The 72089-nt window shown below is 43.4% G+C and overlaps 1 protein-coding gene across 1 annotated transcript; it reads left to right on the forward strand.

The window, feature by feature from the left end:
- The first annotated feature begins 1468 nt into the window (after window positions 1-1468).
- MYZAP (myocardial zonula adherens protein) lies at window positions 1469-47909 on the forward strand. Its single transcript, XM_089538077.1, has 15 exons — window positions 1469-1804; window positions 8548-8637; window positions 14705-14863; window positions 15220-15312; window positions 16821-16934; window positions 19855-20007; window positions 21359-21484; window positions 22030-22158; window positions 23860-23945; window positions 24976-25081; window positions 34464-34547; window positions 35660-35760; window positions 45658-46314; window positions 46915-47134; window positions 47738-47909. The coding sequence occupies exons 1-15, from the start codon at window positions 1718-1720 to the stop codon at window positions 47876-47878; spliced, it is 2346 nt and encodes a 781-aa protein (XP_089394203.1). The 5' UTR covers window positions 1469-1717; the 3' UTR covers window positions 47879-47909.
- Window positions 47910-72089: the final 24180 nt, after the last annotated feature.

Raw genomic sequence — 72089 nt, forward strand, 5'->3', positions numbered from 1 at the left:
GTAAACAATACCTATTTGCATACTGTCTTCATTCTCCTCTTTTAATTATTTAATCTAAATTCCACAATCTGTACTGCATATATTTTGTTTTAGCTTACAATATATAATGGCAGCCAGTGTGGTGGTGCAGTGGTTTGAGCATTTGACTATAACAAATCCTGGCTAAAACCTATTGGGTGACCTTGGGCAAGAAGTCACACTCTCTCAGCCTCAGAGGATGGCAATGGTAAACCCTCTCTGGAGAAACTTGCAGAGAAAACTCTGTGATAAGGTTGCCTTAGGCTGCATACAGACTGGAGAAATAACCTGGTTTAGTACCGCTTTAACTCTTTCTGGCTCAAAGCTATGGAATTCTGGGAGTTGGAGTATGTTGTGGGGTCCAGGGAGTTCTGCTAGGCTCTGGCCCCACAACAAACTCCAACTCCCAGAATTCCATAGCCTTGAGCCAAAAAAGAGTTAAAGCAGTACCAAATCAGGTTATTTCTCCAGCCTGGATGCAGCCTTAGGGTCGCCAGAAGTCAGAAACGACTGAAGGGCACACAACACCAACAAAATGTATTATTTGACTACAAATATAACCAATTATCAGCACCGCCTTGAGCTCATAGGGAAGAATAGAAGCATTCAAATATTATTAGTATTAGTATTATTTTCTTATATGTTGCCTTTCTCCCAATGTAGGGATTCAAGGCAGCAAAACATTCCAATAAACAAATACTTCTCTCTCTCTCTCTCTCTCTATATATATATATATATATATATATAATTATTTATTACATCATTCAACCAACATTAACTATCTATTACATATAGATAACATCCCATATTACGTATACAATTACATACAAAACCAATACTTCACATTCAACTTTTTTTATTCTACATTTTATTTTATGTTTCATTTATTCTACATTATATTTATATTTTATTCATTCTACATTACATTTATTCTACATTTTAGATAAGTATAAAAACATATTAACATAAGATACTGTAACTTTCCTACTACCCATGTCTCCATTTATCCAATGTGTAGTTTTGTCTTATTACTAACCTGTCTGCAAATTCTACTTTAGCACCCATAATGTATTTTAAAAGTGTAAATCTTAATTCAATTAATGCACTGTACCTTTCTCATTACCTCCGTTCAGTAACCCAAATCCATCTATCTATACGCCTCAGTACAAGACATTAGCCATTATTAATATTCTCTTATAAATCTTTCTTTTCCTTTAAGGTTATGGTTAAATAATACTTCTACATAAATATATCACCAATTCGGTCTTATTATTATTATGATTATTATGATTTTCCTTCCCTCAGAGGCTCTTCACGTGAGGGAGTTAAATTCCCCCCAGAGAAGCCATGATAAATTAGTACCTTAATCCCTTTCTTTCTACATAAATATATCGCCAATTCGGTCTATTTATTATTATTGATTATAATTATAATTTCCCTCTCACAGGCTCTAAACGTGAGGGAGTTAGATTCCCCTCAGAGAAGCCGTTTTGTGAGGCGTCGCCGCCTCAGGCCGCTTTCCGGAGGCGGGACGGGGCTGCCTCCTCCTCGCCTGCCCGCCTGCCTGCCTCCCTTCCCCGCCCCGAGCCTAGTCGCGAAGAAGGCTGCCGCCAGTCTCGCTCGGCCAAGAAGCGGCTGCCACCGAGGGAGAAGGCGAAGCGGCTCTGAGGCTGAGAATAGGGAGACGGAGCCCCGCAAGATGTCCCGCTACAGCTCGGCCCTGACCCTGACCACCGCCGCCCCGAGGAAGCCCGGGCACGGAGTAGGACAAGCCCCCAAGAGGAAGGTGAGGCTCCGGGCGAGAGTTTAATAGCCGCCTCAATACTCGTGAGGCGACACTATTCCTTCGCCTTATGGCCGTTTGTGACTCCGGCAACGAAGGCCCAGCCTCGCGCGTGAGACAGTTAATTAAGTATTAATGAAATGACTATGAGGGGATTAATTATTCGCCTCTGAGAAGTAAAAAAGGAGCCCCGAGCGGCGGCCTCTGAGGGAAGAGAAGAAGACCGAGAGAGAGCTTCGACGGTTTTTACCTCAGGGAGGCCAGGCTGCGCGACTGCGCCTGCGCAGAAAAAAGGCGGGAAGGGAGGGCGAGGGCGGTTAGGCTTCAAACGCCTCGTTCAGTTGGAGGGCCGCCATTTTGTTGCCCTTAGTGGAAGTTAGCCTGACTTTGGTTTTTCTTCTTCAGCCTCTTTTTGACTTAATAATAATAAACATAATAGTGATGATAATAATATTTATCTTTATCCTGCCTCTCCCTGCAGATGGAGGTGGGTTATAGTACAAAAAGTAAAAATAAAAGCACATCACAAAACATAACCAAAAGGAAGACTTCAGGTGGAGGGTGCCATTTTGTCACCCTTGGCAGCAGTTAGCCTCACTTTGGTTTTTTCCTTCTTCAGCCTCATTTTGGAGAAATAATAATTGAGGTTCATTGAGACCACTTTAATTGCCCTGGCTCAGTGCTAGGAAATTCTAGGAACTTCAGTTTTTGTGAGACATTTGGCCTTTTCTGTCAGAGAGCTCTGGGGCCACAATAAACTACAATTCCCAGGATTCCCTAGCACTGAGCCAAGGCAGCTAAAACAGTCTCAAACTGGATTATTTCTGCAGTGTGCTTTGGACCTAAGAAACATGGGTTTATATTTCTGTGATCCAAAACACACTGTGTGAGGGGAATGTGGGATGGATTTAGAGGAAGAACTGAATAAAAATATTACAATAAATAAAAAATGGGTTTGAACTCTTTTGTCTTCTGGTTTCAGCCTTCAAAATACTGAACCAACTTTGCTAATAGCCAGTGATAGGTCACACCTGTTCAGGGCCTTGGTCTAATAATCCTTTTTTCAGGCTCTCTAAGGCTGCATCTACACTGGAGAAATAACCCGGTTTGGCTCCAGTATGGGCTCACAATAAAATCCAACTCCCAGAATTCCATAGCCTTGAGCAGGTTGTTTCTCCAGTGTGGATGTATCCTAAGCCAGTGACTTTCCTATGCTTTGTGTGAAGTCTTTGCTGCTAAACAGTTTCTCTGGGTGTCCCTCCCAAGTTCTGCGATGAGAAAAGACAAGGGAAAGGAGTTGCGTTTTATTCACTTCCACCTTATAGGTATTTGTTTGTTTAAAAACATGGTATCCTACTTGGTCTTCAAAAAGAACCAAATGATTAACAACTTATATGTTTTAAAAAATCATAATAATCAAAGAGATAGTGAAAGCATTAGCCAGCCTACAGGTAAATAAACAAGACCCCATTAAAAGACTCTTCTGCCACAACAAGTTGAGAGCCAAAAGCCTCCTAAATGAAAAGGTGGCTGTGATGGTGGTGTGCCTTTGTGTTGTTTCTGACTTATGGTGACCCTAGGCAAATCTGTGACAGGTTTTCCTGGCAAGATTTGTGCAGAGGAGGGTTTCCTCTGAGGCTGAGAATGTGGGACTTGCCCAAGGTTAGCCAGTGGGTTTCAGTGGCCAAATGGCAATTCAAATCCTGGTCTCCAGAGCTGTAGACCCAACTCTCAAATCACTGCACCATGCTTTTACTGACAAAAAGAGACCAGAGAGAGGGCCAACTGAGCCTCCAGTGTGAGGGAAACCCACAAATCCACATCCTAGGAGCAGCTACAGAGAAGGTCTTCTCCTATGCCTTCAGCAAATGTGCCTGTGATGGTGGTGGGTCTGAGAGAAAGCTCTTCTGCAAAGATTGCAAGACTCTGGTGTGTTATACAAAACACACTGCTCAAATGTAAAGATGGCTGGGTAGCTCATACAAACTCCCCAGGCTCTACCTTACTCTGGGTGAAGTCAGAATAAAATGGAAGAAGGCACCCTCCCTATGTATTCTCTCCTAAGCTGCTTGTTATCTGGGCAAGATAATGAAGACAATTCAACGTATGAGCTGGCTTGTGCACAAATGCTAGCGTTGCTGCTCTAATTCAGCCTCCTCTCCTCATGTTTAATGCATCATCCTATGGTGACTTCTGCATGTTTAGCGCAGTCTGTATATAGACCTTGTCCCTTAATCCTCAGAAACTGGAGGAACAAGAATGGGCAATCCTGGTACATTTGCAAAACGGCCCACAGATGATGTTGGAGTGTTGGCCTCTTTAAAAACATACCCCTCTAATAGTTAATCTTTTTTACTTTAAAAAACAAACATGTTCTCGTAAATAATCTCTTGACTTTTCTCTCTCTCTCTCTCTGTCACCTTGCATTTTATGTGGTCTGAATAGTTTGACTGGAGAGGGGTGTCTGGCATGAGGATAGTAGACCTTTCCTCCTGAAACTTCCATTCAGTGGAATAAGACTTCTGGATTTGCAATCTCGAGGTGATATTCCCTTGTATGTTTGGAAGTTTCTTGGATTATGGCTAGACATGTATGGCTGGTAGCCACATGGATCGGTGGCACTGCTAGCTAGTTGTGAATTGGATTGACTCTTGTTTTAGTCCTCCAGAACTACTGTGTCTTCTGGCAGCGGCAAGCTTCTCCTCCGACTCCACACTGTTTAACATTTCTTCCTCACTACAAGATATCTGGAAAAGGAGGAGGATTTGGAACTCAGAAGAAAGCTCCTATCTTTTCATCACAGTTTAATTAATTAATCTGGAATAATAGATCCTGTTTATTTGATGCAGGTACATGTATGCCACCCAGAGTTTTTATTGCTTTGCTTTAGGGCAAAGCTGACTCTGGCTGTCTATGGAGCCTATGTCTCTTGCCTGAACCTGTGCTTCAAAATCTCAAAAAACAAACAAACAAACAAAAAAAACCCACCCAAAAACCAGTTTTTGCTTCGTTCAAGACCCCACTCAGCCATGGAAACCCACTGAGTGACCTTGGGCAAGTCCCACTCTCTCAGTCTCAGAGGAAGGAAAAGCCAAATCTTGCCAAGAAAACCTCATGATAGGTTTGCCTTAGAGTCAGCATAAGTTGGAAAACTGGAGTCGTTTTATTATTCCACTACCAGGAAAAATCACTGGCCACTTCTGGGAATGGGCCCGATAAAACAACTTAGAAGCTCAGAGCAAATGCTGTATATAATATTATTAGTTAATGTTTTGGACAATTACCTCTTCGGTCTATTTTTTTTTTTAAAGTAGTTTCTATTTATCAGAGTGTGACTACTCAAGAAGTTAATCCTTTAATCTGCTTCATTCTCACTTGGTCTTTCACTTGTAATTGAAACTGCAGAGGCTAAACTCGCCTGAGTGCTTCTCAAAATGGCTTTAGCCCTGTTGTGTGCCTCACTGGGCTTGGATCATATTTAAGATGAGCATGTGTTTTTGTAATAGCACCTACAAGACATTTGTTTTGTTGTAAGATTAGTCTTTTTTTTTCCCCCAGAAGAATTGCCTTGCCTTGTTTTTTGTTCATTTGAAAACAATTCACACATTTTTCTGAGCTTAGATGGACATTGGTTGTGAGGTCAGCATGGAGGCATTTGGTCTGATTGCAGCTGGAATCCTTCCATGAAGAATGCTGTTTTTTAAAAGAAGGTGGAGACTGAAGTAGGGAGCTTTGTTTTGTAAGCATGTTTATCCTACACTTACATTCAAGAATCTTTGATGGAAGGGAGCTCTAAAGCAGGGACAGGTAACAAATGCCCCTGGAGTCACATGTGGCCCGAGTTGCTTTTTACACTCTCCTGCTCACCAGCCACACTGATTTACTTTCTGCTAGGTGACAGGTTTTTTTCTTTTTAAAAAAATCCACATTTAAAAACCAGAAATGACCTTCTGCCTTACTAGGGGGGCCCAGTGCTATTCAACATCTTTATCAATGACCTGGATGACAGAATTGGGAGCATACTTATCAAATTTGCAGATGACACCAAATTAGGAGGAATAGCTAATACCCCAGAGGACAGGATCAAGATTCAAAATGACCTGAATAGACTAGAAAGCTGGGCCAAAGCTAACAAAATGAAATTCAACACAGAGAAATGTAAGGTATTGCACTTAGGGCGGAAAAATAAAATGCACAGATATAGGATGGGTGACACCTGGCTGAATGAAACTACGTGTGAAAGGGATCTAGGAGTCCAAGTAGACCACAAGTTGAACATGAGTCAACAGTGTGATGCGGCAGCTAAAAAGGCCAATGCTATTTTAGGCTGCATCAATAGAAATATAGTGTCTAGATCAAGAGAAGTAATAGTGCCACTGTATTCTGCTCTGGTCAGGCCCCACCTAGAATATTGTGTCCAGTTCTGGGCACCACAATTCAGAAAGGACATTGAGAAACTGGAGCGTGTCCAAAGGAGGGCGACAAAAATGGTGAAGGGTCTGGAAACCATGCCCTATGAGGAACGACTTAGGGAGCTGGGGATGTTTAGCCTGGAGAAAAGAAGGTTAAGAGGTGATATGATAGCCCTGTTTAAATATTTGAAAGGATGTCATATTGAAGAGGGAGCAAGCTTGTTCTCTGCTGCTCCAGAGAACAGGACCCGGAACAATGGATGCAAGCTACAGGAAAAGAGATTCCACCTCAACATTAGGAGGAACTTCCTGACAGTAAGGGCTGTTCGACAGTGGAATGCACTCCCTCGGAGGGTGATAGAGTCTCCTTCCTTGGAGGTCTTTAAACAGAGGCTGGATGGCCATCTGTCAGGGATGCTTTGAATTGGATTTCCTGCATGGCAGGGGGTTGGACTGGATGGTCCTAGTGGTCTCTTCCAACTCTATGATGCTATGATTCTATGATTCTAGGTCTGATTTTGCTTGTTTTCCCCTCCATTGTTGGTCATTTTTATCAGTTGATGTGCCCCACCCAGACCCACCAAAGAAGCACACTTCTGCTCTGAAACATGCTTTTAGAAGTACTTAAGCATAGTTTAATGTGTGAAAAGGCTTTAAAGGAATGAACAACTGTGATTTTACAGCTGTCCTGGAAACTGACAATTATCTCTTTAAAACTTTAGTTAAAAGTGTTCAAATTATTTTTGAAATGTCTCATAATTAAGATTAAGATCTTGACTGCTTCTTTCAGGCTGCATTGAAACACAAGCAGATCTAGAGAAGGAGTGCTTGTAACAGTTACTCTTCTTTAAATAGTTTTTTAAACACTAGCTTCACCTTCTAGGTTCAACCACAATAGAACTGGCAGATATGCTTAACATTTGTTTCTTGCAGGTAAAATGTGAAGTCAAGTAACACTTGCCTTATATTAAGACCCAGGAGCTTACAACTTTCCTATCAATCATAGATGACAGAAAGTAATAAAATAAATTACTTTCTGTCATCTGTGATTGATAGGAAAGTTGTAAATCTTGTGTTTGTGCAGCAAAAGTAGTTCTGTATTAAAAAGTAGTATTTTACTTTATCCTTAGACATGTACATAAAACTAGATGTTTCAAAATGGTTTTAAAAAAATTAAACAGACCTGAGAGGCTGAGAACAAAGGTTCAAGTGAATTAGGCTTTTGCTTCCCATACTTACTTTGCAGTTTTATGGATACGAATTGGGCACAGGTGGTGTTAATGAAGTCAGTTTATTCTTGGACATTCCCTCTTTGGCAGAAAATTTGGTACTGGAGGCAGAAATAACGTGAAAAGAATGGGGACAGTTTTCTACACCACTAAAGAAGACGAACATTTCAACATGTTTCAGCAAATGTTTTATTCAGAAGTAACAATATGCACATGTAAATTAGACAACAGGTCAGACGAGCCTTGCATAAGTAAATACACACACACACACACACACACACACACACACACACCAGACAGCACTTGGCTTCTTACAAAAGGTGCTCAGGGACGACATTTTCTTTTGCCAGCCTCCTTTCTTGTGAATTCCATTTTGGTGGCCATACTTTCAGGGCAATGCTTCCTTCACATGCTGGGTGTAACTAATGAGACGGGCTTCCCTGCTCTCCCCTTTTCTCTGTTTTTGTATCCATGCATGTTCAGTAAGGGATTCTGGAGGCTGGTTACTTGCCTCTTGCACACAGAAACAGGTGAAGAAGGAGCAGCTAGATCAGAATAGCACCCAAGATTTATTGTGTTGTTTACTGCAGACATGGTGGTGCAACCCAGCATCAAAAGTCTGTGTTTCTCCATCCCTCTTTCGCCATTTATCAAATGATAATGGTGCTTTTAAAAAGTCCAGCCAGACAGAGGACAAGAAGGAAAAGGGGAGGCTGGGCAGGCAAAAAAATGACGTGGTAAAAAGAAGCTTCTTTGTTAACTGGGGTATGCCAGCATTAAATCTCCTTTTTCCACTGTCAACTGCGCTCTTTGCATGTATAACATTCCAAATTCCTGTTGCTCCACAACCATATTTTTATACAAATAATTCTATTTCTGCTAAGTGTAACTGATAAAGAAAATTGTTACTCTGTTTTTCTAGCCATTCCTCTCTCTGCCCTTTCCCTGGTCTTTCAGCAACATTTAATTACAAAGTTGCCCTTGGCTTCTGTTTTTCTTTCTTTTGGATTAGAGGAACTCTTCAATAGAAAGTAACTTTTCACCCTTTGCACAAAGGAAGGAATGTTATTAATATGCTGAGAGCAGACTTTTTTCTTTCTTTTAGCCAAATGTTTGTCGCCTGCGCTTAACCCTGCCCCCTGAAGAAGGCTCAGTTTCCCAGGAAGAAAAAAGTGAGACTGAAAGCACAAAAAAGGTAAGTTCTTGAGGGTTCTCAGACTCCGCAGCCAGTAACAAAAACTTAAGTATCATTTGTTTGCACCTGTAAAAAGAAGTAAATATTAGATGAAATTTTCCAACCATGTGAAAATAAAGTCAGGTAATTTTGTCAGGTTTATTAAGCAAAGGTTCAAGAAATCTGTACTAAGTTTCCTAGGTTCTGCAAGGGTCCTTTTGAAAGATGTCTCTATTCCATTTCTGGGAACTACACCTTATGTCAGTGATGGAGAACCTATGGCACGCATGCCAGAGGTGGCACTCAGAGCCCTCTCTGTGGCACATGTGCCATCTCCCCAGCGCAAAATTTGCCAGAGTTTGTTACTAGAAAGCCAGAGGGACACGACACTTTGCAGTATGTAAGTGGGGTTTGGGTTGCAGTTTGGGCACTCGGCCTTTAAAAGGTTCACCATCACTGCCTTATGTCATTCATCCTTTTCACAAAGCATGCTAAAGCTGTCCTGTTTCCTTTCGAAGGAAGGGGAGCTACTGGGTACCAATCTGGAAAGTATTCCCAATTTGGATCAGGGCCCGGTGTCAGTTTCCTTTTGTAAACACACATTTACAAGTGCAGCCATCCACATTTTGTCCCTTACTGCACCGTTTACTAAAGGCAACAGCTTTGGGGAGAAATGACAGCTAAGAAGAAGTAAATTTCCTTCAGACAGTTCCTGAATGGGAGTGTGTTCTAGTTTGGAATCCCCTACTTGTGTGTGCTTCAGAACAAAAGCAGATAGTTTGAAGCACATTTTAAAAGTGTGAATAACATAATGTGTAGTTTGGCCCCTAGTGTGTTGTGTTGTGTTGTGAGACAAATGATGCACTGCATCTTCTGTTATTCTTTCAGACTTCTTCCAGTCATTTGACAACTCTGACTCCTGAACAGCATTTCATTTACTATGCCCTTGACTCATAGCAAAGGTTTCTAGTCAGAGCCTCTGACTTCCTTGACACAACTAGATGTGATAGGTAGCCCTGCCCTTGTGCTGCTTCCCTGATTTAAAGCTGTGTCCTCCTCTCCAGCTGCTGTTTCCTCCTTGAGGGACCATTTGCTGGTGCCTGTATGCTACCTGCATGCTTTCCCATTAGCAGCCTGGATGGTAGAGGAGGCAATTGGGAAAGTACAGTAAAGAAGAGTGAAGGAAATTAATCCCACTCCCCTAGATATAAATTGGGGACTAGTGTCCACTCTTCTAGTTTGGGATCAAAGAATTTTAGATGGAGGATGGCGTTGCTTCCAAGTGAACCAGGAACATGTGACCCCTTTCCTCCCTGCACCCCCTGCTCCAAAATGTCCTTGGTTGTGAAGCAAGGCTGGCAGTACTGTGAGGCAGTGTCAAGGCGAGCTCATTCACAGCTTTGTCATCCTCACATCCATGACTTCAGGAGGTCATGTGGAAATAGCTGCCGGCTGCTGAATGCCCAAGTGCTTTTCCCAATGGGGCTGGGCTCCATTCTTTGAAGGTGGGGTGGCAGGCGGGTGCTTCAGTGGCAGTAGCTGGTTTGCCCTGTCCAACAGCTAAGGCTTAATAAGCGCATTGTGTTTCAGCCCCTATTGGCTCATCAGGTTCATGAGTAAAGGCATGCTTCTGAGATGCCACTGTAGTAGAATCATAGAGTTGCAAGAGACCACAAGGGCCATCCAGGAGGTAGCCTTGCAAATAAATTTACAAAAGCTACTAGTCTGGGAAAAGTTTTAGACCTGCCATTGTGTCCATACCGTTGTAGACCTGCCATTGTGTCCATACCGTTGTGCCACAACAACAGCCAGAGTGAGAAAAAAACCTAACTTTTTTCCTGCTTTGTAGAAACTTCCCTGTTTTATCTCCTGAACTTTTTGTTTGCTATAGCCAAGGAAACAAAAAGGTCTCTTAAAATCTGGTTAGGTCCAACAAGGCAATATGGGACAACAATGCTTATTTTATTTAAAGACACATAGCTGTGTTAGTCTGTTTCACCTTTGAAACCAACATAAAAAAGAGCAGCCATGAACTTCTACTTCATCAGAAGCAAGGAGTGAAACCTCTGGGGACAGAGGTGTATCTCAAGTGGTGGGCGGTTAGGAGGGGAGTTTGAATGGTAATAGAATTGTTCAAATATGCAATGTTACATTTTATATGAAATGTAAAACTTTATTTTTAAATTTCATATACAATACATGTTATATGTAAAAATATCCCATTGCCTCTGTTATTCTCTCTCTTACACACACACAGACTAGAAATTTTTATATTTACATAGAAAAAGACATAAAATGGAGCATGTGGGAACAGAGGTCAAAGTCCTGCCCCGCTTCCTTCCTCACTCATCTCATTTTCCTACAACAAAGTTCTCTCCAGCTTGGCCTGATTTTCAGAGTTAGTGATAGGTGAGGAAAAGCAAGAAGTGAAGGCAGTTTGTTCTGTGTGAATGAAATGTATGTCTGATTTGGCCCAGAGAGCCCCATGTTCTCTAAAGTGTAGATAAATAGTAAATTTATGTCTCAAAAATACAACAACGAGAGAGCCAGGGTGGTGTAGTTGTTTGAGTGCTGGACTGGTACTCAGGGAGACCAAGGTTCAGAAATACTTGCTCATTGAAGGAAAACCACTGAAGGACCTTGGGCAAGTCACTCTCTCTCAGCTTTGGAGGGAGGCCATGGTAAACCGTTTTTGAAGAAACTGGCCAAAAAAACCCTGTGATAGTTTCATTCTAGGGTTGCTATGAGTTGGAAACAGCTTTAGGGCACACAACAATAAAGTATAGTAATTTACTACTGGTAAAATAGATTGTGAACCACAGACTACATGAATATTGATTTCTGGGCATTACATGAGAGATTAGAAACATATGCGTGTAGCATTAACTTTTTGAGTGCTGCTTTGAAAAATAATTTTAATACTCATTTGGTATTATCTCTGTATATGATAGCAAGACCCTTTCTGGTTTATCCAGGCTACAGCACATGGCACTGAGGAGCAGTTTGTGAGTGGATGTGGGATGGTGTGTGTGTGTGTATTTATGACTGATAAAGAAAAGTATTAATTCTGAATCTGGATCTTCCCCTCCTGTGCCTCACATGAGGAGGAGTAACATGATATTAAAATTGGCAGGTGAAGATTGATCGACTCAACTTGGAGCCTGAGAAAGGGGCATCATAGGCATTATCTCATATTCTTGAAATGCCAGCTATATCTTTGTATAGTTCTGAAAAGACTGGGCAGGATCAGTAATTGGTTAAACACAGGAAGCAGAAAATAGGAATAGATAAAACAGCTGTCACAGTGGGAGGAAGTAAACAATGAGGTTTCCCAAGGGATTTGTACCAGGGTCACGTAAACTTCCTCATAAATGATTAGAGCCAGAGCTAAGAGCAAGGTGGTTTAACCTCTTTGGGCAGAGTAGGGACTTGAATGGCACACCTCTGAAGCATGACTACTCAGAAGCAAATCCTGTTGAGCTCAATGTGATTCCCAGGTACATGTACATAAGTTTTTCAGTCATCCACAGGATAAATGGCAGAATGCTGTCATTGGCAAATCTGGGGGGTTTCCCTTGTGAAATTTGCCATCTAGTTTTGTGGAAGTAGGCAGTATCAAATCATAACAGAAGAATGTGGTTCCAGAACTTCTTGTTCTGTACACTGTTAGGATTCTTTAGAAAAGTACCTGCTCTTGAAGCAGTTACTCCTTGTTCAAATTACTTTGCACTATGGAATTTCAGAGAAATGACACTTTAAGTACGAATGATCATACAGGGGAGTGGTTGATACAAAATCAACAAAGGAAATATTTAACCCAGGAAATGAAAAACTGCTTTTCAATCTGGTTCCACACCCAATTCATATTGAACCTGTTTAATTCCCCCAGTATTAAACAAAACAATATATGTCATAATTCAGTTAAATTACAGGAAGCCTGTAGGTATGTATTACAACAGAAGCTGTCATTCTTCGTTTGCCATTTTATGCTGTATACTAAAACACTCCTTTGTTCATAAAAATCAGTTGCAGCTGGAAAGTGAAGAAATCCATAGCAGTACTTGGCATTTATTGCTATTTCAAATGTACATAACATCTCTTTATGTGCATATATAACATCTCGCAACAAAGTCAAATTAAATTCCTTGGAATCAATAGAACAATATCATAGAATCATAGAATCGTAGAGTTGGAAGAGACCACTAGGGCCATCCAGTCCAACCCCCTGCCATGCAGGAAATCCAAATCAAAGCATCCCCGACAGATGGCCATCCAGCCTCTGTTTAAAGACCTCCAAGAAAGGAGACTCTATCACCCTCCGAAGGAGTGCATTCCACTGTCAAACAGCCCTTACTGTCAGGAAGTTCCTCCTAATGTTGAGGTGGAATCTCTTTTCCTGTAGCTTGCATCCATTGTTCCGGGTTCTGTTCTCTGGAGCAGCAGAAAATAAGCTTGCTCCCTCCTCAACATGACATCCCTTCAAATATTTAAACAGGGCTATCATATCACATCTTAACCTTCTTTTCTCCAGGCTAAACGTCCCCAGCTCCCTAAGTCGTTCCTCATAGGACATGGTTTCCAGACCCTTCACCATTTTAGTCGCCCTCCTTTGGACACGCTCCAGTTTCTCAATGTCCTTTCTGAATTGTGGTGCCCAGAACTGGACACAATATTCTAGGTGGGGCCTGACCAAAGCAGAATACAGTGGCACTATTACTTCTCTTGATCTAGACACTATACTTTTATTGATGCACCCTAAAATTACATTGGCCTTTTTAGCTGCCACATCACACTGTTGACTCATGTTCAACTTGTGGTCTACTTGGACTCCTAGATCCCTTTCACACGTAGTTTCATTCAGCCAGGTGTCCCCAATCCTATATTTGTGCATTTCATTTTTCTGCCCTAAGTGCAATACCTTACATTTCTCCGTGTTGAATTTCATTTTGTTAGCTTTGGCCCAGCTTTCTAGTCTATTCAGGTCATTTTGAATCTTGATCCTGTCCTCTGGAGTATTAGCTACTACTACTAATTTGGTGTCATCTGCAAATTTGATAAGTATGCTCCCAATTCTGTCATCCAGGTCATTGATAAAGATGTTGAATAGCACTGGCCCCAGGACAGAGCCCTGTGGGACCCCACTGGCTACTTCTCTCCAGGATGAAAAGGAGTCATTGTTAAGCACCCTTTGCATTCGGCCGGTCAACCAGTTACAAATCCACGTAACAGTTACTTTGTCTAGTCCACATTTTACAAGCTTGTTTGCAAGAATGTCATGGGAAACCTTGTCAAATAAACACTCTGTAATGCCCTCTACAAATAAATAATGGGGTTGTGTATTTGCAGTTTCAGTCAAGTTTGCTTGTCATTTCCTCGCCTACCATGCTGTCCACAATAGTTTACTGCACCCTCTGGATTCTGCAGTGCTTAAAGAGGAAGTCACAGATTAAACCTTCATAGTGGTGTTTGTATTATCTGTGAGATTTCCTGAACAGCTCCACTGGAAATAGAATCCTGAAAGCAACTGTTGAAACCATGCAGATAAGGGGATGTGCAGATCCATAGGGGATGAGACCAAAAGGCCTGTCTAGACCAGCACACTGTTTCCTGCAGGGAGGAGCCACATGAAAGTCATCAAACAGCAATTGTGGTCATAATGTTGTTCTGCAGTAACTGGTGTTCAGAATCACACTGTTTTTGATCCTGGATATAATACTCAATGATCACAATAACTAGGCATAGATTATTCTTTGTTCAGTTCACAGTGACAAGGAGAAGCAGCTAGTATTAATGAACTGTTAGCCACTCCATGTTTGTTAAAATATTCTGAAGTTCACCCAACCAACAATAACTAGTATGCTTGTGTTAGCATCAATTTACTTTAAAAATGATACCAAGCCTTAAAGTGTATTCAAGGAGAGTATAGAAATACCCCTAATGCATTGTACTTTTTGTTATCTTACCGTATGTGGTTTCAGCACTGGGAGATTGGGGGGAAACTTCAAGAAGCAAATGTTGGTTATATAATGAGGTTTTGCTACATCTGCCATACTTTACTTTGATAAAATGAACTTTTATTCCTATCTAGCAAGTCTACCATGTTCCCAATGGCTTATCTGCTGGGAACTTATCTCACGGAGTGGTGTATGGTGTGGTGCACAGACCCAGTGACAATCATAACAAAGAAATGGTGGTTTATGGATGGTCAACTCACCAGCTGAGAGAAGAAATGAAATATATAAGAGATGTGAGTTATGTTCCTGCACACTATTCTTTGCTACCGTCTTAGTTTTATCTGGGTGTAGAAGCAAAGGATCCACTGCAATTTCCATTTCTTCCGTAAGAAAGGTGTTAAAAGGTAGAATTAAGAATTAATCCCATCTAGTTCTGTCTAAAAGCAAAATGCTACAGCCATTCATTGATTTCCTGTTACAGTCAATAGTGAGGTGTATGAACTATTGCAAATCACTCCTGTATTTTATTACAATAAACTAAATGATTTGGCTGTTATCATGGTAAATTCCTGAGCATTTATGTACTTTGAAAAAATAAAATCTAAGTACCTATACAGAGATTAAATACTACAATTCCCCCCCCCCCCAGGTAAAATTAACTTTGGAAAAAGTAAGGAAGAAAATGTATGGCGAGTATGATGAAATGAAACGCAAGATCCAAGAACTTACAAATGAACTGGCAGTAAGTACCTGCATACTTTAAAGAGGATAGAAGCAATGACCTCCCTCCCCCACATACAGATACCCTTCTTCCAAATTATGCTGATGCTGGTGCTGTTGAGGAAGGTTTTGCATCTGTCCTTGTTGCACATAATATTTGCCTGATACTCAGTTATGGTTCTGTTTGTGAAATGCAAATCAAGTCTCACAAGACAGGGATGACATTTCTGTACCTGTCGTTCCTCTGCGTAAGGTACCACTGTTTTGTTTGGCCACCCACATTTCTTCCTTCACCTGTATCAGCTTAGTCTGGAAACATGGTTGAATTATCTACATGTTCCTGCCCTGGTCACTCTCTCTTCTTTTATCTCCTTCCTCTTGTTCATCCTTAAAATCTGTCCTGGGTGCTTTGGCTCTATGTCCTGCATCCTGCACATGTCTCAGAAATACGCCTCAAGGAGTAACACCCACTTGGCATGTGCTGGCCTAGTTTTAGCGCTGGTTAGGAAACATGTGATGGAGTAATTCAGTAATAGTTATTTACAGGAACTGGTCTCCAGCACATGGGACTTTTATCTAGAAAGGGATCTCCATTTGTTGTTAGCAAGTCTAGACCTTTTGCCTTAATTGAAATCATTTGCATGACTGTGGCTTTTTAATTTTTGATTTTATTTTTTGTGATTCATGATTATATATGCTGCTCATTCTGCTATATTCCTCTTTTACATTCTGCTGCTGTTGCATTTTCTTTTATTCTGTTTAATTGTTTTGATTCAGCTCATATTTCCCCCCTTCAGAACAGAAACCTAGTCACCGGCGTTCCTGATCTATTCTCTTCCTAACAAACATTTGGCTAATCTCTGAATGCATGGCCAGTGTAATGTATTTTTTGTTTGTGGCTTAGTGCTTTTGTACTGCTCTCTCTAGTCTTAGAAGGCATTCTATATTGGAAGCCCAATGCATTTTGAGATCAGTATTTTAACCATGTTAAAGTACAGGGCATCTTTACAGACTGTACCCTCATGAACTTTGGTTTACGGGTGGTTTTAAAACTGGAATAAATAAATGAATATTTACAAATATGACCATCAGTACATTTTTAGCTGTTATCTGTTTTAATTTTTGTAAGCCACTTTGTGGAAAAGGTGGGATATAAATAAATATAATAAGAACAACAATGGCCGCACAGTGGATGGGCAGGGTCAGAAGTCTGTTGCCATGAGACTGATTAAAAAAATAGCTGGGGTGGGTATAGCCTTTGAACCTTTGTGGCTGTTCTTTAAAGAAAGTGGCTGAGGGGCATTTTAGAGGGGGCTGAGTGGTAAAACAGGGATGAATTCTGCTTTATGTGCTCTCACAGAGCTCTGCACAGTGGCAAGTAATGTGGCCTCTCTGCTTCAGGCTTGACCATTTTTCCTGCAGTATGCTTCCATCACTGCCTGTACGTTGGAAACAAGGCAAACTCTTGCTAGGTTTGTGGTTCTTGTTCCCCTACACTGAAGTGGTGGAAATCTTGTTTATATTTTCCAGGTATCAAATGCTCAGCAGGGATCAATGGAAAACAACCTACAAGCACACTCTGCAGCTCTGGATAGCTTCAGTGAAATGAATAGCTCCTTAACGTCAGCCTCCATTGAGTTGCAGGTAAATTGCTGATAGTGTTGTTGCCATAGACACTTGATAGTGTTGGCAAACATCACTTGCTCTTGCGCCATTTGTTTAAAGTATGGGTTGGACTCAGTGACAATTAGGTAAACGTTGGGAGCCATGAGTCTGCTCCTTCAAATATCCAGTGACCAGGAGGAGAAAGGAATTGTGACCTTTGAAGTCAATGATTTTAGCATCAGGTTAAATGTTTTCTTTGTATGAGGCTGTGGTCAGGAAAAAAGAACGTGGCACTAAGAATTGGTTTATTTTTATTTACAGTACTTCATACAGTTCACTGGAGAATTGGCTCAAACTTCTGCCAATAGTCCAGACATTTAGAAGCTCACCAAGAGGTCATTGCACATTTAATACATATTTATCAATGGTTACAACAGGAAATCCAGCTATAGTTTTCTACAAGCATCCCTTAATTTTTAATGCAGGGGTCGGCAACCTCCGGCCCGTGGGCCGGATGCGGCCTGCGGAGGCCTGCCGCCTGGCCCCTGGCTTCTGTTGCCACCGCTGCTGCCGCCACAGCAGCCGCCCGTCATGGCTTTTCGCCGCTCTGGGCACCGCCATTTTGCAGCGATGGGCGGCCACGGCGGCCGCAGTGGCGGGCCTCTAGGAGGCCCACTGCCGTCTCTGGGACCCTCCAGGAGGGCTCCGAGGGCGGCAGGGGGCCTCTGGGGGGCCCGCTGCCGTCTCTGGGGCCCTCCAGGAGGGCTCCGAGGGCGGCAGGGGGCCTCTGGGGGGCCCGCTGCCGTCTCTAGGGCCCTCCAGGAAGGCTCCGAGGGCGGCAGGGGGCCTCTGGGGGGCCCGGTGCTGTCGCTGGGGCCCTCCAGGGGGCCCTCCAGCGCTGGCGGCCCCCACCAGCTTTTTTGCCGGTCTCTGACAGGGCCTGGGGCCCTGTCAGGGGCCAGCAAAGATGGGGAGACCTGGCCCCCGGAGGGTGGAAGCTCCGCCCCTGGCATGTGGCCCCGCCCCTGGAGGGTGGAAGCTCCATCCCCGACACGCGGCCCCGCCCCGGAGGGTGGAAGCTCCACCCCCGGCACATGGCCCCACCCCAGAGGGTTGAAGCTCCACCCCCGGCTTTGGCCCCTCAGTTGCCTGAGGGACAGCAACCCGGCCCCCGGCTCAAAAAGGTTGCCTACCCCTGGTTTTTTTTGTTTTTTTTTTATAATCTTTATTCAGTTTTCCATATAAAAACAAACACAATCAAATTGTAAGACAGTTACAACTGTATGTCATCTACAGGTAAAAATTAAAACATTCCATAACTAAATTTGCCATTGCATCCAAGTCTTCTTATCTTCAAAACCCTTCTTCTGGATCCCTTCCTTCCTTCCCGGATTGGAGAGGAATACTGCTTAAACATAATCTAGGTCTACGTTGTTCTCACATTCGATAGATAAATTAAATTCTAATTTCATCTAACTTTCGTATGTGTATCCAGTCCCTTTAGTTATTATAACAACTTAAGCAGATAGTTACAAATCTTTCACACCATTTATATAATACAATACCTAGTTTCTGTCACATACGAGCCCCAAATTATATATCACTCTTTAAATTTTTGTGGTATTTTCCTTGGTTGTGTCTTTTAGTCTTCTCATAAACCCTTTTACATGTTCCTCTATTCCAGGTAGTCTCGGAGCCTGCTCTTGGCGTAGAAATATGACTAACAAAACTGAGGGAATGTAAAAAGAAAGGGGCAGTTAAAGTCTTATTTCCCTCTCGAAGGCATCTCAAAATCATTTACTATGAGGGAAAACCTTAAGTTACCAATTAGTACATTCATCTACATTTCAATAAGTCCCCCCTTTATGTTCCATTCCTTTTCCCAAAAGCTTATCACTTTCTTCCAATCTTCCTTCACCCTTTTTTTACTAAAGTTCTTTACATTACAAGAGATTACATCAAGCACTCTATACTCATTAACTTTCATCATCCAATTATCCCAACTGGGGGCTTTATTAGATTTCCACAACTTAGCTATCTCTACTCTTGCTGCCGTTACCATATAGAGCAGGGGTAGGCAACCTGCAGCCCGCGGGCCGGATGCGGCCCAGCGAGGCCTTGGGACCGGCCCCAGCCCGGTCCTGCCGCCGATTGCCGCTGGGGCCTTTGGCCTCTCGCGCGCAGGGGCAAGGGGGGCAATTGTCTATAGACGCCTCAGAAACATGCATTTATATTAACTTTTTAAAAAAATCAGCAAATTTTTTTGTGTGCCCTCCACTTTTTTAAAAAAAGTGTCCACCATTTGAAAATGTTGTCCTACATTTGTCCCAGTTTATTAATTTATTTTAAAAAAATAAAAATTATTTAATTATTTATTTTTTGGCTTCGGCCCCCCAGTTGTCTGAGGGACAGCAACCCGGCCCCCGGCTCAAAAAGGTTGCCTACCCCTGATATATAGAGCACTATCCTCCAATATGTCTTCTCATCCTCAGTTTTTAATACAGTTGTCATATTTAGGAGGTAAAGTTTGGCCTACCCCTGTTTTAATGCATTGTGTTGGCATCCTTATTTTTTGCCTTAAAGCCAAACTTTTGTGTTTCCTGGCCTGCTGTTTCATCATAATCCAGAATTAATTTAACCTTATTTCTGGATAGAGTTACACCACAACTATTTTTCATGTTCTTCAATTATATTCTAAGGAATTTAATGCATAACTGAGTTCTTGGAATAGTCTGCTATACTTGATAACGCTGCCTCATGCAACAGATTTTGGGCAAGTGTAATGTTTGTGGTTTGTTCAGTGTGTGTTGACTAGGAGGAAAACCCCAATCTTTATGGTCCATACCAAAAAGTACCTTAAAATGGTGTTGGATAATAACAGTCTTCTCCTTGCCTCTTCAGGTTTTTAGTCAGTTGTGAACTAATTTAATATTTCATTTCATGGCATATGTGTTTACAGAAAACCTTGGTTGATGTTACTTTGGAGAATACAGTCATAAGAGATCAGATAAAAAGTCTGAAGCAAACACATGAACAGTCTATGGAAAAGCTAAAGGAAAAACAAAAACAGCTGGAGTCTGCTAAAGTTGAAAATGAGTTGCTCAAACTCAAGGTGAGCTAAGGCACAGCAGTGGCACATGGGTGGCGGAGAGTAATCTTTTTCCTTGGAAAAGGAAATCACAGCACCTTCCAAAATGAAGAATGAAACTCTTTGACCCTTCCCAATCACTGACCAATTGGAGAGCATCTGTGACAGAATCTGTGGAATGCGAGATCATTATGCCTTTATTGACACAGAAGCCAGGATGGATTTATGAGGCAAGCCCTACTTTCAACCTTGCCCATTTCCCCACACCTTGTTTTTGTTGGTAGTATCAAGCCAACTGTGTCAAGGAGTAGGAGGTGACATTTTAGGAAGCTTGGATTAGCACTCTGGAGTGAGTTTTTCCCCTTTCAAATTTGCATTCAGTTTCTTTCTAGCAGCTTAGTTGACAAAGCAAGTTTTTTTTTTTACAGGTAAGGGATGTGTTTGAAGAATTTTTGTTTTGCAATAATGCTTCATATTATCTGGTCCACATTGTCATCTGAAAAAGTAGGAGAATATTGAATTGCAACAAACAGGTTTTGCTTTTCCCTCTATACAAAAGTCTTGATCCAGCAATTCTCTTTGCATATGTAGGGTTTCTCTCTGCACTGTGCACTCCATCAGAGGAGCCCATGTCTAGAGGGAATACTTAGCTTCAGGGAAGATTAAAAGAAGCTCCTTCTCCTACAGTGCTTTGGGTTATCCTGTGTAAGAGGCTGTGCATTCTGGCTCCTTTTCCCCTGTCCGGAAATAAGTTCATAAACAATTGCTTTGTTTTAAAATAAAAAGGGAGGTGTTTTCATGAGACAGAATGGGACGAATGGATTAGAGGTTTTGAGTGGCTTTCCTTGTAATATTGGATTCAGCCCTTTATTTGCCATAATGGTGGGGAACAGCTGTGTAGGTTGCCAAAGAGTAGGTTGAAAGCCTAGTTGTTTTCCTTATTCTTTAAAAGCGAGCAGTCTGCACCTGTTTGTTGGGGAGCCATTGCCTTCCTGGTTTGCAACTCACTGTGATACTCTCCTTCCACATATCATCATGAAGCATTATCCAGAACCTACCAGGGTCTTGTCCTTCGCAATCTGTATTTAAATGGCTGTGAGCTGTGTAAAAGTAGTAGTGCTCATGAGTGGATCTCTTTCATTCTGAGGTGACTTGCATGGGAGACTCCCTGGTGGATTCAGCTTTGGCTCCAGGTTGATCAGTGGAAGTGAAAAATCCATTTGGATTTTCTGCCTCAGGCATAAAAATCTTAAACCAGTCCTGGTCGTGTGCCCCTTGTTTTCTTCGTTTGCAGGTATTTAAAAATATTTCTTGCCCTTTCTGTCTTGCCTTTGTTTTGCTCAACTGTGAAAGATATCCCTAATTCTTTCTGTAGGTGGAATGCTCACAAGAAGCAAATGCAGAAGTCATGAGAGAGATGACCAGAAAACTGTATAGTCAATATGAGGAAAAGCTCCAGGAAGAAGAGAAGAAGCATAAACTTGAAAAAGAAACTCTAATTGTATGTAGGAAACTGCATTTGTGCCTCCTTTGAGTCTGAGGGGTCTTGAGTTTTCCTTTGGGAGGCGGGGTAGATCAGCTTTGGGAGAGGAGACTTGAGAAGCTGGTGGGCTCTGCTTGCTTGTTTATTTAGAAAATATATAAAGTGCCCTTTATTAGAAAGGATCCCGGATGGGGAGGGGGACAAGCATATACATAACACTATTTAAATAAACAAAACAAATTGTAGTAATAACATTAAAGAAAGAGAGGGAAATAATCCATATAACAAACAAACAATTCAATCATTAAAAATATTACCCTTCCTAGGGAAGATGAAATGTTTTGATCTGTCGCCAAAAAGAAAGGAAAGTTGGCGCCATCTTATCTCCTTTGGGAGGGTATTTTAATATTGGGGCACCATGAGGGAAAGAGGACACTCTATTTCTGCAGACACATAATGTCCGTTTCCCACTGAGGGTGGGAGGCTTCCTCCAGAAAGATTAATCAGATACCTTCCCAATGTGTTGCTATAACCTAATATTTTACTTTAAAAATTCTTCTTAGGCTGAAACAAATAGACTGCTCACAGCTATTGAAGATGCAAACAAGAGGATGAAACTTTCAGAGATCAGTTTACAGGAAAAAGACAGAAGAATAGGGGAGTTGGATCGGTTTATTCAGCGCATGGAAGAGGTAATTGTGTCCTTGGAAATGGCCTGTGGTGGAGGCCAAAGACTTTGTTGCCCCCTTGCAGCCAACTGTTTCAGGGCAAATGGCAGCTGAGAGTTGTTGTTTTTTTCCTGAGGAAGAGGAGGAGGATGTTTCCTACACTTGTCTGCTCTCTGGTAATGGTTGAGACCAGACTGGTCTTCCCTTTCTGTGGTGTTCCTCCTGGAGGAGAATGGGGACACCCTCCTGGTGGTAGTTAGTCCTCTGACTGGTGACAGGGACTGAAGTTAAATTCTGTCAATCAGTCACTTTATTCATATCCTGCCTTTTCTCCAAAAATGGCACTCAGCTCCATTTACTTCTGCTGCTACAAGGCAACCATCTCAATATATTGAGATGGTTGAATATCCAGACTGCTCAGCTATGCCATAGATTAGGTTTTTATATGTGTATTTTAAGTGCATAAGAACAACAAATTTACAGCCCACATTTCTCATGTGAAGAGTAGTGTTGCTGAACAAGTTGTGGCAGCTTCTCTCTCTTCCCCCCTCATCCTTGTATCTCCAGCCCTGCCCTGCCCTGCCCTGCCCTTTCTTTTCATGGACTTTGCCTCCAGGTAAAAATCAGTCATGCCAGTTTCATGGGGATGACTGTTTCTTATTGTAATGAACAGGGGTTTTGCCTTGAATTTAATCTCTACCAGAAAATCTTGTCAAGTAAACATATGTCCTCCCATGTCTAAAAAAGTCTTCTTCTGGTAATTGGCATCCACCAACACCCCCTACCCTATCTCACCCTTTTCCCAGGCCAAATAAGCTTACTCTCCAAGGCTTGCTTATTTTCTCTTATTGCCATGTTTTTTGAGTTTGGTTTATTAATTGATATCACACTTTTCAGTATAACATATGCTCAAGACTTAGAACAAAAACATATCAATACATGATAAGAATTCCACATCAAAATGAACAAGTCATAGCAAACATCTTCCAAGGAGAGAAAGGTTCTGGAAAATTTGCTAGAGCAACTCTCTACCTGCAAACATGAGCCCAGGTATACCCCTTCAGAAAGGCTCTTGGTGAAGCCCCCTAAAGTGGTGAATGGAATTCTTAGGCATGGGGATGGGTGGGAGGCCTCCCTAGACACTTTCAACCCATTGCATTTTACCCACTTGACTGAGATGCAACCTGAAGCTGCTGCTGTACTACAGGAAATATTGCCCAAGCAAGACTCTCTTGTGTGTGTTTGTAATTTAGATTTCCTTTTTGTTTGAAGATTAGTTTTGTAATCCCAAGATCATCAGAGAGGACTTTAATTAATATCGGAATCCTTATAGTGGTAGTTAACACAAGCATGGTAATTTTCTTCAGCGAAAGAGGAGATTAGTAAGTGCCCACGTGACCATAAGGACAAATAATATCCACGTGACTGCGGCTCCTTAATATAAATCGATGGTATATGTAAGTGTGTGTTTTGAAAATTATGACTCTTGGTCTCACAGAGGATAATAAAATTTCAAGGACAGAAATACAATTCAGAGGTCCCTTGGAAGAGCTCTAGTCCAGCGTACAAGCCATTACACCACAAACTTTCAGCTGGGCCCCCAGAAACTTTGTTCTTTGGGTCTGAATGTTTGGGCTTCTACAATTAGCATGTACTGTACATTCTAATTTAAATGTGTATTTGTAGCTAAACTATAACAGTGCATTTATATGTTTTCCCATTTAGGAACGCCATCACCTGCAGAAACAACTAATAGAGTATGAATTACAACTACATGGAGCAAACCTTCACAGCCAGTCAGGCAGACAGAGGTGAGGTCCTGAATTCTTCTAGGATTCCTGAATACTAATAAATTTTAGTTGATTCTTATTGATAATTAAATTGGATCACAATTGTGTTAAGAGAGTCATTCAGGTGGAATGCACTTTTTAAAAACTCCCATCTCTTAGGGATCATTTGATTTGGACAGCTGACCATTGTATAAGCAGAGAGCACAAACATTAGCTTTTAAGGGAGGGGCTAGTTTACATGCCCCCCAAAAATCCTGACTTACTCTGTTAGTTCTGACTTGCAAAAATATGGGGACAAAACTAACGCAGTTGCCATTAAATAATACAAATAACAAATTTAATAAAAACTTTTCAGCTTTCACTCAAAAGTGGGGAAATGTCATTAGAAGACCACACAGATGGGATTGTTTATAGATCCAGCTTAAAACCTCATGGCCAGGCATAAAAGATCTATACATTAAAACAGTGTGGGGAACTTTGTAGGGCAGAGTCCCCACTCTCCTGCATCTGTGTGCCATACTCTCCCCATCCCTGACAGGAAGCCTAGATACCTCTATTTTCCTCTGTCGCCTCTCTCAAAATGATAACAGAAAGTGATATTGTGCCACTGACAGGGTTTGCATAGGAAAATGCTGGTATTGGGGTATAATATGGGATTCTGAGGTGCCCATGGGGTCAGGGTATTTTTGCATATTTTCACATGTTTAGGGGGCTCTCTGCATGATGTTAAGACAAAAATTGCCACAAAACGGGGGTCCAAAAGCTGCACGCAGCCAGTGGCTTGCAGTTTACTCATCCCTACTCTAAAAGAATTTAATTTGTTATTTTGAAGGGAATTTTCCTTTCAAGAAGATGTATATAAACTGTGGCAGGTGGCAGCTGGCTTCCTGAAGGCAGTTATGTATTGAATATATAGATATAGATATATCTGTACTTCTTATTTATATGCAATTTGTTTTGTCATCAGCAATTATGCTGTTTGGAGAGGGAATTATTTTCACATAATTGACTGCAGAAGCATTAATGTAGTGTTGTCATCATTTTGTGCCAGGTCACACAAGTTGGAGGAAGTTACAGCTGGTCTGCGAGAACGAATCAAACACCTAGATGATATGGTTCTTTGCCAACAGAAGAAAGTCAAACACATGGTGGAGGAGGTATGTCTATGTCTGTGTGTGCATGCGTTCGCATATTTACTCAGTATAAGAAAGGATCCTGATGCTAAAATTCTCTTAAAGCAGAGTCAGGAAACACATAGTTAAAAGACATTAAAGACATCTTGAAGAAGTTGTTAAAAGAATTAACATTCTGAATTGCAAGACTTGTGCTGGGAAATGTGACAGAAAGTCTATGACATACCTACAGAGCTCAGCAAAAATAATGCTGTCCCCAGTCTGAGGTTTGTGTGTATATTACTGTCATTTTTGATCAGTTTGGTAGCCAGACCATAAGGTGGATTCCCTGATATGGCACCAAAAACTTGTTGGTAAATGAAAGTGGAATTAAGACTTTCAAAAGTCTTATGGTGGGTGTGGGAAAAGAAGGGCAGCATGTCCTTTTCGCAAGCCTGTTATCTGTGGTGTGTCCATGCTGTGACATAAGCAACTTGGCTTTCTCTGCCTCAATTTGTTTCCTGTTCTAGAAGTTTCTTTCTGTCTCCCCCCCCCCCCCCCCGGACATTTTGTATACTCATTTCCACTGAAAATGTACCTCTTACATTGTGTGCCAGAAATTTTACTATATCCAGTTTCTCTGAATTGGCATAGCTGTTTGAAAGGTGCAAACTGACCTCTGTACCTTATGGTTCAAAGCAAGGGGGAAAAAGGACCAATGCATTGGTGGGGGTTTAAATAAGAAATATAGCCCATGTAGTCTAGTCGGTCATTCTCTATTCCCTCCTGTCCCCCATCCAAAGTACTAAGTGGATTAGATTTAAAAGTCAACATTGATGATTGCTCCTACTTTAAAAAATAATTTGGAGGTTCAGGCCTCAGAATAAAATCAAAAGAAAGAGGGATGATTCAGGACAAATGAGTTAACTTCAACATGGTATGTAGGCATCCTGTCCTCCAGTAAAACTTTGATTTGTAATTCAAAAGTACTGATTGTTGAGAAAGATATAGCAAACTGTGCTTAGTGCTAAACAGGAGACAAAGATATTAGCACTAACCAAGAAATTCATTTGGAGAAGGGAAGAGAATGAATATTGGCAGCTTGCTTACTACTACTACTCTCTGGCTTTGCTTCGCGAATGAAGATTCAGGAGTCTACTACTACTACTACTACTAATAATAATAATAATGCTTACTATCCTCCAGGTTATGGTATGGTGAGTAGTCTGAAGTGAGGTCGTATCGCTGCTTCAAAATTAAGGGATTTATTAATGAATGAGAATTTAGGTACTTAAAAGGCTGGTGAGATCCACTGGATTCACATCTAAAGACACTCTTGGTCTCAAACCAGCAATTATATACTTCTGTGGGTCACCCTAGACATGACTTTGGCAGTGAAGTTACATGGAAAGCCTGTGGGATGCCTGCACAGCCTCTAACCATGCAGGTTGAGAAGGCAAGTTCAACTTATTTCACTGGCAACAGATGCCAGTGTGAATTCACCAGGCATCCTGCGATCTTGTCTTGTCTTAGTATTTTCATAGTACAGTTGGTTTTAGAATTAAAATGGAAATAATCACCAGCTGTGCATTATTATCTTACATTGATAAAAGCTGAACTCATATAAAGTATAGAGCCTCAAAATAAATCCTGAAATACTAAGTGAGGGTTGCAAGGATCCTGGTCACCAGTGAAATTTTGTCCAGTGGTGTTAGTAACCTTGTGCATACAGTTGCCGATTTTTAAAGCCTTTTTATTGTTGCTTTTGATACTTTTAAAGACTTCACTTTCTAGTATAGCAACTAGGGTTAAAAGGTAACTGATAGCCTAACATATCGTCCTTGGGTTTGGTACTCATAGTTTAACAGAACCAGTGTGGTATAACGGTTTGAGTGCTGGACTCTGACTATGGACTATGACTAGGGTTTGAATCCCACTCAGCCAAGAAAACCCACTGGGCAACCTTGGTCAAGTCACTTGCTCTTTCAGCCCCAGAGGAAGGCAATCGCAAACCCTCTCTGAACAAATATTGCCAAGAAAACCTCGTGTTAGGTTTATCTTAGGGTTGCCATAAGCTGGAAACAACTTGAAGGCACACAACAACACAACCTTTTAACAACATTGAGCAACGTACAATTTGTAAAAACCTTATGTTTATGCCAAGCAGTTGTGTAAAATTAATGTTTGTACAGTGTTGTAAATGTGTAATACATAGGTAAGAAGAACCAAAGGACAAACCTGAAAAACCAGTTATAGGAATGAGTTTATGTGTAAAATCTCTGAGGGCTTTTGACAGGTGAGATTGAGAGACAGTTACATTCCAAAATGAAGGAATAAAAATAACATAGAACTAGAAAGGAGTCAGTCAGCTCCAGACTCTGCCAGCGTTAGCAGGAATGATTGCGTGTATATATGCAATTATATTGGAATAAAAATATTTTAACTGACTGTGATAATTATTTTTGCAATCTGCAATGTATGAATAATAAGACATGGATGGATGATGAAAGAGGTCTCAGAAACCTAGCAAACAGAAATTCAAAGTAGTACCTTTATCCAAACGCCCAAAGATATGTCATTTTTGACTTTCAAAATAATCTCATTGATGCTCCATTCATCTCTTGTATTCACAGCAGTGAGGTTGATATTCCATGCAATTGCTTCGCTTCACCTTTTCTGTCATGTCTGTCATGTTTTCACATGAATGTGAAAAGAGATGGTGTGGTGCTTTCTAGAGCCAGGATAGTTTTCTGGGCCATTAGCCAACACTGAACACACATGTGGAAGTGGCAGAGGCATGATCCTCTTTCCTTTTTGCAGCATCCTAAAACCCCTAAAAATCTGCTCTTGAGGGGTGGGAAATGCTCTGGGGCAGTTTTCAGTGCTGGAGAGGGCTGTGGAGCAGGACTGGACATCCTGAGGCTGCTGTGAACAGCATGCTGGATTTGGGTCTTCTCTGTCTGGAACGAGGCTCCCATATTGGATATTTGTCAAAGAAAAAGATTGCACTTGAGGGCAAATCATACAAAAGACCTAACATATAGATTGGGCACTTATGGTGAGGAGGACACATACACCGTGTTCTTCTACGACCATATTTATGCCCACGTGTTTCACTTTCATAGTACACTTTGCCTAGTTTGTACATACAAGTGAAAGTCAGTAGAATTACCTCCAAGTTAAGTAGCTGTTAACCTTTTCTGCAGAGCCTGCATATAGAAACCAGCTCTTTAAAAGCTGTGCATCCTGATGATAAGAAAACAGACTTTCTTGGGGGTCAACTATCTTGGTACTTCTCTTAGAAAGGTCAAGCAGGGAGACAAAGGGAGTTTATAAGAGGAAACATAGCCTTAGAGCTGAGATAGAGTCTCTTGGGGTTTGACAGGGGTGTCCCTACCAGATCACAGCAATAGAAATGGACAAACTATCCTTTATGTTCCCTGGAAAGTGTGTTTATCTAGATCTGCTGTCACACGTCCATGCAGAATTCATAGCAGTAAACTAGAATATCAGTGACAAAAGTATTTTATTTAGTTTTAGAAATTGTGTGGCGTCCCATAGCCTTTTAAGAATCAGGTGAGGAAAGTCAGCCATCTGCAGATTATAGAGAACAGTGTTTGGTTCTCTCTCCTCAGTAAATCATATTTTTTCACCCATTTGGAAAATAGAAGCATTGTAAAACAAGGCTGGTTGATAGGTAAGGATTTACAGAATGAGCCCGAGAAGAAGGTTTTTTTAAAGAGAGAGAGAGAGAGAAGGGAAATCATGGATTCCTAGGTAAAGATTTTATTTGCAGAGTCTAGATTTAGAGTGACATTCCCCTAACCAACTGAATTAAACTGTCTCTAGGTCATGGGCCATGAACTGTTCTCCACACTTTGTCTCAGATTCATTGGAAGATGATAAATGATGACCACCTGGGACAAAAATAAGATGCTGTATCCTTTGCATATGGAGAGGAATAACATAGATGCACCAGTGCCAAGAGGTCTCCTCTGAACCATTCAGTAGATCCACCCTGTGCCTGGCCAGAAGGAGTCTTGATGCCTGGAGCTGCCTTGAAAACCCCTGTGCAGAATATGTAAGAAGGCTTGCACCACAGCAGTTAACTGGAAATCCATCTGCAAAAAGGAGCAACACTGAAGTAATCCTGTTTACCAGAACTCAAGGCATTGCATTCTGTGCAGAACTGCATATATTTTTGGTCAGCAGAAATTCATGAACATGGAATTAAGCAACTGAAAAAGAAATCAACAAGGAAGAGTGTCCGTGGGCTCAGTGCACAAGTTTTGGCTGAATCTCTGACCTGTGGCATAAAACCGGACCATTACAAATGCCCAAAGGGTTGTGTTGCTGGACTCCATTGTAGTAGAAGCATCTCTTGTGAGCGCTGGTTACTCATAAGACGACTCTCCACCCCCCTAACTGCACTAGCTGCTAATTCAAATCCCAAGGCCTCTGCAATATATCCCCAAAACTATTAGTTAGGTCCTTATGGTGGAGTTGCTGTAAAACTGTCAGGAAATACAGTACCTGTAAAACAACTCAGTGCAATGACAATTTTACTGAAGGTTTATGTAGATTATGTAACCTGGAATTTTCAAAGGGCATGAGAGGGAGATAAAACTCTAACCATAAATCTTAATGGGAACATTTGGGCAGTGAGAATTTTCTGTGAATCTCTTGGGGAAGCACCACTCCTGTTTAGCTAGGCAGAATCTATACAGCTTTTGAACAGATAAAAATATAAATTTGGTCTCTGGTTTTGAAAATGTTCATGTTGAGTTAATGTTAAGGGGTTAATAAACAAAATAATAATAAATATTAGGAGATTAATAAATAAAATATGTTTACCTGCAGAGAGAATTCTTACCTTCTTTGTACATAGCTGATGCTAGATAACATCCTTCCTGCGTTGATGTTGTATGTGTGTGGGTATGTTTCTAAGCAGTCAGGTCCCTAAGGTGTTTGTCTGATATGTAACTTCATTTTCATGAACAAAAGCAGGGAAATGCCTTTCTCTGTCGGAAATCCCAGAAAGCTGCCACTGGTCAGCACAAACAAGAATGGGCTGGAAGGAGGAATGGCCTGTCTGTGTTCATTGCAGTCAATGCCAAAGTCACTTCTCCCTGTTCCTGGAAAGTCTTCAGGTGATAATGACTTTATAATTTGTGGAACAGTTAGGTGGAGAGGGGCAAAAGCCTATGTAAAACCACTTGAGGAGGAAAAATTCTTGTTATAGAGAAAGACAAGAGGAAGAGACAGTCCAAGGGGCATGTTTAAATATCTGGAGAAGTGGGACAATTACGAAGAGTTGGTGGCAGGAGAAGACCTTTATGTCAGGAAGAGGAGCAGAAGCCAAAATGGGGTCAGAAAAGAGTCTGAGGATGGGGGAAAGTGCCAAATGCGTTTTTCTGTTAATTTCCACACCATACCAAGCCCTGGCCCTAAATCATTGTGTGTTGTGCCTGGGATACCCAAAGCAATATTTACCCAGCCAAGTCAGTGAAGGCTCATGGAATTAACTATGATGGTACTTGCTTGGAATCTGTGGAGCCCAACTGAACCAAAATGCCCAAGTGTGCATCTTCTTAATATGGCTAGTTTTATTCTTGTAGACAGGACTTAAGTGCAGCTTTATATTTCCATATGTCAGGGGCTCCCAGGTTGGTTTGGATTCATTTGAATAGATCTTGTAAAGTCTCAAACAACTATGTAACTATAAATATCTGTACGTGTTAACCTGATACTTTAAAACATTTTATGCAAAAATGAGCCAAGGACTTTATCACTGCACTTTGATCTTACACAGTGTTAACAGTTAATGTTACTCTGTAAAAGTACTATTATGTAGCATCATTTTGTACTGGGAGAAGATGTGCTTTATTTTAATAAATATTTTATAATAATTGAAACAGTTTCCCTTTACATTCTTTTAAAATGTAACCTCTAGGTATATACTTCAGTTCTTAACGTTGAAAGCTGTGTTTTATCTTTTCTAATCCCCTCTCCAGTGCACACATGTCATGTCTTCAGAGGCTTGATGTTGGGTCTGTAAGGCTGAGGCTCAGTCCTCCTTAGGTTGGTTTGGCAGAAGCTTAAATCACAGCTGGAGAAGCTGTGGTCATCCAGATGTTTCAGGACACATCTGCCCATTGTAGGCCACCCTGGCATCCTAGAGCATCTTTAGGGCCACAGAGGCCCACAGTGCTGGCTTATGCCTTACTGTAAATACTTCCTCTGGCCCAGTGACAGAATTTGGTAGCCAGTGCTTTGTGTAGTTGCTAAGCCAGTAATTATATTATTCCTGGCTGAAGCAAAAGAATTCCCAATAACAGAATGTCAATTTGCAATTTCCCCAGAATTCTAGGAATTACATTGATTTCAGTCCATAAGATCTTCTCATGCTCCTGTTGGACTGGAATATCTAGAAGTAGAGATAAGCAAATGCTCAACTTTGACATATAAATTAATTGGAATTTTAACGTTTAACCTGGGCTGAATTGAGCCCATTCTGTTTTGATGACTAGTTGTATGTTGGGTCAAATTCTGTTTCTAAATAAACAATTGGTATACATAAAATATAAACATAAAATATATAATATATAATATGTAAAATGCATTCATTTAACATTAATGCATGAAACACATTTTGGATATGGGACTGTCTGAGACGTTTATTTTTCTGTTAGGAAGTATGTTTCTACAACACTTGAAGTCATAGCGTCTAACACTAACACTTCTGATACTAAGCATGTATCAAAAGACGTGGTAATTTCCTCTGATTTTAATACTGCCAATACAGAATTTTCCAGGGAAATAATTCTAATTTTATCATTGAATTCCAGTTACATCTTCCTTCTTTGTAAACATTTGGCTTGAACATTTTTTGCACAAATGCATCAGTGGTGGATTGATTAATTCAACATCTATGTTTAAAGATCCACTGAAAGATTGTAAAAATTTTAATGCAAATGGGTGTAGCCAAGTGACAGAATTAGATGAGGATCTGATTTATTTTGAATAAGAAACTAACTCTTTTTCATCATGAGTTTCTTAACGACAACCCTCTCACTATATAGATTTCCCTTGTTTATTTCACAAACTTTATAGGCATAGGTGAGAGCCATTTAGAAATCTATTTAATTGAGTGCATTCTTTATAGAAAATTCCTGTTTATATTGCCCTGAATCTTTTTAATGGTTTTCCTATAGTGACATAATAAAAAGCTATTTATTATGATTTTCTTTGGCTCACAGCCCCTGTTGTTAAATTTATTTGCCCAAACAAGGAATTTTGTGGGCACACTTTTCTGTGTTGCTTCACAACCAATCTGAGTGGCAGATGGCCATATAAAGCACAGAGGAAGTCAGCTTTCCTGACGTGCCAAAATATGGGATTCAAAGGGGAAAAGCTGCATTTTGGGCTAATGGAGTACAAAATGGCTCCTTTGCCCAATGTTTGTATGCATGGGCTTTCAAGCCATTCCTCTGATTAGGAAACCTGCATCTTCCATGATACTTCTCTGAGAAACCTCTGCTCAGCTCTGGACTTACTTCTTGACCTTGGTCTGGTCATTTTTTTCTCTCCTCTAAAGGAAATAAGAGTGATTCCTCTCACAGTTCAAGGAAGGAAACAGTACACCACCCTCAACCTAAAAGGAGTTTTTGGAAGATCTCCTGCTGCATATAGATGGGTGGTGACCAAAGGCAGGGCTTTTTCAGTGCTGGCACCGTATTCGGGAGGATGGTCCAGAGACCCATAAACCCGGCTCCTACATTTATGAGCACTAAACATCAAGTGAAGATGGTGGTTAACATTTATCTTAGCATTTGCTCTGTTGAAGCTGGGGCTGTGGAGTCAGTCTGCTAGACCTTCGACTTCCGACCACAGTGGCTTCACAAATGGCAAATGTATATTCACTAGTAATAACAAATGTACTACAGTAAACTAGTAGCAGGGAGCCAGCATGGCATAGTAGCTTGAGTGTTGTACTACGACTCTGGAGACCAGGGTTTTATTCCCAGCTTTGCCATGAAACCCACTGGGTAGACTTGGGCAAGTGACATGCTCTCAGCCTCAGGGGAAAGCAGTTGCAAACACCTGCTAAACAATCTTGCTAAGAAAACCCCAGGAGAATTTCACCTTGGGGTTGCCATAAGTCAAAGTTGAAAATGACTTGAAGACACAGAATAAGAACAGAATGGTAGCACAAGGCATTTTGTCTCCTCCACCTAAATCATCAGACTACTTAGACTGATAGAACACAGAATATATTTAAGTATAAAATATAAGTATAAAATGACTAATTTACCATACTTTGTTATAAGTGTTTATTTTGAAGTCCAACATCAGTACCTTTCTGCTGATACTGACTCCCATGCCACCCAAAATTGCTTCCAATTCCATGACTCCAAACTCCCCAGTTGGAGCCACACAGTTTTAATGCCAAACTGGGGTTTATTTGCTGCTCTTCTAGAGTTTTAGCACTTCTGTATTTCAGTGTGGGTTCATTTAACGCTCTGCAGCAATACACAACTCTTTGTCAGCCACTCTGGGCCACCTTGAAAATGGTCCATTTATTAAATAAACAAGCAAATGATGCCGCAACTTGGCTGACAGTGGGATGACTAAGGAAATGCTTGCTGCTCTGGGCTGCTATTAAGTTCAAATGAAACCAGAGATAATTACTCTCCTAGTCATTCATTTGATGGTTCGTCCTGTTAGGCTCCATCCCATTCCTAACAGGTATTGGCAGGAGCCAGTCTCCTGTTGGGTTGCTTCCTTCAAATCCTCGCAAGAGAATAATTTCCTTTCCTGCCAGTGGAGCCAAAACAAGGACCTCCCTGCCGCTCTTGTCTGGAGGCGCAGGGCTGACTTCCCTTGGTTGGCAAAAGGGATTTGGGGCACACAGAGAGGGAGACTCACACACACAGCAACTACATCCTGCCCCCCTCAGATATGCCATTTGCTTGGAAGGGCTGAGGACACTTCCTCATTTCCCAACCATTTCCCAGCTTTCATAGCTGGGAGTTTGATAAAAATTATGACCGAACATAACAAAGCCTGCAGATGCAATCCCCTAAAGTGTTATTTTGCATATCTTAGTTGAAAAGCCCCAAGGTAGCTGAAGATCACAGCAGCCCTTGCACAACGCTTGACCATTTCAGTGGGGCTTGTGTAACACACCTGTGGATTGTGCCCCAGGGTATTTGTTTCTTCAAAAATGATACCTGTAACCTCCATTTCTTCAGAAGTCCATCAATATCCGGAGACCTGCAGGTGCCTTGTTATGCACTTTGTTATGAATAAGTAACAACCAAAATTTGGGATCATATTCTCATTGAATAATGTAGCTCCTTCTGTCTCTTTTGGTGTTGCTATTTACCAATAAATAAATACAGTATTTTTCTCTCGTTTTTCATAGATTGAGCTGCAAAAGAGGAAGATGAAACAAAAAGAACTGTTTATACTACAGCTTTTGGAGAAAATCTCTTTCCTTGAAGGAGAAGTAAGTATGATACCTGGGCTCCTTTTCTATACATTTATAAGGTTGGTGCCAACCTTTACAGCTCTAAATGGAATCAGACCAGTCTAGCTGAAGGAATGCCTGCTTCTCCTCTGCCTTCTTGCCCAATTTTAAAGGTCATCTTTGCAGGGTTTTCTGTGGGTGCTACAGGCCTTCTCCATAATAACCCCGTTGTTTTGGAAGATCACTTGGCATCCTCATGAATATTCTTTAGAGGACAGGCTAAGACCTCCCTGTGCCAGCAATTTTTAACTTGCTCCTTAGATTTTGCTGCTGTAGTTTTAGGTTTCCCTGCTTAGTTATTAGTAGTGCGATCTTTTTAAACTGTTTCAATTGGTGTTATCATACCCACACACAAACTCTTTTGGCTCTTAACATCCTGATATCTTAACCTTTTGACACTGCTTCATCTGATTTATTTATTTTATGTAATATTAGAATTTTTTATTAACAGTTTCTGTATTTATTTTTGTAAACCAACCATCGATAGTACATAAACACTTTAAGCAAAGAAGCTGTTGGTATTCAACACATATTTAATCCATTATCTTTTTCTGAGAGCAAGCATGGTGTAGTGGTGTGAGCACTGAACTAGGACTCTGGAGATCAGGGTTCGAATCTCTGCTCAACCATGGAAACCCACTGGGTGACACACTCTCAGCCTCAGAGGACCCCGACCAAATTTTGTCTAGAAACCCCCATGATAGGGTCGTTGTAAGTTGGAAACAACTAGAAGGCACACAACAACAAATCTTTTGGAAAAAAGGTCTTCAACAACATATTTCAGTCACCCTGTAACTTAAATTAATCCTGTCACGTGCATCTAATTATTTTGTGCTTTAGTTTTGTGATTTGTACTGTGATTGCAAGCCAGTTAGGGTTGGGCCCATCCTCCTACGCCTTCTGTATGACACAGTCTTTTTAAAAATGTGGTCAGCAAAAAAGTGATCTTATTTATCTCTCAGCAGCCACAGCAGCAGTAATAGTAATATAGCAATAATAATAATAATAATAATAATAATAAGTAATAGTTGGCAGGAAATGCCAGCAGATGATAGTCTAGAGAGTCGTTCTGTACAATTTGTGTGTTTCAGAATAAAGAATTACAAGACCGTTTGGATTATTTGATGGAAACCCAGTCGAGGCCTAATGTAGAAACCAGAGACGTAGGCGTGGGAAGCGACCTTCCACTGAGGTATCTGAGCTTTGAATCTTCTTGGGTTCACTGAGCCTAAAGGCCTGTGTGGAGCAACCCCCTTTGTGGGGATGCCAGAAATGCACAATTTGTGGTGGGGAAAGGAGGGAGAAAACCGTGTGGGCCTTTTCATGGGTGAAGGGGTGCTCCTTTGAGGCCAAATGAAAGCAGTTATTGGCCATGGGTCATAAACTTTAATAGGTTTGCTGTATTTTGATTTGCCAGAGGTACCTTAAGTCTTAGCCGGCATGCAAAATAAGCCCTGTCCCTAAAATGGTTTAATGAGAGGCACTAGCAAAATAACCCAATTATGATCTTGCCTGTCTGATATTACAACCAGCTACACTGGTTTGCACAGTTCCAGCTTCAAAGCAGGCATAAATTGGGAAAGTTACAGAATTTCCAAGCAGGATGAGAGCTGTTTATGGGAGGCTTCCTGGAAACACTTAAGTTGCCAAAGCATCTTTATGTGCCTCCGTGTGGAAATTTATCCTTGACCTTTATGATGCTTACCTTTATGGAGTTCTTTTATTTTTCCTGTTTTTATTTTTTTATAAGTAAACCAAAATTAATGATTTTGGGTGGGTTGTGGAAAGCTCACAGGCCCTAAACCAGAGGAATGTGTGTTGTTTTGGGGTGTGGCAAGCGCTCCCCATAGCCACCTGACAATCTGTGCCAAGTGACCGGGAGAGGCAGCCTCCTCCTCTTCTATTTATGCTGCACCATAAGTCCATTTGGCCCTTCATGGAACAAAATAGTAAGGCACAGCCAGCTCTACCCAAAGCCAAAAGGCGTACAATCTAATTTTTTAAAAACATGGGAAGAAAGGAGTAATACACATATAAAACCAGTACAGTACAATTGTAAAAGAAGCTATCCAAGTATAAATATAAACACCAAGGCAATACCATACAAAAACAAGCTAACAAATACATATAAACAAAATGTATAAGCTCATGAATCTAAATTGAATGAAAATTCTAAAAGATTTGGAAAGCAAGAGAGTTTTTAATTGAGATTTAATAACAGTGAGGGAAGGAGCAGTCTCTAAATACTCAGGGAGACACTTCCAGGGATATGGGGCAGCAAGAGAAAAGGGACAAACCATGCCAAAGGAGAAGGAACTTGGGGGAGAAACCTGAAATTCACAAACTGAAGATTCCCAGCAGGCCAGTAAGGAGACTGAGGGGGCTAGGTCATGTAGAGTTTTCAAAGTTAAAAGAAAAAGCATGTACTGAATGCTAAAAGGAATAGAAGGCCCTTTCTACCCCATACTTTATAAAGGAACTACTTGCCTTTCATCACACAAAACACTTCACACAGGAGGCCAGAATCATATGCAAACCTCTAGTGACGTGGTTTACATTGGTCTGGATCCTTAAAATGTACGTTGTCCAACAATACATGGTGGGAAATCTAACATTTTCTGGTGTTGTGTTTGTTTTCTTTCTGTACAGCACGGAAAACAGCAGCCCACCTTCTGAGGCCTCAAAGCCTGTCAGAAGCTACACTCCATTCGCTAGGGTCTTGGAGTATTCCTCGAACCTCAGGATGCCATCCAGCCTCCCAGGCCTTCCTCCTCACAAGCAGAGCCAGCATCTTTGCCCTCAACTGCCGGAAAGGACTGGTGAGGGACACGCAGAGTGAGGCACAAGTTGCCTATCCTCTGAAACCTTTCAGGCACTCTGCCTTGGCCTATATCTGCCAAGGAGCAAAAAGGGAGAAAGCACACCCTGCCGCCTCTTCAGAGGAAGGGGGCTGACCAATGGCCGTCTGTGACATTTTCAATGCTAACTCAGGAGAGGTTGTTGGCACACAGCAAATCCAAACCATGAAGTGAAACTTAATTTATCATTTGGCTAGTAGCATAACTACAAGGTTGGACCATTGCCTTCCTTTGGCAAGGGCATGTTTTTCCTTGGACAGATGGAAAGCCCTTCACTGCCAATTAGCTCTGCGTGCCAGAGACAGAAAGGTCAGTGCCATTTGCAGATCTCAAGATACTGTCTGAAATGGTTGCCTCTGGATGCCAGGAGGGATCATTTAGCCAGAAAGCATGCCACTGCCTTTCTCTGTCACTGTGGGCCTTGTGGCTCAGACAACTGGCACCAGTGGACAGTGCGTTCCAGGAATCAGCCTTCTTTGTTGCACATTTGCTGCTCCACGGCATGTGGCTCTTTGAATGCAAACACCATGTTAGTTGTGTCCAGTTTATTTTCTACAGCTGCCGCCTTCCAGTTCTCCTTTGAAGTTTCCTTTCTGATTTTTTGAAACAAGCTTTTAAAAAATCTTTCTACAACTGCCTGTCAAGCAATATAAGTATTTGTTCTTTGGTGTCTTAACACATGGAGATCTTACATTTCTCTTTATAACCTTATAAAAAAAAGCAAAAGAACCAATGAATATCTATTTTTGGTATATTTAAAATCTCTTGAGTGTTGGTCTACAGATATATGTTTTTAAAAATCCTTTATATTATAGCTTCAATTGTGTTTTGCTGAATTATCACAATGTTGAGTTTAATGCCATTTCACAGCAGATCTGGAAAGCCTATATATTCCTCAAGCATAATATGTATGAGGTAAAGAGGGAAAAAATAGTGATTTAAAATGGTCAGCCTAAACATGCTCTGGTCTGTTGCTGCTGTGTTTTGCCTTTGATTGCATTCGGAGTAGTTTTTATTTTATGAATTTGCACTATTTAACGTACTCAATAAAGTAACACACTGCACAATATGACATCTGGTTCGGTGTGAAAAACTGTTTCCACACAGCACCGGTGGCGCTTGTTTGTCCTCTGGGCCACAAGCACAAGGGAAATGCACAGATTCCTTTCCTGCCTGCATCAGGTCTCCCTGTCACATTTTCATGGAGAATAAGGATTACTATAGGTATCAAGTTGGCCGCTGTGGGGACAGAACTAGGCAAACCAGTGTCAGGGATCTTCTATTTGTATTTTCCTGAATAAACCAAATATTACAAGGGGCCAGAAGTCTCCAGCAATCTCTCCTGCAAAAGGAAGCAAGGAGCAAGGTTGGATGTTTGGGGAGGGCCACAATTCATCACCCTTGCTCTAAAGAAATAAGATTCCTGGGAAGCTAGGCTGCTATGTACACAACAGGGCCTTTTGTGTAACCCCACCACAACTGTGGAAGTGCCTCACTCCTGAGTTCTCTGTGGGCCGCTAAATCTGTATTATTTTGCTTGGTCTTTGCTCCTTAAAACCAGAGGTGACAGCTCTGACTGTGGATTTAAAACTATTTTAAGACAAGAATTCAAAGATATAGCTGTGTTAGTCTGTAGAATCAGTACGTAGAGAGATCTTGTAGCACCTTTGAGACTCACTGAAAGAAAGAAATTGGTAGCACGAGCTTTCGTAGACTTCAGTCTACTTCCTCAGATGCATTTGGGGAAGTTGAATCAATTCTACAAACGCTCATTCTACCAATTTCTTTCAGTGAGTCTCAAAGTTGCTACAACATCTCTCTATATACCTATTTTAAGACAAGTTTTATTCTGCTTTTTGTTGGTGTGTTTAATGTCTAAAATATTATTATCTGTATCACAGAGCTTCAGGGACTCTGATGGGCAAAGAGGTGATGAATACTTTAATTAACCCACTGGAAGACCATGGGAAAGTCATACTCTTTCAGCCTCAGAGGAAGGCAATGGTGGCAAACCCCTAGAAGGGCTGCCATAAGTTGTTTCTTCTCTAAAAGACCCAGCCCACTCCACCCTTTGCAGAACACATTTTACCCTCCTTGGCTTTCTTTCTAATCAGAGCTTTCATTAAACGGCTAAGTAGGAAACGGCAGGAAGAGTCTTGCACCCGGTGCGTGGGTTTTTGCTCTGCTTTTGTTTTGTTTTAAATGTCCAGAGTTGCTCCTTGGTCCAAATAACCCAGAGGAGGAAAGAAAAGGATGCCTAATGCAGAGACTGTTCGGCCAAGTGCCAGATCAAGAGGATGGATGACGGAGGGGCCTGGCCCTTCTCCAGCGGAAGGGAGCCAGAGCACTTTCCTGCTTAACAATGGGATTTGGAAAGGGGCCAGCTATCGGCCGAAAAGGAGCCAGGCAGCCCTAGTCTGTGAGGACCAGAGCAAGAGGGGACTTTAAAGTTTGTGTGTATGCACACATGCACAGAATCACAGCATGGAAGGGAACTCGGGGGTCATCCAGTCCAACCCTGGCAGCGCATGGATTGCTGGCCACACGCTCATCCCATGGCGCAAGGCAAACTCTTGTTGCTCTTCCTCTGTGGCAAACAGGCCTCCCAGTTCCAAAGTCCATGCTGCTACCTGGCTCCGCGTGGGTGTCCTCATGTCTGGGGAGGTGCCCTGGTTGTAATATTTGCCTTTCAATGGAAACTAAACAGGTGAGCAGGAGTCACCAAGTCTCAGGGTCAGGAATGACTTGTGTTTGTAGTATTTGGGTTTCAAGGAAGAGCCCTCCCTCTCTTTCAGCCTCTTGTTCATTCCTGAAGAACTTGTGTCTCTGGAGCATAAGATGAGTTACCATTCTACCTTCGGCTGCTTCTTTGCTTTGCTATAAAACAGTAAATTCTGGCCTGGTTGGCACTTGCAAGGAAAGACTTCCTTGTTGTGTGCCTTCAAGTAATTTCTGACCGACAGCGACCTTAACATGGGGATTATTGGGCCAGATTTGTTCAGAGGAGGCTTGCCTTTGTATTGCTCTGAGGCATCATCGTAGTAGAATCATAGAATCATAGAATCATAGAATTCGTAGAGTTGGAAGAGACCACTAGGGCCATCTAGTCCAACCCCCTGCCATGCAGGAAATCCAATTCAAAGCATCCCTGACAGATGGCCATCCAGCCTTTGTTTAAAGACCTCCAAGTAGTAGTGGTAGTAGTAATAAAGTACTGAACCTGGAAAGGATTAGCAGCAATAATGATAGTAATAATACAGTAGTAGTAGTAGTAGTAGTAATATAGCAGTGCCAGCTACAACTAGTAATAATAATAATAATAATAATAATATAGTAGTAGCAATAATAGTAGTAATAGCAGTAGTAATAACGATAATATAGTAGTAGCCATAGTAATAATAGTAAGAATAAAGTAAGAATAACTATAATAATAATATTAGCAGCAGCAGTAATAGTAATAATACAATAGTGATAGTAATAATATAGCAGTACTGTACTAGTGCTAATAATAATAACAGTAATGTAATATTAATATAGTAGAAATAATATTACAATTTTTTTCTGGCTTTACTTCGTGAACTAATCAGGAGGGACTCATGATCCCACGCTTTCTACAAGCGCGTTCATGACTAAAAAGGCCAATCCGAGATAAACAAGTCCGGTTGCAGAAAGCACAGCAGAAAGTCTCCTTGGGTGATGTTTCCGGGATGTGGTTCTTTCTGCATTGTCATTTCTCTTCGAGATTAGTTCCGCTTGAGCTTTCAAAAAAGGCTGCAGCATCGTAGATAGTGTGTCTCCATGCCTCCTGATGCGAGGCCAGGGCGGACCATTGCTGGTGATCAATTTGGCCAAGCCTGAGATGTTGTTTCAGGTAGTCCTTGTATCTCTTCTTCGGAGCGCCCCTCTTATGCTGACCCGTGGCGAGTTCACCGTAGAATACTATTTTTGGGAGGCGATGGTCCTCCATCCTAGAAATGTGTCCTGCCCAGCGCAGCTGTGTCCTCAATAGCATGGCCTCAGTGCTGGTGGTCCCTGCTTGATCAAGGACAGCAACATTTGTCACATAGTCAGTCCAGTGTATATTTAAATTGTGCGTAAACAGCGCTGATGAAAGCGTTTGAGGAGTTGTAGGTGTTGGCGATAGGTGACCCATGTTTCAGACCCATAAAGGAGAATAGACAGTACAATGGCTCTATACAAACTGATTTTTGTGCTTCGCCTCAAGTGTTTGTTACTCCAGACTCTTGTGAAGCCTTCTGAATGCACTATATGCCTTTGCTAGTCTGCGATCAATCTCTTTATCAATCTTGGCATCTGAGGAGATGATGCTTCCCAGGTAGGTTAACTGCTGAATGGACTTAAGCACAGATTTGCCCACAGTGACGTGGGGAAGGTAGTGTTCTTCCTGTGGTGCCGGCTGGTAGAGAACTTCTGTTTTCTTCAGGCTGACTTCCAGCCCAAAGAGCTCTGCATCTGTTGCAAAGCAGGATGTTAGGCGCTGCAGAGCTGCTTCTGTATGGGCAACGAGGGCAGCATTGTCAGCAAAAAGCTACTCACGGACTAGATAGTTTAGAGTCTTAGTGCGAGCCCTCAGGCGGCTTAAGTTAAACAGGCTACCATCAGTACGGTAGCGTATATAAATGCCGTCTTCTTCTTCAAGATCTGCTGTAGCCCTTTGGAGCATCATGCTGAAGAAGATTGTGAATAGAGTTGGAGCAAGAGCACAACCTTGTTTCACACCATTAGTTATTAGAAAGGGCTCCGAGAGAGCGTCGCCATATCTGACTTGACCTTGCTGGCCTTCATGTAGCAGGATAATCATTTTGAGGAATTTGGGGGGGGCATCCTAGTCATACCAGGATCTGCCACAGACCTTTTCTACTCACAGTGTCGAAGGCTTTGGTGAGGTCGACAAATGTTACATAGAGTCCTTTGTTCTGCTCTCTACATTTCTCTTGCAGTTGTCTAAGGGCAAATACCTTATCTGTAGTGTTTCTATTAGCTCTAAAGCTACATTGGCTTTCAGGAAGAAGTTCTTCTGCAGTAGCAGGAACTAATCTGTTCAGGAGTATCCTTGCAAGGATTTTTCCAGCGATGGAGAGCAGTGTTATACCTCGATAGTTTGAGCAATCGGATTTTGCTCCTTTTTTCTTATACAGGGTGATGATGACTGCATCTCGGAGATCTGATGGCAATTCTCCTTTTTCCCAGCAACTCACAAGGAGCTCGTGGAGTTTAGCATGGAGTGCATGACCTCCGTGTTTCTAAGCTTCTGGTGGAATTCCATCAATCTTGGCAGCCTTGCCATTTTTCATCTGTTGTATGGCCTTAAGGGTCTCTTCCAAAGTGGGAGCTACGTCCAATTCTTTCTTCATTGGTTGTTGTGTCATATGTTGAATAGGTGAGTCGTGGACTACTCGGTTGGCACTAAAGAGGCTTTGGAAATGTTCAGCCCATCGGTTCAGAATGGAAGCTTTATCTGTGATTAGTGTTTGACCATCTGTACTCTATAGGGAGCTTTGGATCTGATATGTAGGTCCAAACACTGCTTTAAGATCTTCGTAAAATCCTCTGGAATCACCCAGATCTGCACAACATTGTGTCTTATCTGCTAAGGTGATCCACCACTTGTTCTCAAGGTCTCTGAGTTTTTGTTGGAGTTGACTATATGCAAGGCGAAAGGCTGCTTTTTTTACATGGCAAGATGGCTGGGCAAGGTGTGCCTGGTGAGCAGCTCTCTTCTTTGCCAACAGCTCCTGGATCTTTTGGTTGTTTTCATCAAACCAGTCTTGGTTTTTCTTGAGGGAGAACCCTAAGGATTCTTCCGCAGATTGCAGGATGCTGTTTTTGATATGTTGCCAAAGCGCTGTAGGAGAAGAGTCTACAGGATGGTCTTCAAGTTTTGTTTGCAAGTTTGCCTGGAAGTTGTCTCTCATGGCAGCTTGTTGAAGATTGTTAACTTGGAGTCTCCTCTTTAGGATGCCACCCCTCTTAGGTTTAAACTTAAAATGAAGATTTAGTTTACATTTTACGAGGCGATGATCTGTTTGACATTCTGCACTGGGCATGACTTGGGTATGATGGACATCACGAATATTTCTCTGACGCACTAGGATATAGTCAATGAGGTGCCAGTGTTTGGATCGGGGACGCATCCAGGTTGTCTTCAAGCTATCTTTCTGCTGAAAGATAGTGTTTGTAATAGTCAGCTGCTGTTCTGCACAAAACTCTAGCAGGAGGCGTCCGTTATCATTACAGTTTCCAATACCATGCTTTCCTAAAACACCTTTCCAGGCTTCGAAGTTCTTTCCTACTCTGGCATTGAAGTCACCAAGGATAATGATTTTGTCTTCTGCAGGGACTTTTTGTATGAGGTGGCGTAGGTCTGAGTAGAATTTGTCTTTCTCCAAAGGGTCGGCTTGCATAGTTGGGACATATGTACTGAAGAGAACAACATATGGGAGGCGTAGGGAGAGAATGCAATCAGAGTGTCCTGTTGGCAAAGTTTTGAGTTTGGAGGCAATGGAGTTTTTGATCATGAAGCCTACACCTGAAAGATGTTTTTCAGTTTTGGGTTTGCCAGACCAGTAGAGTGTGTAGCTGGCACCGTGTTCTTTAAGGCTGCCTTCCTTGTGGAGACGAACTTCACTAAGAGCAGCAATGTTTTGTTTGACCGCATCAGAAGATGCCCGTTGGCCACGGTTAGCCAACCGGCTAAATGGGGATGAGCTTTTGTTAGGCCACCTTTTCTAGGCTCCTCTCCATATGGAGCAAGCAGTGCTCCTCTTAAAAACGACGGCTTGGTCATTCAGGATGCTGCCGAACAAGACTATCATCCCCCAGCTCAGTCTCTAGTGACCAAAGTCCTGAACCGCCTGCATGCAGGGTTGGGTCTGCGGCTTCCAGTGCATCTTTACACCTGCTGTTTGATCCCTCGCCTATCACTACAGGGCTTTTTCGAAAGTTGGATGTATCCTTGGAGCCTGTGCAATGGGTTTTTCTGGTGGAGCGCAGCGTGCACAGAACTGGCCTCACCCTTTAAACCAGAGGTTCATCTGCTGAGGCCTTGACAAGCATGGACGGTGGCAGCGAGGTCCTCGGGTCGTAGGTTTGATTAGAGTTTCCTTCTCTTAGATGGTTGACCTTACAGGGTTAGAGGAGCACCATCTGCCCGGGTTTGGGATTAGAGTTTTCCTTCTCCTAGGATGGTTGCCATAAGGCTAGAGAGCCCATCCTGCCCTTTGACGTTCTTGGTCAGACCCTTTGGTTGTGACCTGTCTGGCATGGTAGGCCCTGCCGGTGGCTATTATACCACTGCCAGCATAGCTCATTAGGGTATGCAAGCCTCTCCCCCATGACAAGGGGGCATCAATGGAGAGGTATTACAATAGTACTCTTGGTAATAGTAATAAATAAGTAAATAAATAAATAAATAATGATAATAATATTTATTAGTATTCCACTTTTTCACAAAGGAACAATAGTAGTAGCAGCAACAATAATAAAAATAATAGAGTAGTAATAACATAGCAGTAATAATATATATTATAGTAATATAATATTATTATATTATTGTATAATAATAATATAAAGCTAATAATAATAGTAGTAGCAGTGATGATGATGATGACAGTAAGCTATAGCAATGACCACGTGATACACTCTCCCCCCTCCCCTCCTGAAAGTGGGCGGGGCCTCTTCCGTCCGGGGAAGCCGCGCTGGGCGGGGCCAGGAGAGCTGAGAGGCCGAGGCTTTTTCTGACGGGGCCTCCGTAGCTCACTTCCGGCAAGATGGCGGCGCCCAGTCGGGACCGGAAGTGAGAGGCCGGCGGCGGTTATGGCGGCTCTGGGGGAGGCGAATGCGGACTGTCTTCGGGGCCGGAGCCTGGCGGAGCTGGGGGAGATGCTGAGGCGGCAGGAGAGGCTGCTGGCAGAGCGGTGAGTCTTTCAGGCTCAAGGCCTATGGAATTCTGGGAGCTGGAGTTTGTTGTGGTCCCCGAGGGAAGCGGAGCTCCCCTCGGGGCTCCACAACATACTCCAACTCCCAGAATTCCATAGGCCTTGAGCTAGGATTCTGTAGAGCAGTGCTAAACCAGGTTATTTCTCTAGTGTGGATGCAGCCTCTATTTGCCTTTAAGGGAAGGAGTGTAACCTGAAAGGGAGAGTCAAGAGAGACATCAACCTTGGTCTTTAGTTGTATGTCTTTTTATCTCCTCTCGTGTGCATTTATAGGAACTTCCTATCCAGGCTTCCAGACAAAGGCAAAAAGATTGCGGATTTTGCTGAGAAACTGAGGGTGGCCATAGTGCAAGAAGAAGAGCTGAGGAGGACTGCCAGACTTTTGTCTGCCATAAGGTTAGAGTTCCAGCAAAAACAGGAGGGAGTAGCCTCCGGAAAATGGGGCGCCGTTCTTGGCACTAACAACTCTGCGTTTGAGGATGCTTGCCTTGTTGTCGAACCTTTTTCCGCCAGCATTCTCAGCAAAGTCAAGTCACCCCTGCAAGAGAACCGAAGTGCTTCGATCCGGGAGAGGAGCACTAAAAATAAAACCAAACTCTCAGTGCAGACCACGGAGGTCTCCCATATTCCTCAAGGAAGTTTGGAGACCAGGCGCCAAGGAGATCTCCCAAAAAGCCCAGAGGATCAGCCTGAGAATGCAGCACAGTCTGCAAACAGGACCAGCCAGGTGTTAAGCGATGCCTTTGAACAGCTTTCCATTGCCGAGAATGAGTCTGACAGAAAACCTGAAAAGGGACAAATGGTTCAAAGCAACAGCGACCCCTATCAAAACCTTCCAAATGTGCCGCGCAGACCTCCCCATTACATTGAAGTACTGGAGCAGAGAGCGATGAACCCTGTGACAAAGAGAAGCAGATTCAAGACAAATGCGTGAGTACCACAGAAAACGCCGTATCCTTGAGGACAATTCTTGTTAGACTCCAGGGCTGTGTTGCTCATTCTAGGTAGCTTCTGCTGTGTATTTTGGGGAGAAGGAATCGCCGCTGTCACCTCCACCATAGATATTCTTGTAGCCCTTCAAAAAAGACAGCCACAAATTCACATGATCTTTCTGAGGTTTTTAAACCAACCACTCTAATTTGTGTTATGTTTGCAGCTGTTTGCCTTAGAGTTGGCATAAGTTGGAAACAACTAAGTACTGTATGTATATTGGTTTCACCTATAAATAGATTTGTTGGCACTGCTATGAATAAGCTAGTTAATATCCAGTTCCTCATTATTCTAGGTTTATTAATGCAGGCCAATATGAGAAAACAGTAAGAGAGTTCATCTTTATAGACTAGAAGGTGTCTTTTGTTCCTTGTGTACTTTCTTTCACACTTACTAAAACAAGAATGGGAGAGGACTGCAGGCTGAATAGCCCTAAAATGTTTTGGAGCTTGTCCTGCAATTCCAAATTGGGTCTCCATCTCCCCCACCCCTTAAGCAAACACCTTAGCAGGTTGGAACTTACCTTTGGCTTCCTCCTAGATTGCTCACTGAATCAAGTGGATCATCTCATGGCTCTCCAGATGTTCCTTCACCTGGAGGTCTCTCTTTAATTTCGGCAAAGGAAAGACGATGTAGAAACAAAAAGCACTTGGATGATATCACAGCTGCCCGGTTACCGCCTCTTTACCATCAGCCCTCCCAGTTAATCTCAATTGGAGAATCCATAGCCATTCAGGTCCAGCAAAAAGAGGCATATGAGGTATGGCTCAACAGAGGCTGGAGGAGATTGCTCTTCTCCTTTCCATCTTCTCTGCTTCCTCCAGATCAGCTGAGAGCTGCAAGGTGAGGGCTATCCCACCTTTTTCCCTGCTAGGGACTCAAGGCAGCTTGCAACAGTCTAGGCAAAGTAAAGCATTTGGAGTGTACAAAAGCTAAAGAATAATTAAACTATCACAAAAATGAAACTAATTAAACCAAATAAAAGTCCAGCACAACTGGTGTCCCAGTTTTGGAGCTGAAATAATGATAAGAGCAGCAGCAACAACAACAACTTTGCCATTCTCTGCAAGTGTTTTGTAGCAAAATTAACGTGTAACCTAGTATGTGGGGATTTGTAATGTGTAATCTTGGTGCAAGGTCTTGCCCTTTGTTATTCAAGTGCACATCCACAACAGGGTAGCTCTGCCACTTCGCTTGTGACATGTTTTTTCTCTTCCCTCTTTTGAATGTCTCCCTCTAGAGGTATCATAGCATCTTATTTCAGACCTAAGAAATTCTTCAGACTGCGTGGCTACTGTTCACATGCTCTTTGCTTCTCTGCCCCTCCTGATATTTAATGTGTTGCTTCTCTCACTGTCTTCAGGAAATGCAAGCCAAGCTAACAGCCCAAAGGCTGGCTGAAAAGCTTGGCATCAAGATGGTCCGCTACGAGCCTGAGGGAGAGACGGCAGCCAGCTACCGGGAAGTGAAGGATGAGGAGGGCTACAGCTCAGCTGAGGACTGAGTCTGACATAGACTCTGTAGACATAGCCTGGGTATGTGTGTTTGTGTCTTACATTTTGTTTCATGAAGACTTACAGTCCGTGTGACCCTCTTCTGGTTTTGTGGCCTTGCTGCCTCTTTGCCAGAGGACTTTGGAGCATTCAGTTGCTGAGAGACCCAGACTTCACCAGAGTGCCGCTAAGCTTTGCCAACCCTTTGGCTGTTCCTCACACAAAATGTTGGCGCCTTTGTGGGCTCACAGCATGACCTGGATGCAGTCTGTGGTGACCTAAGTCTTGGTTGGGCTTGTGGAGGAGGCGAACACCTCCACCAGAGAGTGACCTGGGTCTGAAAGAAGGATTACTCAGGAATAGTCAGGTTATGCCAGTTGGACTTCTCCTATACTTGAGGGCTGTTCCCAGGCCAATGCAGGATGTTGACTGGTCTAAAAGATGGATTCACTTTCTATTAAAACCTCTGGGAATTTCCTGATCTTTTATGTGTCCATTAAAATTTGGAATCAGCCTGTTTTTCCTATGGATTATCTTGTGACTTCTGAGAGTATAGGTAAGGCTTCCCTGCGGGAATATCAGAGGTGATAGGGTTGCAAAGTTGGGAAATGCCAGCCTTGGTCTGCTTCCAACCTTGGGACCTCTGGATATTTTGGACTCTTAGTGCCCAGATTCTCTGACTATAGCCCTTTTTGGCTGAGGCTTCTGGGAACTGAAGTCCAGGGTGTTCAGAAATTCAGGCTGTCCATGGGGTGGACTGAGTGAGGAGGAAGGCAGCTGGGGAATGATTGCTGCTGGATCTGTCCCCCACAGGTGTGCCTTACCCTTTGCACAATATCTCCAACAGAGCAGTAGCATTACACTGGTAGGAAATACCTGGAGACTTTCATAGGTTTCAGATTTTTAAAATTGATTTTTTAAATCACCTCTTAGTTAAAATCTGGTAGAGGCACTATTGAGGGTGGTATAGCCCCTGGGAATGCTGGTTGGCCTTCTCCCCCATTGAGGGAATTTGTGAACTTCTAGTATGTTAATAGCTTGTTGTTTTCATTGTTACATGTCTTCATGTTGACTCAGACTTACAGCCACCGTATCCTATGGTTTTAGGAGCAAAATATATTCGGATGAGGTTTGTCATGGGCTTTTAGGCTGAGGGAGTGACTGCCCAGTGGGTTTCCATGACTGACTCCTGGTCTCCCAGAGTCCTACACTCAAACCAGTATGCCACACTGGCTATAATTTTAATAGCTAGCAGGCTCAATAAAAGAAGATGGCTCCCTGATCTATTACAGGAGCACAAGTGACCCTAATAAAATCTTGAGGGCTTTGGCTCTCTGCCCATTCTGCCTTAAAGGCTTCCCATTTCCCAGCTCAGTCTAGAGACTTGGTGGTGGCCTTTGTTTGGAGAAGGACAGTGACACATGGGTGTGTGTGTGTGATGGCAGCCTGTGTCCCTCAGGATATTTTGGACTGAACTTACCATCAGCCCCAGCCAGCACAGACCATGAGAATGGTACTGTTGTTAAACATCTGGAAGGCATCTGGCTGGCTATCCCAAAGAAAGAAGAACCTCTTACTGTGCCTCAGTTTCAGAGGGGGAGGAATATTTGTCCACCTTTGAGGTATCCCAGAGGCCTCACATCTCTTTGCTTTAGAGCAGAGCTGCCTCTACCTGTAGGTCTCCCCCAGTTATGCACTCCCTCCCCTCCTCTCTTCCATTTTTAAAGCATCAGTCAATTAAGTTTAAGTGCAGGAATTTACGAACTCCTAATTAAATTGGTGGATGTCTTTCTTGACCCACCCTTCGCTATCTGCCACCTTACGATCTCCCTTTTTCTTTCAACCCCCCCCCCCCCCAACCATCCTCAGCTTTTAAGATTGTCACTATACCAATTACGGCCAGGTTTTTAACGGCTGCAGATGATAAATGCTGGCTGTCCTGGGACTGAAGGAGCAGCCATATGTCATGCACATGGCCTCTTCTTCTTTTTCTTTTTTGCAAGCCAAGCAAATTTCTTTCCCCTCCTGCCCCCCCCTTTTTTTTTTGGGTGGCAAAGGGCCAGGAATTTTAATGAAAGAAAACATCAAAGTTGCAAAAGAAATGAGAATATTAGTCAAAGAAGATTCAGCTGCGCTGCTCCCTGATAACCTCTGGGAAGGGACTTCAGAACTATGTGGGAGCAACTTAAACAAACATCTCAGGCTCAGAGTCAAGCCTCTCTCCCTGGTGACAGAACCCAGGTTGGTCGGGTGGGCTTGCAATAACAAATATCATAGGGAAGCCGGCCATGCATCAACTTAAAATCCCTGTTTTCAATTATTCTCTCTCCTTTTTTTTAACACAGAAAGAAAGACATCAGAGTTAATTATCCATGGATGCAATCTCTTCTGAAGTTTATTCAGTCTGCATGTGGTAGAGTTTTCTTCCCTTGGTTAAACTCCCATTGAAAGAAAATTTTGATCTTATTTAACTTTGTTTGGTTCACCCCAAGCAGCAGCAAACTACTGACTCGACATTATTTGGAGGCAAGAGATGGTGATGATAAATGCTGGTCTTCAGATGCTGAGACAGTTTGATGCTATCACTCCTCTTTTTAAATAAATAAGAGAGTGTGCGGGTGTTTGTTTTTCCTGTTCTGCTGCGTCCTTTGGTGATGGTGTTGGTGATGGTTGGGGAAAAGTTCTGCCAAGTTAATTTATTTATTATTTAAAATGTTAACATATCACCCTATATCATGTATATCAAATAAAAATCAGTTTAAGCCATTTAATCCAGAATCCAAAGTACACATTGTGGCATCACTTTTCACCAGAAGGTTAGAAATCCACCACACTCACTTTCCTTGTTGTGTCTCTTCTCCAGCCTGTTTTTGCTCCCTTCTTTGCCAGTGAGTTTCAGAAGCTCTGTGTGTGATTAATACACAATATAAAGGTATCCCCACAAAGGGTACCTTGCATTTTGTGGCTTTTGCATCATCAACATGGCCACCTGTATTTGGGCAAATATATTTTCAGAATATCTTCAGAATTATTTGCAATCAATACCTGGTTTTCTGGATTTTTATTACTATTCTTCTACTTTTGGCCACCTAAAGGGTGAACATCTATGAGTAAATGTGGGTAGAGAGATCTTGTAGCACCTTTGAGACTAACTCAAATAAAGAAGTTGGCAGCATGAGCTTTTGTAGATTACTTCCTCAGATGCATATAGTAATCAATGCATAAATGTTCATGCTGCTTGAAATGTGTTTCTACTGTGTGCCTTCATGTCATTTCAGATTTAACGGCAACCCTAAGGCAACCCTATCCCAGGGTTTTCTTAGCAATATTTGTTCTGATGGGGTCCTCTGAGGCTGAGAGAGTGGGACTTGCCCAAGTTTCCATAGTTGAGCAGAGGAGGATTGAAACCTGGTATCTGTACTGTAATCCAGTGCTTGAACCACTGTGCCATGTTGGCTCATATTTTTCAAAAGGTGGGCAGCTTGTCTGAGGCTGAGGCGTGATCCTCTTGTATGCTTGCAAGGGATGACTTATCAGGCTGGGTTCTGGCCATGGGTGAAGAAGCTGCTTTTAAAAACCCCATGTAACCCTTCTTCCCTTTCCTTGCAAACTTCTTCCAGGCTCCCTGACTGTGAGCCCCATAAGCTGATTTGACTATACCCCCAAGTCCCTCACCTCACCTCTTTCTTAGTGACTTAACTAGGGTGGCAGAATGGCGCTGTCTGCCTCAACAGGTGGATCCAGATGCATGGCCTATGCGTGATACTCAGCCTTCCTAAGCTCTTGGGCATTTCCTGCAATATCTGAGACATCTGTTCCTAATAGGCAGGTACCTCTCCTCTCCTTTTTGACTGAGAGGCCAACATATTTCTGGCAATCTCCAGTTATTAGGACCCCCAGCTGTTGATATATTGCTCACGAGCAATTCTCCTCCCCAAGACCACAAAGGAAAAGACCACAGCCTTTTCCTTTGCAAGAGATGCTCTAAAAGAAGCCCCTAAGTATCCCTCCCAAAACTAGAAATCCCATGTTTCCATAGACTGGACCTATAGCAGGTTGGTACTGAGGTGTAGATTTGCTCCAGGAGGCTAGGGGTTGCGCAAGAGCTTTGCTGGGTCTTCTTCAGCCAGGAGATGGCAGCAAAAGTATAGCTTTGTCCCAGAGTCCAGCTGTTTCCTGGCTTCTTTGCTTAGGGTTGAACAGGGCTTGCTTGCAAAGGAGTGAAGTTAAACTAGCAAAGGCCACCATCAGTTGTGGGACATAATAGAATCAAGATTTGGAACTCCCACTTCAGGCTCTTTTTTGTTGTTGTTAGATTTGTGAAAGAAAAGAAAAAGAAAATATAAAAGAACTATCAAACATGGACTTAAACGTCTTATACCACCGCAGTTCCCTGTTCCTTTGCCTCCCATCAGCCCTCCAGGCGAATATGAAGTCATGCAACATGATTGTGGCCAATATTTCGCTTATTTCTCTTTCGTAAGTCAAAACCGTGGGAATGTTTTCACATCACTGGATTTAATCCTTGTCTCCTACAATGATACTGAGAAACCCATTCCTTTAACCCTTCCAGAGCTGTGGAAAACTCGACTGGCCACATTGGGGAGAGGCTTGGCTGGACTTTGCACCTCAGTGTACCCCTCTGCTCAGGGAGGGGGAAGACTCTGGTGTGCATGTATGTGCACATGTGAACCCAGATCTCATCATTGGGCCTGTATGTGTGGAAACTTTCCTCCCAGGTAGCCTGAGATGCTTTGGAGCCTTGCTTGGGAATTTTGCATGAGGCTCCTTCCTCTTTGCTACTGCAAGGACCCAATCCACTGGGCCTTTCTCCTGGGTTAACCCCACAAAAGGGAACCCCAAAGTGAAAATGTAAACCTTTAAGCAGCAGCTGGGACTTGACACTTAAACTTGTGTCAAACCGTCATCTAAATGCATTCATAGTCCGTGCTCAAACCACCTTGCCACACTGTCTCTCTTAACTGAATATTTTAGAGCCAAATATTTGACTAAACTGAAGTTGCCTACTTTAAGAATTGCCTTCACGGAGCTACAACTTCAAGTAATGCCTACTGCAGCTCTAGACAGACGCTACAACAAAGTGCCTTTTGAGAACAGACTATGCATTTGTAGTCAGTCTCAGGTGGAGGATATTGTTCACTACTTGTTAATTTGTCCATTTTACAGCAAACCTAGAAAGAAATTTTAACACCCTTTTTGACAAACAAAAGTGGGAGCTCTACTGTTGATTGGTCCAATTCCTTTTGAGTGATACCAATGACTATGTAACCCATAGGGTGGCTCTTTTTGCCACGGCTGCAAAAAAGATTCGAAAGAGAGAGTTAAACAAAATTGCCATAAATTGCCATGGAGATGCCAAGCACTAATTACATTTTATGATTTTATTGTATATGTTTACTAATATTCAGGAAAGATGTCTCTTTTTCCTTTTGTCCTTTTAAACTGTTAACTATTTAACTGCACACTAAATGTTGGAACATGTTTGTCCTCTGTATTCTGTGCCTTTTGTTTTAAATGTTCTATGCTTTTTGATAAGCTCTTTTTGTCATGGCCTTTGGCTAGTACAATAAACGTTAACTCGACTTGAACTATTTTTGCCATTTTATCCTTGGTGTCAGCCAGTTGGGATCCCCGACTGGGAGGAAGGCAGGCTGTACATTAGATAAATTAATACACAAATAAATGAAATAGTAAGCATGGAGTTTTCAGCCGGCATCCTTCGACTGAGAGACATGGAAGGAGCCATCCCAAGTTGCTCAGTGCAATATCTGGATTTTGAAGAGATTTTGATGGACAGCAAGAGATGGAGATCTGGGGAGCCATTCCAAGCCTCAGTGGTTAAAAACCTTAAAACCCTAAAATTTAAATAACATCATAGTATAGAGGGAAGATTAAAATCCGATAAAAAGTCCAGACAATTAAGCCAGTGGGAATGAGAGTGTATTCCCTCACCGCAAAGAAAGCAAGCACGTGTGTGTGTTGGAAGGAGGGGCAGCCACTGAATTTGGCCCGTCTCTGCCAGCTGATAATAATGATGTTGGACAGTTTGTAAAATCCAATAAGCCCTGTGGAAATGTTTGCGTCTCCATCAAAGTTTTCTCTTCCGGCTTAGTAGCGGAACGGACATTGGCTGCAGGAGCTTTTCTTCAGAGAGGGAAATGGGCCAGATTATGCCAACCATGTCTTCCTTTTATTTGGTGCGCAGAGTCCCTAAAATATAATAAGGCATGCACTGCCAAAGGAGCTTAAGCAGGATCAATTCCCTACCTCTCTGTGTGTTTGTGTTTGTGTGTGTCTGTGTATGTGTGTGTTACAGACAAACAAATGGTCCTGAGAGGGAGAAAGCCCTTACAATCCATCAGGGTCTCTCTCTCTCTCTCTCTCTCTCTCTCTCTCTCTCTTGTCCCCTTTTTGTTCCCTCCTTCTTTAAAACAAACTTTAAAAAGAGCGTAAGATGCTTACAAAGCAAGGCAGCTGTGCTAATTGTTTCAAATCCCCACCTTTTTATTTTGCTTTTTACAAGAGAGAGAGAGGCTAACATTTATGCAGCTGTGTTTGTATAAATGCGGGAGGATTTGAAGGTATCTTAATGGAGTTCACTCACTCCGAGCCATCTTGAGGCTTCAGGACAGCCAGGCCTTTGGGGTCAGAAGCCTGGTTTGGGATGGAGTTGCTGGCCCTGCTCACGAGGAGACCCTCTGGCTCTGGGTGCAAGAACTGGGGGGGGGGGGGAGAGACCTCCAGAGCCCTCAGCTCCTTGCATGGAGAGTGGCATTAAGTCTTCCCCAGAGGAATCAGGAATTAGGCAACAAGAGGATGCAGCTCAGAGATGGAGTTGTATTGTGTTCCTTGGTAGGTTTTTTGATGGGTAATGAGAGTTTTTCACTAGTGTTTCCTTTCTCTAAGAACTACAAATCCCAGAATTTCCTGGGAAGCAGTGATGCTCATTCAGCTATCCAAGGACTATAGTTTTGATTTACTTGTTAGATGACTGGGTTTCTTCAGTGGGTGAGTCCTGCAGAGCTGGACCCATGTCAATTGACCTCTTTGCCCTTTGAAGTCCTTTAAAATCTTGTGAGATTGTGAGGAGGAGGATGTGAGGGCAATCTGGCTGAGACATCTGTCACCCCATTGATCGCCAGGGTTGATTCGGCTGATTTGGCTGGCTAGGCGGGTGTCCTCTTCCTCCCTCACTGCTCCATGTGCGTCCCTCCCGAAGCTGCGCGCTCGGTGGAAGAGGACGACCATCCCAGATAGAAGGAGTGTACCGTTCTTCGGTCAAGGGTATACGATAGCTGCGCTCCCCTGCTAGAACCTCCAAATAAAATCTTGTGAGATATTGTCATTTTAAAAAAAAAAACCTACACTAAACTTTAACATTTTTCATAACAATAAAAAAATAAAGGTGATGGCAAATGTGTTAATTTTCTAGTGCTTACATCACCCGATAAATGAAACCAGATGAGTCTTTCTGGGCTGAAATTTCACTGTGACCAAGTCCTTCTGCATGGGAAATAATCCCCTGAAATCCCGAAACAACTCTGTGTTCTTGGGGCAACTTCTCTGTGAATGTGGTATCAGTGTGTATGTATTTCCACCTTCCATCTATGGAAATACCCACACAGATTTGACTAATCTGCAAACATCCCCAGGAAGACTTAAGGGACACACATTTCCTTCTGGTTGTTCTTTAGTAAATCTGCAATGCTCCTGAGGTGGCATACATCTTGCTCCCAGCATCTCTGACTACATTGCCTAAAAATGGCAGCCACTTCTAATTAGTCCTCTTCACAAAAGGAGAAGCATTTCTTTCTTTCTTTCTTTCTTTCTTTCTTTCTTTCTTTCTTTCTTTCTTCCTCCCTGCATCCTTTGGAGCTCTCACTAAATAAATCGAGCTTTTATGGCTGGTGGCTGAGACCGTTGAAGCTTAATCAGGAAAACTCATGAACAAGGAAAAGCTTAGCCCTCCCTTCCCAGCGCCTTCCTTGGAGAGAAGGCCTGCTGGTGGTGTTGGATAATCCCTGGGATTTCGTTCCATGTAATCTTGCAAAGGACTTCGAGGTGTTGGGTGGGATGGGCTCAAGACTTCCAAGAATCCTTTCTGAGCTGAGCTTTGGGGCGTGGGGTAGTGGTTTGGGTGCTGGGTAGGACTCAGGAGGCCAGGGTTTGAATCCACACTCAGTCATAGAAACCTACTGGGTCACCTTGGGCAAGTCACACTCTCTAAGCCTCAAAGGATGGCAAAGACAGACCCACCCACTCCTGAATGAATCTTGCCTCATGGTAGGGTTGCCCATAAGTCAGACAGCAACAAGGTACCTCCACAATCAGACTTGTAAACGGAGCCTTGCTTAGCTTCCAATGAGCCAGCAGAAAAAGAAGGCAGATTCCAGTGAAATCGACTGGGGAGAGATCCAGGACAGGTCAAAGTAAGGACCTCTTCATGTGGGGCAGAAGTGAAACTGTGGAACTCCCTGCATCAAGGTGTGGTTGGTGGATGACAATGGCTTTGAAAGTGGACTGGATCAATTTGTGGAGGATGATGGGGCTGTGAGAGAAAACTAGTCAGGATGGTAGTATGTATGGCCCCTTCAGAAGGTGTCAAAAGATGGGGAGCCCAATGGAAGAATGTCCTGTGGCCCCTAGGTCCTTCTTCCTGGGCTTTCTGTCTGGGAATGGAGAGTGGAGACTCTTCTGATCCTCTCACCCTGTTTGGCCTGACCAGGGTGAGTCAGACTTCAGTGGGGAGATTCAAAAGTAAAAAGCAGCCCAGCTGAGTCTCCACAACCCCCCCAAAAAGAACATGGGTCTGCAAGGGTCCTAATGCTCCATCTGGCAATCTCTGCAGAGCATCCACTTGTGGTGGACCACATTGGTTGCTTTTGGATCTGTAGGCATACAAGCTTATTTGTACTCCTTGCAACCTCTCTCAAAGCATTACCAGGGGATTCACACACAAATTTTTGTATCATGGGTGCTCCTTTTCTAGGATGAGTTAGCTGCCGGCTCTGTTCATCATAATAGGTGGATAATTCTCCCTTATTAATAGATGGATAGATGCAGACAGGCTTTCTTGCAAAGGATTAGAAGATACGTGGATGGTTGGATGGACAGACAGACATATACTGTAGATAGATTAGTAGATGTATAGATGGAAGTATAGTTAGATAGGTAGTTAATGTATACCTGCAGGGACAGAAAAAAATCCCTACTTACCAAGGATTATAAGATAGATAGATGATAGATAGATGATAGATAGATAGATAGATAGATAGATAGATAGATAGATAGATAGATCGATCTTATCAAGTGACAGAGGAACAGACATGTCTCTGTTCTGAAGTCATAAAATTTGGCCTGAATTCTATATGTTAGTCACACTAGAGTGGATTACTCTAGTCAAAACCAACAATTGGACCAAGGTTGCAAAGACATTGCCATATTAGTCTAGAGTATCAGAGTGCAAAGGGACATTGTAGCATATTTGAGACTAATTTAGAGGAAAATAGTTTAGCATGAGCTTTTATAGATTCAGTCTACTGCATCCGATGCAATTGGACTCAGGTTTCAGTGTCTAAAAAACCCTTTATATGTGTATCTGGACCCATTTGTCTGACTGTCCTCTTGTCTCCTCAGTTTTGGGGAGCCAGCCGACCTGCCCACCCCTCAAGGGCAGATTTCCAAGCCCTGGGGTCCTGTTTGGTCCCGAATGTCACTCCCAGCCCTCCAGGTGATGGATGAGGTGCCACCAATCCCAAATGCGCCCCAGTGAGAAACCACCCAAAGGGCCGGGTGCCATGTCAGATGCCTTCTTCTGCCTCCAAGACCTTCACGCCTCCCGTTTCCACCGCCACTCTGGTTCCTTCACAAGGAAAAGTAAGAAAAACATGCCTCAAAGTGGGTTTGTTTTCTGGCTGGAATCAAAGGAGATTTCAGTTATTACAGATGTGTTATTTCGGCAGATGCAAATGATTTTTTCGAGGAGAGGGAAGAGAACATGAGCGCAGGAGGAGGGGAGAGCAACAAAGGGATGGAGGAATGGCTTCAGGCTCCAACATACAAAGAGACACATCAGAAAGAGGGGACCCTTGGGTTGGGCGGAAACAGATTGTTTTGGAGGGCAGGCAGGGTCTGGGGTTGGGCAACGTCATACCCTCCATTATTTCATTGATCAAAACTAGAACGCATGTGGCCAAGCAACATCAGAGGGACAATCTTTCTGTCCCTATATTAGAGAAGATAGTTGGCAATCCTAGTATGTGGAGTGGAACTAATGTAAAGTCTCAGCTAACAATTTTGGGGGGTGGGGTGGGGAGAAGGAAGATCTCTTTATCACTGTAAATGTGCAATTGTTCTTTAACATGTAAACTGCTCAAGTCCATGAAATCTTGGGATCTGAAGCCCATCCTTGTTAATTTCCCTCTCCATCATGGTTGTCATCATCTTCACCTATGTCCTTATTTGCGCCTCACCTTTCCCTTCAAAAACAGGCCTCAGGCCTGCAAATTAAAAGAAGGGCAACATACAGTCAGCCCTCTGGATCCACAGATTCTTTCCTCACAGATTCAAGCATGCATGGCTTGAATATATACATATATATATTCCCAAAAGCAAACCTTGATTTTTCCATTTTATATTAGACACCACTTTACTATGCCATTATATTTAATGGGACTTGAGCATCCATGGATTTTGGTATCCACAGTAGGTTCCTGGAACCGAACCCCATTGGATACCAAGGGTCCACTGTAGGTTTTTTAAAATACAAAAAGCCAGCATTAGAACTGAGTAAAACTATTAACAACACTAACACAATTTAAAAACATAAACTATTTTAAATCAAAGAAATGGTGCAATGAGAAGAGGACTTCACATTCTTAAAAGCTTTTTCTTTACAAATAAATAAATTTAATTTAAAAAAAAGCTTTTTCTTTACAAATCCTCGATCCTTAAAAGCAGAATAATAAAATGTCTGCCTGCTGATGGAGGGGCTGCAAGGAAGGGACTTCCAGTGCGGAGGGACAGCCACCGAAAAGGCCCTGTTTCTTTTGTGGCTACAGGAGCAGGTCACAAACCCTGACCCTAATCCAGACGAAAGGGTGAATCTGAGAATTTGGACATGGATGTGCTCCCTTCCAATTAGCCAAGGGTGCCATTGCTGACGGAAGATGCTGAGAACCCAAATTACATTTTTGCCTGTGAGAAACACAGTGAGATAACAATTGCAGGGCTTTCTTTGGCCCGAAATCTAAAGAGCAGCTACTTGGCAACCTCCCGGCCCATTCAGCCTCTCGGGTGCCTGATGGCTTTATTGCAGCTCCAAAAGACAGGACGTGTTGAGAGGGATTTGCAGAATGCGCACATGTGTGTTGCAATGCAGGGACGGTGCAAGGCCATAAATCTAGCAAGGCAGGTATGTTAACATGAGAGAGAGAAAGAGGAGGAGGAAGAGGAGGATAGTGTTTGGTTACTCATCCCTCTTGTTGCTGAGCCCAGTCTCTACCCAAAGGAATATGGGGAGCTGGACCATCCACCGTCTCCTAACAGCGACAACTGAGTCAAGCTTGCAAATGAGGAAGCCAGCTGCTCTGGATCCTTCATTTTCTCCAGAAACATTTTCTAATCCTGACACCTGCAAGCCATTCTGGGAGGATTTACAATTGAACAAGAAGGATGAGGGGGCCCCAGGGCCGTGTTTAGGGTGTTTTGATTGCAAATGATGGAAGAAGGAGAAGGAGAAGAAAAACCTTGTTATCGGATGTTGTAGTTATTTGAAGTTGGGTGCCCTCTAACCTAGGAGGGGCCAGGAACCATTTATCACATCAGAGCAAATGTGGCTCCAAAGTAAAGGGGGGGATGTGTGTGTGTGTGTTGTGAGTGGGACTGCCACTCTGCATCAAACACACTCTGGGCTGATGAATGGGAAAGGAGTGGTGGCATTAAAGCCCACAGAAGGGATGACCATGTGAAAAAATCAAGGGTGAGATGGCTGTGGGTGTCTTGGAAGGTGCAAGTTCTTCCCCTACAGAAGTGGCAGGGCATTTTTGGTGAAAGCAGAACATCTGCATTCAGTTCAGCATTATGGAAGTGGAGTTGTGCATGCACTGCTGTTGCACATTACCCAAGCAAATGTCCATTGCACATTTTACATGATCAGATGTGTATTGTGGCATTGTCCCTGAAGAAACCCAAAACAAACAAACCAAAACCAAGACTGAGTTCAATGGGACTTACTCCTTTGGCTGTCGGCTTGCATCCACTTAATGGGGAGTTCACCCCATTGTACTCAGTGGGACTGACATCTGAGCAGCAGTGGGGGGCATTCCCGCCCTGTTATAATATGCAGCTCACCTGGTGACTGGAGGTTTGGGGTATCAGATGGATATCAAATGGATATCAGTGCTGACAAACTTTGGGTGTCAACACAGGGGCCTTGGAGCAGTACAAAGGCCTAGAAGAATGCCAAACGCAGCACCCTGGCTCCAAGCAAGCAGCCATGTTCATAACAAAGCCCTTGACACCTAAAGAAGGACCCTTGGTGTCTCTTTTAGCACAAGCCGGCTAACTCTGTGAAGGCAGGTTCCTTCTGAGCCTAACTTCCATTCCTCAAGGCAGCTGAATCCCCAGAAGGCTGGGAAGTGGGTCTCTCTTCTTCTGCTGGAAGTGATGCTTCACAACATTTGCACCTGGTTAAGAAAGCAAATGGCCTTGACTGAAATAATCCTCCCCCTCCTCCTTCTCTTTCTCCTTCTTCCTCCTTGTGGCTGTCAGATGGTTATGGAACATGGAGTGAAGACTAGGCTTCCATTGTGTGAAAATGAGTGACCTGCCCTTTGGATCTCTTGAGAACTCTGTTTTGGCACAGGAGCACAAAGGGGCACTCTTGCCCCAGAAGTGTCAAACACAAGGCGGTGGTGAGGCATATCCCATTGCCACAGCTGGTGGCCAAATTGGGGACACCAAACTTCTCTTGACAGGTTCCATGAGGGATGCAATGGCGAGGGCAAGGAGACCCCAATGGGCCAAGCAAGCCTGGTGCTGAGAAGGTGGCTGGGAGACTTGGGCACAGTCTGATGCCTTCCTTCTGGCATACAAGGTCAATGTGTTCAGCAGTTACCCCTTTGGAGCTGGCTTTATTACAGCATGTTTATTTGGAATCAGAAGAATATTTGGCCTTTGTGGATGCACATTCACTTTTAATTCATATTCTTGAGATGTAGGATCTAATTGACTGTCAATGGGGTTGAATGTAGTCCCCAGTTGCTGAAAGATTTATATGCTAAGGTTGGAAAGAGAAATGTTCACTGGTTATCATTGAATGGTCCAAAGATCTCACTCCTCTAACTGCACATGAATGTGCATTTTACTGATGTCTCCTTCAAGGAAATGTATTTTTGGAAATAGGGTCACCTTGTATCAACATATATGCCCAGCCTATTGTTCTCCCCATTAAGTGCTTTTGCGTGCAAACAGATTCAGGGATGGCGTGGGAAAGGGAGAAGTTATCCCAAAAATTTCTTCATCAGACAAGGAAGTGCATGGGCTCCCATTCACCCCCCAAGGTCCCCTTCTCTTTGCAGTCAGCCATCCTTTCAGGGGAAGGCAGCAAATGAGTTGCCACATTCCTCCGTGTCTTTTACACTTCACTTTTCATGGCAGGAACGAAAGACTGGAGATTGCCAAGAACATCTTTATCATTTTTTTCAGCTAAAAAGTTGCTTTTAAAAATTGGCTGAGCTTTATGAAGACCCAAAAATGCACCCCAGAATGCAAACCTAGCTTTATAAATGGGAAGGAAGGGTCGGTCTGGCAACTTCTTGGTACCTTCCCTTCAGAGAACAACACCCATACCTTCCAACTGGGTGAAATACACTCCAGTTTGTCTTTCTCTTGAAGTGTCAAGGACACAGACTACCTGCTGGGTATGCTGGATGTCTTCATCCAGCCCCAAAGCCAGGCTCTGCAGACTATCCAGCGGACAGCATGAAAGAGAGAAACACACAACCACACTCAACGCACACACTTGTGCAATGATAGAGGGTTTTGAAGGGCAACTTTAATATAGCTATCCTGTCTATCACCAGGGGCATGGAAAGTGTGGATGGTGGCTTTGACACCTTCAGCTTTGTATTCATTCACAAATGACCAAAGAAGCCAATAGCCAAAGCCTAAGAGCCAAAGAAGCCCTGAGTGGACCATCCCAAGAAAATAGTGTTGGTTGGTTTCAGTCCTCCTCCAATCCCTTGGCCAAGGTGGATGCAAAATGGCCTTCCCCATGCCCCCAGGGACCGTCCTCTGCCACCTTCCTCCTCCAAGGAAATCCTCAAAGGACGACAGCCCTTTGGCCGAGTGTCTTTGGCTCAGTGCTTCTCTGATGTGGAGGATCAGCAACCTTCCCCCCCCCCCCCATGTGCTAAGGATTTTCACTATTGGGTGAAATTGCTTCCTTCTTGCATAGAAATTTGCCAAGGACTGGCAGCCAATTCCTCAGGGACTGGCACTGATGGCAGGACCATGACTTTGAGTGGCACTGCTCTGGAGGATGTTTGCATGGGCATCCAGCGTGCTCTCGGTTGTGGACGGAGGTCTCTTCCCTTGCTGGCATGTCCCCTCACCAGACAGTTGTGAAACAGGATTCCTGGCCTGGAAGGTGTCTGTGTGTGGGGTGGGGGGTGGGGTCCATCATCCCCTCTCCTCCTCCTCTGCATCAGTTCCAGATGTGTCTCCTTCACAAAAAGCAGGTGATGAAAGACCAGGGCTGCCCTGTTGGCTTGTGGTAAGGCTGCTTTCCTTTTTGGGTTGGAAGAGCCCATGTGGAGCCCAGATCTTACTCTCTGGGGCAGGAGGCAAGTGGGGCCAGAAGGAAAGGCTAGAGGATTTGCTTTATTCTGTGAACAGTCCCAATCAATTCTCTATCACCCTACATTTTCAGCTGCTGATAAAATGTCCCAGTTTCTTTCTTCTCATCCTACTTTCCCCTTTGTCCTCAGCTTACTCCCATTCCTGTAAACATTTTAAAGTACAAAACTTATTTTGTATAATTTACATTTACATTTGTAAATGTGAGGTACATTTACATTAATGTAAGGTAAATTATTTAGCAAAGGTAAATTATTTACATATACATTTGTGTTTTTAGCATTTACTTTTTAATGTCATACATTTTAATTGAATGGCCTACATTTCTAGGTACCTTGTCCTCCTTTGCGGTTAGGACAACCGGTCACCCTGGACCCATAGGGCTGTCCATGCTGGTCCCTTGTATGCAAGGGAGGAGAGCTGGGGAGTTTATCACACGGGAGGAATTCCTCTTGATTTCGAATGAAAAGAAAGTGGGGCCAGAACGCATTCACATGAATTCACTAGTTCAGCGAATTTACGTGAATTCGAATTGCGTTCGAACTGACTTCCCATTGCCCGAAAATAGCTTTCCATTGCCCAAAATTGTGTGTGATCACCTCTCACACAATAACATGAAACCCCATGATTGCGTTCGGACTGACTTCCCGAAATTGCGTGTGGTAGTCTATCACGCAATAACGTTAAACCCCATTATTGTGTTTAGATTGCCATTGGATTATACTTCCAATTTCCCTTGTCTGATAACGTCCTGGGTGAGCCATGCAGTTCAGTGGGGAGCTCCTGGGGGGACTGGGATGAGAGTAGGCTTGCCATATCCTGCCTGGGGGCGGGACTTTCCCATTTTGGGGCGGGTCCACATGGTCCCGCCCCAGTTTGGCCCCCCCCCAGGATTCCCCCCCCCCAGCAAGGCCCTGGAGGCGGCTCCGTGATCGCGGAGTCCAAGGCCTCGCTGGGGCTTGGGAGACGCTGTCTCCCAGGCCCCAGGGAGGCCTTGGACAAGGTTTTAAAATGTAGGACCTTTTTTTTTTTAATTTCCTGGCCAGGAAATAATAATAAAAAGGTCCTACATTTTAAAACCTTGTCCTACATTTCCCCCGGTTTGGAGGTCCTTGGGGATGGCAACCCTAGATGAGAGAAGAGGAGGAGAGGAGTGTTTTTGGGGTGCTGGCCTGGGCCCCCCAGAGTCCTCCCCTTCCTTGGCAGGAGCAGCATCTATCTGCAAAGAGGAAGAGGAGGAAGCCGAGGAGGAGAAGGAGACGCTGAGCAGATGTGAGCGGAGTGAGCAAGAGCAATAATATTTTTAAAAGACTGTCAGGGGGCAACCCCCCCCAGCTGCGCTTGATTAGCTGTTTCTTCTTTCCTCTATTGTGAACATGGAGGGGGCGGATGGCGGGAAAGGAGGTGATGGTGAGAAAAAGGTCTGTCCACAGTTTAGGGAGGAAGCCAGCAAAGGAGCATGGGAGGCCACTGCCACTGAGGCAGAGCCTAGCAAAGCTGGCCTCCTTGCAGGGTTGGGGAGTTTGCAGAATCCTCATCCAAAAAAAAGGTAACTTCTCCATGCTCTGAGGATATTGTCCATCTGCACAACCTGTTGCCACAGAGCCTGAAGGCAGTCTTTGAAGTACGGCTTCTTACTGAGGTTTCTTACTGAGGCTTAGTAAGGCATTTATCACACTGAGGTTTTGGGGTTTTTTTATGGCTCAGATCTGACGTGACTGAGGGTCCACAATGCGAATTCACATCATAATGTGAATTTGTTATCAGATGTGATTCCTTTCTATGGGCTCTCCTTCCTTGGGGCTTCCGCAGTGATTCCAAAGTGACCCCTCATTTTGATGAATTCGGGGGGAAAAGAATTCACAGAATTCACTTTCAAGCTTGCTTCGATTTCACTCCAATTTGATCTGGTGTGGAATGCAACTTTGCTTCCATCCCAGTACACCCCCCCAAACCTCCAAGGTCCCATATTTCCCATGATGCCGTGCTTCAATTTTGCCCCATTTGCCTCTGGTACTCCCCCCCCCCCCCCGCTTCAATTGCTGCCAAGGGGAAATGTGGTTTCCCCAGTGTAAATGCTGGGGAAAGGGCAAAGAGCTACTGGGGAATGAATGTATTCAAGTTTTAACATGAACAGGAGACATGCAGGCGAGGAGGGGGAAAGCGGCTGTTTCTGATGCCCTGGAGAAGGCTGCTTGTGTGAATGGAAAAAACGGACCACATATCCCAGAGAAAGAATTCTAGTTTGGGTGCCAAGACAGACCCAATCTCCCAAAAAAGAGTGCTAGTTTGGGGGTCAAGACAGACCCAATCTTGCAAAAAAGAGTGCTAGTTTGGGGGCCAAGACAGACCCAATCTCCCAAAAAAGAGTGCTACTTTGGGTGCCAGGACGGACTCTAAAGCCCATAGAACATGAAGCAATCTTTCACGTGAGGCTAGCATTCAGATCCAAAGGATTTAGTTCCAAGTAAAACTTCAGCTTCTACACTGATTATTTTGCAGTAAATAATAATAATAATAATAATAATAAATGAATGGGGGCTCTGACATGGAGGACTGCGTTTGAATTTGGCTGCCAGGGATGGGAAAATAGAAGGAGGAAGAAAGGTGCAGCTGTCATTCACGTGAAAGTGGAACCAGGCTTTCCTTCTTCACCCCAGAAGTGCAAAGGTTCAGGATGCGTTCAGACCCCCACTGAGTATGCGCAAGCATCCCAATTTGAATCGGTGAATCCCCATGGTATGCATCGATGTGGTAATACAATGTGCACTCACTCCGCTTTGTGTGAATCCGCATCATGTGACTTGTCTTGGATTCGATTCCCCCTCAATTCGGAAGGGCAACGGAAGGGCAACCAGGTGTGATAAAACATTCACATTACAACATGAATTCTCATAGCTGAAGCAGGAGTCACCCTGGATCTGAGCTGGATAAACCTCAGTGTGATAAACCTCTAAGTCTCTAAACCTTTTCTCCAGAAGTACAAGGGTGGAAAGACCCTCCAGGAGGGATCTGAACTGGGGAAACTGGGCTGCTGAGTCTGGAAGCCAGACCAGTTGCAGGCCATGCCATCCGGACAATGGCCGCTTTGGCTTGCCTCCCTAAAAGTTTCTTTAGGGAAGCATGGGCATTTCCTGCCTCCTGCATCCTTCTTGACAGAATGACAGGCAACACTTTCTTTGCTTAGGGCAATCTTTAGCACGTGTGTGTGTGTGTGTGTGTGTGTGTGTGAGAGAGAGAGAGAGAGAGAGATTAAAGGAGGTACAGGATCCAATCCCGCTCCAGTTTCAAGCCCTGATGGGCGACAGACCTTCCCTTCCCTGTGTTTGCCATGAGGGCCTGTTTTGAGAGATGAGATGCTGGGCTTTTGACAAAACCAGCATAGAAAAAGAACAAACAACAGCAACAAAAAGCCCCATAAGCCCGCACGCCTACGATGCTGTTTGCACCATTTTCTCAGTCAGGCATGGCCAGGGAGAGCAGCTAGCACTGTTTTCTTCCCAGCAATCTTGCTTTTCTGCTTTCCTCTTCAGGGACTGAGTGGGATCCCTTTATATCTCTGCCTCTCCTCCATCCCCACCAATGATTTTTCAGTAAAGGAGCCATTCCAGGCACTGACTTTTATTTGGGGGGCTGCACATCGTCACACTTTGGACAAGCAAATTCAGCCCCACAGCTCTGAGGGGAACAAGGGTGTTGCAGTGACCTGGAGTTCTTTCTCCTGTGGAATAGGAGGGACTCTCACAAACACTTTGCACTTGTGTGCACTTGTGAAACAGGCCTCACTTTTGCATCCTCAAAGCTGTAGATTTGCAAGGGTTATTCTGCCTCCATGGTGCTTTCATGCTCTCCTCCTGGCTGGCACCATGTGACTGTGGGCATCTGATTGAGTCTCAGCCTCTGGACACAAGGGAGCATGGTTTTGAGCAAGTATTTCTGGCCCAAGGACTCAAACCAGCTGGACCTGCAAGCCCGCTTGCTTGCTTGCTTGCTTCCTCGCCTCCCTTCCCTCCTGCTGACAGATTGCTGCTGCTGAAAGATGATTTACCAGCATAAATTAAGCAGAAATGTTTAATCGAGACTCGACAGGGCCGGAAAACAGGAAGCGCATTTCCTAGAGGTGCTCCTTTAATTGCGCTTCATTTTGGGAAGGAGCACGTCAGGCGGTGATAAAGCTCTTCCTTCAATGGCAGAATTTAATTTCCTCTTTGCAAAAAATGAGAGAGAAGGAAAGCCCCACATCCTGCTGAGGGGCAAAGGGAATTCAGCCACACTCCCACACCTGCTCCTCTGCGCTGACACTCAGCGTCAAAGTGGTAGTCTGAACCCCAAGGAAAGGATGGCTTGAGTTGCCTCTGGATGCTCCTCAGTCAGCGCAAAAGACCAGGCGCTCCGCTGTCAAGTGTCAATGCAGCCCCCTAAGTACTGTTTATAGGCCCAGGCAGAGCCAACCTCTTGGAGCGATGGAGAATTGGGAGAGCCCATGGGTAGCTTTAAGAGGACACTGGATAAATGAATGTACAGTTCTGAGAGTGAAGAAAGCTGATAGAAGCAAAATCAACACAAGAGTGCTGAGAATACCATGGATGCCCAGGAAGACAGATCAAGGCTGAACTCTCCCGGGAAGCCAAGATGACCAAATTGAGGCTGTTGTACTTTGGCCACATCATGAGAAGGCATGAATCATTGGAAAAGAGAATGATGCTGGGAAAGGAAGAAGGCAGTAGGAAGAGAGGGAGACCCCAGGCTAGTTGCTTAGAATACACCAAGGGAGCCACATGCCTGAACCTCCAAAATGTAAGCAGAGCAGTGGAAGATAGGGAGACTTGGAGATGTCTCACCTACAGAGTCACCATGAGGTTGACTCAAGGACAGTTAACAACAAATGGAAGAGGATGAGACTGTGCATGCCTACTCTTCACGATGGCTATAGGTCCAGCAGCTGGGGCCATCTGCCTTGGTACATGGTCGCTCTCCTCAGGATGTATGTGTGTGTATTTGACCACTGTGGGAAGCCAATGGGGGACCAGAGAGGCCTCCATTGAGTCTGCTCCAGTTCCAGGGCTCCTCTGATGTTCTTAGGAGTCACAGAGAGCAATACGGATGGACTTGGGGCCACCTGAGAAGCCACCATCCTCTTCTGGGCTCCGCAAGAAGCATCCATCTGTCCCTCTGCAAGGCCTGCTTCCCTTCCATGTGAATGTTGTTCCTGCCGACCACAGCTTGAATCCCGACAACACTCTTTCAACTTCCAGCTCTCCCATGCCAGGCGAGTCAAGAAGATTTATGATCCTCTTTTCCGCCAGCAACATTTTACCTTTAAGAAGGGCATTTCCCCTGCAAGGAGCAAATCCATCTTCATGCTGCCCACCCGTGGTCCTCCTTGCAACCTTCTGGCCCTCCATCTGGGATAAAAACTGGACTTTAAAAAAAGCACCACAATGCTTGAGTGGGGGGCTTTCGCACATGCAACATGGCGGTGCCAAGAAGCCACATCTCTGTGGAAGGAACAGCCTTTGGTTGAAGAACAGAAGATGCAAAGGAGAAAGAGAAAAGGGCCCAGGCTGGATCAGTTTGGGATTCTGGGGCTTGTAAATATAAAATTTATTTTGCTTTTGAACTGTCCTCTATTATTTTTAATGGCATCCTTTAATTTTCCTGATAGTGTTTAGTGTTGGCTTTTTAATGTTGTAACTGTATTATATTTGCTTTCATTGGAGTCCTGGCTTTTGGGGAAATAAAGAGAAGTAATCATAAGGAAGATGATGAGCATTCTGTGGCTAAGGTGACATGTGAATAAAGATTAGATGATCACCAACTGGAACCAGGTCCAAGGCTCACCAACTGACCCAGGATCCTGTTTCCAAGGCACATAACAAGGACAGCAATTCCATGGGCCTTGAGGAAGGACAGTTGTTCTCCAACCTGGTTCTGGAGAGTTCCTTTCCATGTTCCTCCCTGCCTGACTTCATAGCAATAGCAAGTGCATTTCTATACCACTTATCAGTGCATTTAAGCACTCCCTAAGCAGTTTACAATGTGTGTGAGCTAAGTGCCCCAAACAATCTGGGTACTTATTTTAGCAAGGCTGAGTCAACCCTGAGCCCCTGGCTGGGATTGAACTCACAAACCTTAAACCAACCCTTTAAAACCCCAGGGTTTTCCTGGAGGCAGGAGTGGCAGGCTTACATACATACACCACTGCCTGTGTCTGGCAACCAGAGTGGCATTGAAAAGCAGTGTGCTGCTTGGTGAGGCCATGCAGGAGGAAGATGGTGCCAAAGGAGAGGTCCCTATCCAAAGGCTGCTGCCCACTTGGGCCTCTTCCCTTCTTCCTTGGCCCTTCTTCCTTGGCCTTCTCTCTTTCCCTCATGCAGCCAGAGCGAGGCCATTAGCACATCAAATGCGGCTGGTCCAGTGGGAGGGAGCCTGGGAATGGCTGCCCCCTTGGAGGTCCTGGGTCCCCCTTCTCATCTTTGACGCTGGTGGAGGGCAGCTGAAAGATTGCACGATTCCTGTCTTTGAAGTGTGAGAAGGGATAATGTTTGGATAATGTTTCCTTTGGCCATTTATCTTAGGAGTGTGTGGAGCAAGAGGAGCTGGGTGGGGAGGGAAAGAGGGGGGGAAGGAAGGGGTCTGGGTGCTGGGAGGCAGAACAGGCCCCTCTGCAACTCCAAGGCAAGGTGAGACCTGCATCCTTGGCAGACTCCTGGCTGCCACCAACACAGCTGGAGGGTTTTGGAGCTGCCAGGTTTGCCAGGCACCATGATAGGAAGCCCTATTGCCATTGACTTGGGAATACACCTAGGAAACATAGCTTTCTGGGACTACAAATCTCAGAATCCCCCAGCCAACAGGCCAGCATGCTCCACTTTTCCTGATAGCCTTAGTGCCTTGAACAGTGCCATTAAAGTTTCAGATCACACAAAGCCTGCAATCCTGGTTGGACTACTAGTCCCCAGAAGAGAATTCATTGTACCGGTGGTTGAATGGTGACTCAGCACATCAGTCAATCCCATGGATCCAGTGGGTTCTCTCTGAAGCCAGTAAATCCACTGTGTGGACTAAACCCCATTGCTAGTCTCAGCTGGCGTGTGAGTCCATTGAATAGACTGCAAGATAGCTAAAGTATGCCCTCCAACATTTCACAGTTGCAAATTGGGACATTTTTGGACAAGCAACATCACGAGAGCCAGCATGGCATAGAAGTTTGGCTGTTGGACTATGACTTTGGAGACCAGGGTTCAATTCCCCACTCACCCATGGAAACTCTCTGGATGATCTTTGGTGAGTCACACTCTCTCAGCTTCATACAACGCCATGATAGTTGCTATAAGTCAGAAATTTCTTGAAAGCATACAGCAACAACAGAGGGTGGCTAAGATAAGAAAAGTTATGAATGAGGAAAAGCACATGTTAGGAAAGGCTGCAGCAGTTAGCTTTTGCCTGTTCCATTTGGGAAGGACAAGAGTCTACCTCTCCTTCCTTTCCCCAAACCCGCTGACTTCCAAAAGATCGAGAGTCCACCACCCTTCAAGGCAGTCGATTCCACTGGCAAATATCTCTTACAGATAAAAATGTTTCCTAATCATTTCTCCCCAGTGGCACCAGTTGTGGGTTGTGTTGGGCAGAATCATGGGGAATCCTCTATGGGTCTTACTCTGAATTTTAAAGAAGTGACCCAAGGAGCCAACCCTATGCTCCCCCAAAGAGATTCAGCACCAAGGGCAGTTCCTTTAAAGTCCAGCCGATCTTCAATGGCTAGACCATTCCGGCTGCATTCGTTTTATTTAATCTCAACTAGTGTAGACCCATTGAATCAACTATCTGATAGTGAGTCAATGGGTAGGTCAACAGGTAATTATCTACTCTAAGTTACGAGGAGGGGACTGAAGATAGGATTTAGATCTGTTTACTGTTATAACTACATTAATATCTATTTTATAAATGCGAATGTCAAGAAAACATGGTCCTCTCATCTCAATGTGTACCCTTAAACCATCTTCATGTTCTATGTGTTCCCCTCTCTCAATTTCCTTTCCCCCTCTCTCTTTGTACTCATACCTTTAAAAAACCAATAAAATATTATGGAAGCACCTTTGAGACTAACTGAAAGAAAGAAGTTGGTAGCATGAGCTTTTGTAGACTTCAGCTGACTTCTTCAGATGTATGTTTTACAGTTAGTCTTAAAAGTGCTACAAGATTCTATTGCAGACTGATTTTCCAGATTAACACAGCTATATCTTTGGATACTTTAAAAGGTTCAACCTCAAATCCAGAGTGTTTTTGATGGTCCATTGATGTGGGTGCCATCAGACACACTGGACCTTACCACACGGGGGCTTTTTGAGCGTCAGTTCGCATTGGCCAATGCGTATTCGCGTTATATAGCATTGGAGTTCCACACCTGTGAGCTCTGAATACACATTGACCAATGCGATTTAACGTGAATACACTTTGGCCAATGCGTATTCACGGCTGGGTTCCGAACTGAAGGCAGCCGGCTCCTCCGTTTTCCGAGTACGCTAAATTAGGGGATCGGCTCGATCCGCACTGATGGCCAGTGCGGAACCCCTGCTACTTTGGCTGGTGTGTACATCCAATCCGCTGGTTCTCTTGAAGACCACCGGTTACAAATCTCCCATGATGCTGAGCTGGAATTTCCCCTTTCTCCTTCCGGTGGCCCTTTCCCCTTTTAGCACAACCGCTGGGGCTGGGAGCGTTATTTCCACTGAACGAGATAAAGCAGAAACCTTTTGTGTCCGGGGAGGGGGGAATGTATATGTATATGTGTGTGTGTGTGTGTATATATATACACACACACACAAAGATGTGTGTGCAAGCATATACATGCAGCATTACACTTTCAGCTGCTCCACAGTTTGTGTGTGTGTATATATATATATATGCGTGTGTGTATATGTATATGTATGTGTGTGTATATACACACACACACACACAAAGATGTGTGTGTAAGCATATACATGCAGCATTACACTTTCAGCTGCTCCACAGTACACACACACACACACACACACACACAAACACTCAAGCAGACAGATGTGTGTGTACACATATAAATAAGGCATCACACTTTTGGCTGTGGCACAGTGTGTTTTTGTATATATATGTGTGTGTTTGTGTGTATATATTATTATTATTATTATTATCATTATCATTATTATTATTATTATTAACCTTTATTTATAAAGTGCTGTAAATTTACACAGCACTGTACATACAATCTTTTTAATTGGACGGTTCCCTGCCCTCAGGCTTACAATCTAAAAAGACACACACACACATATATACACACAAACACACACACATATATACAAAAAC

This window comes from Sceloporus occidentalis, unplaced genomic scaffold (genome assembly GCF_023333645.1).
Source record: "Sceloporus occidentalis isolate IW3139 unplaced genomic scaffold, rSceOcc1.0.p SCAF_9, whole genome shotgun sequence".
Taxonomy (NCBI): Eukaryota; Metazoa; Chordata; class Lepidosauria; order Squamata; family Phrynosomatidae; genus Sceloporus; species Sceloporus occidentalis.

What these genes read in the sequence shown, in the direction of transcription:
- MYZAP (XM_089538077.1), top strand. Translation starts at nt 1,718, where the DNA reads ATGTCCCGCTACAGCTCGGCCCTGACCCTGACCACCGCCGCCCCGAGG. An exon ending in CAGCCTCCATTGAGTTGCAG is followed by an intron (nt 16,935 to 19,854) that starts GTAAATTGCTGA and finishes ATGTGTTTACAG; the next exon opens with AAAACCTTGGTTGATGTTAC. An exon ending in AGCAAAAAGAGGCATATGAG is followed by an intron (nt 47,135 to 47,737) that starts GTATGGCTCAAC and finishes CACTGTCTTCAG; the next exon opens with GAAATGCAAGCCAAGCTAAC.